The 72,089-nt window shown below is 38.4% G+C and overlaps 1 protein-coding gene across 4 annotated transcripts; it reads right to left on the bottom strand.

The window, feature by feature from the left end:
- Positions 1 to 24,807: 24,807 nt before the first annotated feature.
- On the bottom strand, positions 24,808 to 67,109 carry RAMP3 (receptor activity modifying protein 3). Of its 4 annotated transcripts, none has more exons than XR_009274465.1 (5): positions 66,926 to 67,109; positions 49,690 to 49,719; positions 46,520 to 46,652; positions 41,794 to 41,963; positions 25,758 to 25,975 (listed from the first exon to the last, which is right to left on the bottom strand). XR_009274465.1 is itself a non-coding variant. In XM_058800472.1 (4 exons), exons 1-4 carry the CDS (start codon positions 66,975 to 66,977, stop codon positions 25,720 to 25,722), a joined length of 471 nt encoding a protein of 156 aa, XP_058656455.1. In that variant the 5' UTR covers positions 66,978 to 67,109; the 3' UTR covers positions 24,808 to 25,719. The 4 variants fall into 4 exon arrangements, 2 of the variants coding, with proteins under 2 accessions (XP_058656455.1, XP_058656447.1); XR_009274464.1 differs by lacking the exon at positions 66,926 to 67,109 and adding an exon at positions 66,465 to 66,574; XM_058800472.1 differs by lacking the exon at positions 41,794 to 41,963 and having other exon boundaries at positions 24,808 to 25,975.
- Positions 67,110 to 72,089: the final 4,980 nt, after the last annotated feature.

The following is a 72,089-nucleotide window of genomic DNA, read 5'->3' as shown; positions in this document are numbered from 1 at the left end:
ATACTCAGTGATACCACCTACTTCTGAAAATCCTAGGTGTTAATTGCTGCAGTTTGATGTGGTGATTTCAGTTTGTTCCAATGTCGGCTTTGAATATGCTTTTTTCATAACAACAGAGTCTTATTTTTGAATGCCACATGTTTATTTGCTGGGGGATGGAAGGACAATTTTCAGCATTCACGCTTCAAATCCACGCAAGGTCTATGGATGGAACATCAAGATTATTACAAACTGTGGTTATCATTAACTTATTCTCAATTAAGAATATGGAATAGAAACCAAAAGTTCAGAAATTAATAGCTAATATTTGCCATATGGGAACAAGTAATTCTGTAAACTAAGTATCTGATATCCAAAGTAGGGAAAACACCATTATTAATGAATGTACCTGATGAAGCTATGTTTAAATTTATAAACATACCATATGATTATAGCATAGCATATATAATAGGCCACAAATTGGGACTGTCACACTAAGATAACATTAGTCCACATTGAACTGTTGATTTTTCCACTCTAATCCTCTTCTGATTCAAAAGACATGCAGATGAAAAAGGTGGAGGAAAAAGAGTTCTTGCTGAAATTCATATGAAGGGCTACACAGAATCCACTGGTGTAAGAGGCAGGTAGGAGATAAGGCAAACTGGGAATGAGGATCCACAGTGACACAGAGTCCCCAGGCAGGTGCAAAGAAGAGCTCCTTTATTGCAAAAACCAGGCTTTTGAAGCACACAGGCCTTTATCAGTTCCATAGCTTTAAATCGTAACAAACACCATTCAACCAACCACCATGCACCACGCTGTGAACACACGATGGTTCTAGAACTTGTTGATCTACCTCGAATTCAGCTGCCTCACCTTCCCCTAGTCCTTTTCTCCTTAGCCAAAGTAATGGGCCTCAGATGTCGTTTTACAAGGCCTTCCTTTTGTAAGGTTTTACCTATATGCAACAGCAAACAATGAACTAAACCATCATATATGGTAGAATTTTTTTTTTTATAAAGGAGAAGTTGTGGAGCAGAATAACTGACACAAAACTGCTCAACTATATGCAAAAAATTAATTTTCTCTTGGCATTGAGGAATACATCATCAGTAAGGTTTTATTCTTCCCCACAAGAAAAACACAGGAAAACTCTTTTGTAATCATCAGCTACTCATGTATGTGGCATAGCTATAATTTTTCAGGATTTATAATGTCTTAATTTAGTCATTAACCATTTGATAACTTTACTGTTAGTACTTATCAAAAAAAAAAAGTAGTCAGATTTTTATACTACGGAATTAAAAAATAAGCTAATCCCACACTATGCTGGCAATCAATAACCATGGTTATCAGCAAGTCTAAACTGCAGAAGTCTTTACCTAGTTACATAAATAAAAAGATTAAATATAAATTAAATACAAATGCAAGTGTATTAATAACTTGTTCATGCCAAATGCCAACCCTTTCCATCCACTAAAAAAGTAACACAAATATTAGGAAAACTACATATCTGAAGGTTACAAAATGTCAAAGAAGCAGAAGAATTGTACCAAATATTGAAGTCCCGAAACACAGATTGTCCAGACCAGTGTATCACCAATAAATAGTTGTGCATGTAAACAGAGAATGCTATGAGAAAATGCTAATGGTAACAAAGAAAGGCTACAATGTATATATGCTGGTTTTGTCAGTTGCTGTACATGCTTGAAGAAAATGAAACTTAAAAGAAAGGACCAAAGGGGTAGAAGATTATGTTTCAAGAAAACTGTTACAAAACTGCAACAAGCACAACTTAATTTACTTATAAGAGTTCTGGAACATTTTAAGGGGCCACTTACATGAGTGCCACATGAAAGTAATTTCAAAAACATGGAGCACATTCTTCCAAAGACAAGATGACATATGGATTGTGTCTTGGAAAAATCTGAAGCCCAGATAGAGGACCCATAGAATCACAGAATGATTTGGGTTGGAAGGGACTTAAAGATCATCTCATTCCAACCAGGGATACCATGCACTAGACAAGGCTGCTCAGAGTCCCATCCAACCTGGCCTGGGATGGGTCACACACAACTTCTCTGGGCAACCTGTGCCTCACCATCCTCCCACTTACAGTTTTTTCCTAATATCTGATCTAAACCTATTCTCTTTTAGCTTCAAGCCATACCTTTTTGTCCTGTCTACTAGATAGTCTTGTAGTCTTTCTACATCTTTGTTGTTGGCTCCCTTTAGGTACTGGAAACTCACAGATTGTTTATCACTTCTGTCCTTTCTTTTCTAAAAGTACTAAATGTCAGAGGTTACATAGTAGCTCAGTGAATCAGAGAGCAGCACGGAGTACAAACTGTTCTGAAGAGTTACATAATGGATGTATTTGGTCTCCGTGTATTCACTGCAGTCATTAAAATATTATGTACTGCAGACAAGAAGAAAAAAAACTATGAGAAATTATAAGTCCTGGTAAAGGGATGAACTGATGTACTTTGCATAGGCAATAAAGAGGTACATGCAAATACACTAGCTAAGTCACCAGCTGTGGAAGTTGTTCCTTTCTGTAAGCCTCTAGCAACTTGATTTTATCAGATATGGAAAGTCCCATCTCATTGCAAGTCTGGATCGGAGGATCTAGTTTTTCAAATTCTGTTCAGTGGAAAAGGGACAGAGAGAGATCATTTCCCTCTTTTGCTATTTCAAAGTCAGTTTACTACATGCATACCTTTGAGCCAACATCATGTAAACACAGTCAGCTGAACAAAGAGAATCCTTCAAATTCCAAGCAGGCAACAAAATGGAAACGGATGAAACAGGAAAGGTGTAGCATTGGAAAGGTACAAGACACTTGAGACCCACCAACACCCTCAATCCCTAATCATTAGCAAATTACTCCTTATGAACATTGCAAACCTTCCTGAGACTGCATTACAGAGAAGAAAGAAGAGTTCCCATATATGTAAGCAACAGGCAGCACAAAACCCCCAGGTTATTAATTTGTTAATCAGTTCAGCACTGATACTGTAATGCAGTGCTATTTCTTTAGCATATTTTTCAATACATCAATTATTCACTTTGGAAGTATATAAGGTCCCATGTTAAACTGCTATTCTTTTTATAATAAGAATAATGTACACTGAAAACTTTTTTGGGAAGGGCATCTGACATTGATGAGGGAAAGTCTCACTTCCTAACTAACAGATATATAATGTTTCCTCCTCAGTGTGTACCAAAACAATTCTGAAAAGGACATCTCTATAAGGAGCAGTAGATATGAGGTAAAACATCATGCTTTGCTTTGAGATTTGCTAGGCTTCATATTTTTGAGCTTTTATTTTTATTATTGTCTGTGAATTGCTTGGAAGGAAGCATGGATCACAAGTGCTTTGAGTTACATAAAACCAAATATGTAAATACACAATTCTAGTATACCCTGAAGATTACAAAGATGTTCTCCAGTTTGGTCTCTCTTGTTATGACTGCAATCTCTTATACACCTAATTAACAAAAATTTCATAAGAATATTTTTTAGCTTTTTATCTATCAAGGTAAAAATATGTAAGACTTTCAGTGTTAGGTGGAAAAGCCACCATAATCTACTGTAGGCAATTCAGCACACCCCGACAAAGCACTAGCTGAAACAAGGGGTGTTCAAAACTCAGCATCACAATTTGGGACAAGTCATCAGCAGCTGTAAATCCTTGTAAATAATTTGAATCAGCTAAGATCTGCATTGGAAACATTGTTCAGTTCATGTTTAAAACCTTTCCCTCTGGATTATGAAGCAAAGCAAAATTATGATCAGCAAAGTACCTGTTCTTCACATTATCAGCTACTGATATCAATGGCTTCCATTGGTTTTCATCCAGAAATAAAGCTCAGGATATGTTCACATAAAACATATCCTCTCATTTGTCAGTCACAATTCCAATGCTCAGGACTACTAGGAATGAAAGGTACACAGTCTATGGGCAGAAAGCTGAGAATCTGCAAATAAGATGCATGCTGAAAGTTTCATTTGGACATAGTTGTAGACTTAGAAATAAATCGCACTTTGTGAAAAAAAGATCCTCTTCATAAGTTGCTTAATGTCTGTAGAACAATTTGAGGTGATAAGACTGCAATATTTTGCAAAAAATTAAAAGCTCTTTCTATTTTCATCATTATTATGAACTTTCCTTCTGAGGCTCTTTGTGTCCTTTAAGAGTCTTTGTCTCTCACTGGTTTTGCCTATTTAAGATTTGCCTACTTAAGTGACATCTTCAAGACAGGAACCAGTACTTAACATTCTGCAGCATCATAGCTTAATACTCTGTGGTCCTAACAGCTACCTAGATTCAAAAAGGTTACAGATATTCTATGATGTCAAGATTAATTCTCCAAGTAGTTTCTGTTTAAAATAGATGCTAGGATTATTTTTCAGCTAATCTAAAATACTTGCTGGTCTCAATCACAGATACAGAAACAAAATAATTTGCATTAATCGGTAATTGTAAAGCAAATTTTATCTGATGAGTATAATTTACATTTGTCTCAGGGCTCATATTCAGGTAAATTGCTATTAAATACAGCTAGAGAGACAGGTAGCTTCTATATATGGTGGGGAAAATCACAGTGTGGCTCTTCTGCTCATTTTGCCATTTACAAAGCTCCAGAAGAATGTGCATATTTAAGAGAACAGGTACTTTGGACTTAAGCGCTTCCTACTCCAAGACCAGCGGTTACTTCTCCACACCAAATTTTTCTCCCCATAGTAGTGAGAACACTGCATTTAGCTCTTCAGGACGTTTGGACAGGTTTCCATTTCGGCTCTGGCCTTTCCCTTACGTGTAACACAGCACCCATGCCCCAGTCTCATAGTAGTCCAACAGTCTTCACTCTGAAATATTTGTCTTTGCTAGCACTGCAGACAAATTTTAGCCAGCCTTGCAACTCCTTAGTTTTCTTCCACATTTGCTGTCATATCTCAACACCCATAGGTGCAATGACTTACACCAGCACACCTGCAGGGACTGTCAGGTGCCTTTGAAATAGGTCTCCCCATCCTTGAGGACTTGTTGACCATGAGTGAGCATGATTTTATGAGGACTCTAACTGTGAATACCTCCTGAAAGCATTAGAATTGAAATAATCTTTCCCTTTTATGTTTTGAAGTTTTAGTTTTTGGCAGTGTAAGTATTTGACCCAAGCCAGATGTTAAATATTCTCAAAGGGAAATAACCACATTACCTTTGGATCTGGATTTTCTGAGAGAAAACATTTTACTGGAGCAAGACCATAAAGAGGTAGTTAAAGCTGAACTTCAAACATGAAATGTGCAGTACAGATGCAAATGGTGCTCTAATTCTTAGACAGACTTTGTAATTATGTTAATGATTCAACTGCATTCTTCTAACAAGACTGATTCTGGGTTTGTGAGCAATTGCAAGGCATATTTCACTCAATTCTAACACTTCCTAGATCAGAGAAAATTAGAGAAATTCTGGTCTTTATTAAATTGTTCCTTGAATAACTTACATAGATGTGACTGAGGAGGAAGATATAAGTGAAAGGTCTTCTTACTGGAGGAAAGGAGGTAATTTCTACAAAGTAACAGAAGAATCAAGTATTTGAAAAAAATCTCAAATGTTCAACATACCTATTTTAGAGGCAGGTAAAGGTATAATGTGACTCACTACATATGAACTAGTTTCATAGGTATTCTATACCAACACAAATTTCTTCAATTATATTTAAGAAGTTTAGGTTTTCTTTTCCTAAATAATCCTTTTCCTACATTGCTGATGATTTTTCTTTTTTATAGCTCTATAAACAAAGCCTGAAGAAAGATAAAATTAATCAATTAATTTAATTCCAGATTTTTCCTAAAAAAATCTAATTGGGAGATAGCTACACTATTTTCATGTATCAGAACTTAAGTGAAAGCTTACAATTAAAATGAGTAGAAGCAAAGAACCAGTGCATCGCCATGGTTGGAAGGTACCTCTGGATACTCTCTGGTCCAAACTTTTGGTTCAAAACTTGATCAGCACGTTACTGAGGACCAAGTACATAATCCGATTGTTTGATAACTGTTTAGTTGTAGTTACTTGAAAGTCTTGATTAACAAAAGAACAGAATTTACAGCTATAAAGCTAAGCTTTTTTAAAAAGTAAAATCCTGAAATTAAAACATGGATACTGAAAATAGGAATTTGTTTTACTTTTAATAGTCACCACAGTTCTTAAATGGAATATATGAATGTTCAAGAAGTACTAACTGGAAAGCACAAAGTAAATAGTCGAGATTCCTTGCATTTAAAAATTACGTTTCCATATTAAAACCAGCTTTTAATGTGGCTATGATTTTGTTTTACCAAACACATGAGCCAAGCTTCAAGGTGCAAACAGGAGAGAATCTGTATTTATTTTCATTGCCAGATTATACTCATGCCCGTATATTTGCTGACAATCATAAAAACAGGTAATTCTCACCACAGAGAATTAAGGCTAAATTAAGGCTAAATTAAGGCATCCATAGGCTAAATCAATCTATTAATCCACAACATATTGCTCTTGTTTAATTGGATCGCATTTATACGCATTTTCTATGTCAAAAGAAATGTCAAAAAAATGTGTCATTTATACATATTTTGTATGTCAAAAAGAAAAACAACACATTTTATTGTGTTTTGTAGCATGTATACCCAGGCTATGGCAATAGCAGGAGTGCTGTACTTGTGCACAGAACTGCCAAAAGCACTCTTCATGCACTTCTGAAAGAGTAAGCATTACTTACAGCAGTGGTTCAATAAAGCCATGGAGGAGCTGGAAGACTGGTTCTAATTTTAAAGACGAAATTTGGAGCTATAAACAATAAATGCAACAAATCTAGTCAACTCCTTGATTAGGAGAGACTATGTAATTTAGACAGAACATACACTTGGATCAGTTGCTACTCAGGAAAAGAGGAGTCATCCTATTCCAATTTATTTTTGTACTAATCTTAAGTAATAGCAGCCATCTAAGATCAGGATATACAATCTTCCATTCTCTCCAGCGAACAATGTATGTAGATTCTAAAAAATAAGGCCTCAAAATAGCCTTGTTTTGAATGTGCTATATGTTTTGGTACAAGGAGCTGACACCATATACTGCTAAAAGAAGGCTAATCTGATTTCCAGTACAGCACAAAAGTTCTATCAGGTTGGAGCCACTACAGACACTAATGATATTCTGGAACCTCCACATTTCCTGTAAAATCTGTTTTCACCTACAGCAAAATAATTTTACGCTATCACAGTTCTATCGGAAAAAGGAAAAAAACCAAAAAGGACGGCAAGTGCAGCCATATTAAATCATGCTACTTAGGAGGAAACAGGATGGAAACCTCTAGAGATGTAGCTGGATGTATAGGGGTTTGTACTGTAAGAAAGTGAATTGAATCTTCTTATACAGCCTGATCTTCACCTAACTCAGAATAAGTCAGCTTGTTCTGAGGGTCTGGGCCAAATTATCAAAATGAAATTTGGTCTTTTGTACACTGTTCTTTGCTGATCACCTCCTGTAAATAAAGTGATCAGCACTTTTCCTTCAGTAAAAAGGAAACACCCTCTTGCCTATAAGTATTCTCTTTCACTAGTTCTCCCATTCACATTTCACCTCCTGTTTTGCAAGGAGATTGTGTATTTAAAGAAAAAGAGAGACACAGAATACATATGTGCGTGGCATTGCTTTGCTTCCAGCAGTAAAAGCAATAACCATAATTCTCTGTAACACGTTACAACAGGAATGTAGTCATTACATCATTACATTATTCCATATCCAGTGGTGTCTGATAAAGAATGACTTTATACAGTCTATGATTTAAATATTTATTTAGTTCAGAAGAATTTGTTCTTGTTTGTATGCTTGTTTAAACAGAACAACAGCATGACAGTTGTTTATCTTTGCAACGTTTGTTCAAAAGAACAATGGTCTTGGAGGTACTTCACGCTCTATCTAACTTGGTTATACTGGAGGGAGCACTAAAATAGAAAGTAGTTGTTTGAGGCTGATGAAGGAGATAACACATTGATATAGTGTTTCTTTTGTTTCCTTACTTCCCTGCTAATTCAATTAGAATGTAAACCTTCCCTAGTAATAAACTAGCATAGGCTCCAGCGCCAACAGCAAGTCTGGCTTTTTGAAGATACCAGGTTATCAGACATACAGAAGAACTGAGTATTTCAAACAGGGATTCAATCAAACAGGGCGTTGCTATCCTTATCTGTACAACTAAAGATACTAAAATGATTCAGTTTTGCTGAAGGTTTAATCCCTTTGGAATTAGTTTCATACTGAGATAGGGATCTTATTTCTTTTCTAACTTAGTGCTAAAAGAAAAGACCTAAGTTTGTTACTCACCTAAGAAATACTGATTTTCTTCTTTTTTTGAAAAGTTTCCTTGCAACCATAAAGCTGTCCTTTCCATTTTAATAAAACCCATTGGAAATGTATTGCGGCAATGCTGTTGTACCACTAAACATAAGAATTTTCCTGTGCTAGTGTTCTGCACCTCTGGGATTAATAGGTCAGTAATAAACATTTATGATTCCTACATTCAGCCTTTGACTGTGAATTTTAAAAAATGAAATATTTTCCTGTTTCTGGAAAACCAGGATGTTATTCATAAACAACAAAAGTGCAACATTTCCACTCCCCATGTGATGGCTAAGAACTGCACTTGGGCTCTCCAGTTTCACATAAAATGAAGAGAACCCAAAGCCAAACATCATGCTTGGATCCATACACTCAGCAAGCCACTGAAAACCTTTCCAGAATGTAATGCTGTTCCTTGCAGACTCTATGACAAAATTAAAGTTGATCTATACAGCAATTTTGCTATCCCCATGCAGCAGTTCAAGTACAGGATTTAAAGCTTATTTTACAGCTACTTGTGCCCAGCTATGAACTGAAAAAATAAAACAGCTGTTCTGTAGCATTTTCTAAAAGAGAATGGTTTCCAAAGCAAAGGTACTGTAAACTCCCTGAGAACAGTGTGACATAGTCAAATTACATTTGGATCCAGCTTTTCCATTACAAATCCCATAGGAAACTATAGTTTGCAGATGGAAACTAAATGTTTCAATGAGATGTGATCTAAGTGGTCCAGAGAGGGTTTTTGTTTTTTTTTATGAAAAGAAAACTAAAAAAATAACAAAGTTATTATTGATTTTCTCTTCATCCCTATTTCTCTCTCACACTCATTCAAAATCTTACTCTAATTCACAAAGTGATCATTACTTTCCAGGGATGTTTTAATTACTATTTTACAAAAGAAATACAGTATTTTTTTATTAATGTGATATCCTTCAGACATCCCAAATAATATGTTTCATTTAATAAACCAAAATCCAGATATGGGATGAATCTTTTTCAAAGATTGCTCTACTGTTGACTTCACAGATTCAGAAAAATCGTATTTTGTTGTTGGAGAATTCATTGCACCAGTTACAGTAGTTAGCCAAGTCATGTGCTAAAATCCCAATTACGTTGACAGGCACTTAGATCAAAAATGTATCAAGATTATTGTAAGTGGAAGACCTCAGATCCCTGCAAAGATCTGCTTTATTCAAAGTCCTTTAAATACTTTTGCTCATGAATATCCAAACTTACTTCAGTTTGGTACCACCAGTGATAAGAGTGGCAATAACAGCTTCACTTTTCTTCACTATTCTCTTCAACTTCATAATTTCTCAAACCATAGGCTTACCTTCAATAAGAAATTGTTGTAATATATCTCCAGATTTTCCAAACAAGGGCTCTTCTCTGCTAAATCAACATTTCAAGAAATGTATATATCACTGCCCTGTCTTTGTTCATCACTTAGCTTTTCTTGATTATTGAAGAATTTCTTGCAGACTAACTATGCACAGGAGAGTTACTGGTTTATTTACTTTGGGGGCATAGAGTTTTGGATTATATGTCTTTAGTGATGTAGAAGAAGATGATGTCTGTGTCCTTGTCAGGAAAAGGCTTGCAACCCTAAACTCTCCTCCCAGGGAAGACAAAATTCAGTTCTGCTGCAGACTGCAAACTGTGAATATCAGGATTATGCACCACACACAAGTATAAAATGCCAAAGTATGGGTTTCTCAACAGGTAACTAAAATACTGGAAAGAACTGGAACATGAACAAACCTACAAAAATCTTCAGCATGCAACAGAAGGGGGCATATTGTAGCCTAAAGATTAATACAAGAACAGGATGTATGCCCTGTAAGACTTACATTTTTAATTTTTGACACAAGACACTAATATTTTTCCTTGTATAGTTTGCAACATGAATGTGGATGTTAGCAGCTCTATGTATAGCAATGGAAAATATCTATTGAATTGTTCATCCAAGTTATCATAACTGTTGTTACCTGTACACACCACTTGTCATTAATTATCTGGCACCATTAGCTTAAGTCAGAAGACTACATTGGTGAGGTAAGGCATATCACAGGGTTCTTCCTCATATATGCCTATGGCAAAGAAGACAATGTTTTGTTAAAACCATGAACATATTACTTTTTTTTCTTTTAATAATGTAGGCCTGTTTGTTAACAGTACAAGGGAATTTTTATGTTCCTTGCATAACTGAATCCATACAGCCGACTAGTAAAGTACAGCTGCTCTCATTTGGGGGACCACCTCAGTAGAGAGGCCTACAAAATGACAGTGTGCTCTTTGGGTAAGCAAAGCAGCAGCCAAAAGAGCGTTTCAGTTATTAGACACATAAAGTCAGCAAGAGTCAATTGTCCTAAATTTATTTGCAAAATAAAATTAGTTTTCCAATTGAAAACATATTCACAAGAGGAAGCTGAATTAGAACATAAAGAACGTCTGCATCCAAGAGGGAATGAAAGCATTGGAAGTAGTACAACAGGGTAAAAATTTGCAGAGTTGAAAAATTAATTAGCATACACAATGAACAGGCACAGACAGATGTTCCAGGGGACAGGGCACTAGAACTAAGTTCAGAGGGCTTTGTTCTACCATTAGCCTTAAAGGAGGCTGGTTTTAGGAAGTACTGAGTGTCCAGACTCTGAGAGGTTGGCCAGTTTAAGGTAATAGGAAATCACAAACCACATCAGTTGATTCTGGAAGTTCCCTCTTTGCTTATGAGAACAAAGTATACCCAAGATATAGTTCTGAATTTATTAAAGTATAATGCCTTCCCTAGCTCTGCTCCATGCACCTCTTTCCCAAGGAATCCTGAAAGATGCAGGAACATCAACAGCAGTACTGCAAAGCAAATCATGAACTGAGCCATTCAATCCAACCCTCTACACTCTAATGCTTTTCTTTCAATGCTGCCAGGTTTGCACCTTTTACATTCACAGAAAGCATGTTTCTCCACACAACAACTCTGTGAAGAGCAGACTTTGTTTACTATAAAATTTTTATATTCAGAAATTTTTTTAAAAACCCAAACATAATTCATTACCACTAATTGTTATTTTGGAGTTGCTCAGTCAAATCAGTGGATTTACTGCAGAATAAAACTGGCATATTGTGATGATGAATCAAAGTCTTAGCCTTTGATAATTTCAGGTTATTTGTGGCCAGTGAAATGGCAACTGCTTATAAAATCACTGTAGCAATCAATTTTTGACCTTGGTTTTCCCTATAATTTGCATCATGATTTAGAAGAAAAATCCCAAGGAAATTTAGGCAAGTATTAATCTAATGGGAAATGAGAATCATGTAGATTAGGTTATGTAAGCAAGACTGTGACCAGGCAGCAAAGAAACAATCCTCACAATTCATGACAAAAAAAAACAAAAAAAAAAAATCAGTAGTCTTACTGAAAAGTTTTGAAAATGGTAAATAAAAAGCTTAAAAGGAAAGTCAATACCTGATCCACAGTCCTACAGGCTTTGCACTCTTCTAAAGTCCTAAGTACATTACTTTTGTAAATATTGTTTCACATAACGGAGTATCAGCATAAATATCTTGGGGAATTTGGGAGTCTGTTTAAACCATTGCAGTCCAAGAACATAAATACAAAATCATCAAACTACTTGATTCACAAAAAAAAAAAAAAAAAAAAAAAAAAAAGGAAAATAATTAGGCCAGAAAAGACATAGAAATACAGAATCACAGGATGGTTTGGGTTGGAAAGGGCCATCAAAGATCATTGAGTCTCATTCCCTTGCCAGGTGAAGGACTATCTCATACTAAATCCAGTTGCTATAAGCCCCATCTAACTGGACATTGAAAACTTCCAATGATGGGGCATGCACAATTCCTCTGGGCAACCTGTTCTAGGATTCCACCACCCTCACCACAAAAATCTCTTCCTTATATTCAATCTAAACCAACTTGCCTTACATATAATTTCAAAGACCAAAACACATTTTGTTTGCAGAGAATGAAGGATATTGCTTAATGCAGAAAGTACTTCAGATTTACAGATCTAAGTGAGCAGTAACTACTGGTCACCAGAGCCATCCCATTCCCATTCTAAGATTGCTGGCACATCACATAAACTGCAAACATGTAAAATGTTTCTTGAAATTAGCTCACTTGTAGCCTGCTTGTTCTGTAAAAATAAGCATTAAATGTCTGGCAAAGCAGAGTTACACTAAAATACCTCAGCAAGCTGCTTCACAGTCACAAGCAAGACAAGGCTTGGAGTGTCCAGATTTTTATTTTATTTTTTCTTTTATTGTGAGTAGCTTTTCTTTTGGAAAAGCAGGGGAATGTTTGAGGATGTATTTGTTAAGAACTCTTTTCCCCTTCTCTAATGCTTCCTTTCACCCTCGCAGAAATCTGCAATGGCAAATGAGCTAAAAGAGCTCCTTTGGGGAAAATGTCACATCAGTTTCAGATACTTTTCTCTAGATTTAATGACAGTTTATTACTCTCTTCTCTAAGGTCACACTTAGGAAAGCTAGTATTTCTCCTTCTTAAATACCTTCTCAATCTCCAGCAGTCAATGTATTTATTTGACTAGGTAAAAGAGCCCAAATATATTGTGTATTAAAGAGACCAAATGAAAGTTGAAATTTATACATGAATTACAAGAAGCATTCACACATTTGCTTTGATTTCAAAGTCACTCTCTGCATTGTATATAATTTTTTTATTTCAATTTTGAGGCAGAAACCTACCTGGACTCCAGAATTGCCAATGACTCCTGTATGCTTTGGTAACATTAATATTCCTGATTTCCATACAGTCAGACAATTTAGTTTTTGCTGCTGCTATCTTATCTATCTCAACAAATTCCTGGGCCAATAAGTTCCACAGTTTAATCATATTTTGTGTGTAGAAGCCCACTAGATTTGAATTTTGTACCTATTAAACCTATTTAATATTTCCAGAGCCTATGTTACACACCAGGGAAAACGTGGTTAATAGAAAAAGCTAATTGGAAAACTGAAGACTCTTTGCAGCATCTACTGGATTTCATTCAAAATCTGGATTCTTTGGCACCACTCTGTCATCAGTGCTTTAAAAAAACTTGGGCAGGAACATGAATGGAGATTTTTTATCTACCAATAATATGAATATGCTTCCTTCTAACTGGAAATAACTTTGTTTTCAACAAAATCAAGCAAATTATGACTAATTACTGCCAAATCTACTGTGTGCTTTTGATCCATTCAGCTAAGCTTACTGATCTGTGACATCCTCATAACTCATAAAGGCTAATTCCCAAAGACTATGACTGTGTAATTCTCATCTTTTGATCACCAATTAACATTCCCCAGGAAAACAAACAAACAAACAAACAAACAAACAAACATCAAAAAAAAACCCAAAAAAACAAACAAAAACCAAAAACAAAGCAAAAAACAAAACAAAACAAAATTTCTGTGTCATTTTACTGTACCATGTCTGGTAATATTGCTTATGTATTTGGTAAGTGGCAAGTTACTTCTGCAGACTTTTATTTTAAAATAATTATCATTGGCATACAAATAATTAATTTATTATTTTAGAAGGTTTTGATGCAAATTTTCATCCACTTAGAGCTGTGTTTCATTAATGGATTTTCTTAGTTCATCTCGAAATTCTCCAGTATTCATAACTATGAGATTGTTGCACACACACACATACACACACACATATAGCACAGCAGGACTCTACTACTCTAATTTTTGGCCATGGTATTCAGCTAAAAAATAGCAGTAAATGCTTTGCAGTAGCCATGCCAGTTTATACACATGATGTGAAAGCAGGTAAGCATGATCAATGTTCTGTGGCCACTTTTCTTTCCCTTATGTAAGTAATAATTTTGGAAGAGTATATAACCAGTTATATATACAGTATATAACCAGTTATCTTCCCAGAGCATCCAAGAGAAACTTGTGTGGCTCTAATGAGATATGTACAGATGCAGGACTCCCACTGCCCAGACCTATAAAGCCAATAGAAAGAGGCAGGCTCCTCTACTCTAATCATTTGCAATGGGTTTATAACCTGTGTGCCATCCCTCATGTCCTTGACACTGACTGCATTGACAGAGATCCAAAGCATGGTACCTTACAGAGAAAGGATCAAATCACTCCCCTGAACTCAATAGTTATATTACACACCTTAAAGGAAAATGGTTTTCAGGCACCACAGTGAATAAAGGGTCAAGCATATCCACTGAGCTAATCTTCTGTCTGGGTCCACATGGACAAACTGATGCATGGGAAATCTGGAGAGTGCCTGGTTTGCACTCAAACATCATTGCAAAGAATCCACACCAAGGAAAGACACATTAAGTATTAGTGGAGTCTCTTATGCATGATGTCGTCAGAGTGAACTTGCCCGGGATTCTTCTTCTTCTTTGGAACCTCCCCCAAAACACAAGCCAATTGAATTAAAATTTTAAATTTTCTTCTGAATTACATTATAAGCCAGCTGCAGTAAAAGTGACCCTCTGCCATCATGTAGGCTTCTTATGAACTGCATTGTCCTTGTTAAATGCTTGACTTCTTGTCAATCTAACCCCAGTCTCAAAGAAGGACTATAAATAGAGAGCAGTTATTGCACACTTCCATCCACTGCAGCAGCCAGGAACCCGGCAGTTTCTTAAGAGAGAAACACACAACACAAAGCTATAAATATTTCTATTTTCTTTTTTTCTCAGGCACTCTTTTCACCCCAGAGAGTGGAAATAAAATTGAGGAAGCTGATCATATGACCCTGGGAGAACTGAAATGATTGCTCTGATATGAACAGTCTTTGGTAGGATCCTAAGGAACAGTATGCACTGGTGACATTGTCAGCAGTCATTAACTTTTTGTCTTGATCATCGGTCCCAGGAAATCTGTGGCTTGCAGCATGTCTCATATTTACTGCTGCTGGTCTAATATATGGTTTACCATGACAAGCAATCTTCAATTTTGGGAGGCCTGTGGTTGTCTCCAAAACATCATGTTTAGTGGGAGAATTTAACAAGAACTTGTATTCAGTTTTCAAAAAAATGGGAAACGTTTGACACAGATTTCTGTGATTTCAGGTGTATTTTCTGTAACATTCTGTTAAGCTGTAAGACAAGATATGGTAAGGGACAATACAGTTGCAGCTAATTTTTTCAGCCCTTTTTTTACTATTACTTTTAAATCTCATGTATTTTTTTCCTTAAAAACCAAAACTTCTTAAGAGACTAATGTCTACATAATGACTACCAACACACAGACTAATAATTCCCACAGCAACTGATGACTAATGCAAGAAGAAGATATCTGCTTGAAAGTTCTTCTGTAGCTGGAAATGTTCCCTTGCCTTTTAATTCCTTCAGTCATCAAAAAGGGCAAAATTTCCTCACAGTATTTGGGGCTGAATTTGTGATGGCACTCAAAAGACCAAGTTTGCGTTACTTTGAATCAAAAATTCATCATCAGTCAAAGTCAAACCCTATTTTGGCATTACTCTTTCTCTTCCATCAGTTTCAGAGCTGGATCCAAATTTTTCTCTATACATGTCATAGTTCTGGCATGATCCAGCCAAAGGCAGGTCAGCAGACCAACTCAACCGACTTCACTGGTGCATGAGTAGATTCTGAAGTCATTTAATAACAAGTGAGGAAAATACCATGGAAATGTACAAGCTTACAAGCAACTGAATCCATCAAAGACACTAAATTTTGAGCAAAAATAAACAGCTTCCCAGATCAGGGATTATAGTCAGTAGGAGTACTGACTGGTGGATTGCATGTAATAGATTGTTCTTTCATGCAAGTTTGCCTTCTGGCTTCTGTTCAATTAAAACACTCCCAGGTTAACCAGGCAATTTAGGTCTACTGCTCTTATTACCATTAACTTATAAACATTGTGACATTTGCCCTGGAGACCGCTCTTATGTTACATGCTGCTAATGCATTCTTTCACTCAGATTTGTAGGGGTTTATTTCATGGAATGGAAGGGGACAGAAGCATCTCACTGTTGTTGGCAATCACAAGCTTGTGAGAACGATGTCATGCCCTTTTGGGGCAGCAAAGTGTGTACAATAAGTTAATCAGTGTTTCCCTGGTGTCCAGATGTCAGGGAGCAAGGGCAGGGCAGTGCACCCTCATCCCTGTGGCACATAATGGGAAGTGATGGCAGGGACTCGCCAGGCTGCAGGGATATGCCTGGAATGTGACCTGGCTGGCAAGCCATGGGGTCAGGAAAAATCTTCTAGAGAAAACTTTGCTCTTAATGTCATACTTGGTTTTCATCAAGGATATATATTCTCTAGCCTGGCTATCACAGTGAAATGTGACACTTCCCAGAAGTCACACTTTATAAAACGACTTGGAAAACCTAGTGCATGAGTTACACATGACAATCACCTACCCTAAGAAGCAGATTCATTCTCTATAAAGTGCACTGCACAAGGGCAAAACAGAGCCAACTTTTGTTGGTTGCTCATCACACTGTATTGTCTGGTTATTTTCAAATTCCACCAGACAGGCATCAATTCCCTTGCCTATATCCTTGAACACTGAAATAATGCTTCAAAAGAGACACCATGAACTGTATTTTTCTTTTCTTTATTCCAAGACTTTTACTTTGGATAGTACTTTACACAAGGGTAATAAATGGTGCATTCCATTTATAACAAACATTAGGAAGAACAACAGCCACATTTTTCCTTTCAACTATGTATTCCCATGAGCAAGAATAGCATATATTCAAAACAGAGAATGATGCTCTATTTTTGTCTATGAGCTGGGTGGTCCAATTGGTTAGTGCATTAGCCTTTCTTCTATGAACACTTTGATTTTAATAATAGCTTTGGGCACAACAGAATATGAGTATGACAAATTCATCCTACGTGTCCTGACTTGTTACAAACCTCTGTACAATATACAATGTACTTTAATATACTAGGGAAATTTAGAAACAAGGGAAAACTGTCTGTAACTTCTGCATAAATTAGTTTTACAAATACAATAAAAATTTAAATGAATACTTACATTGATTATATGATTTTTGACACCACACTTGTTACAGGAACTGTAAAATATATGTCAAGTTTTACATCACCAGGAAACTTCGTCATTTTTCACTCAAGACAATATGTCTGTTGCCTTTTACTTCTCCTTCTATACATCTTTCTAACCTATCTAGAAGTCAAGATAAAGGGGAATAGGTAATATTTTCCATTTGATAACATTTATAAACATCAGCAAGATTTTAAAGAATCTTGAATGCTATATTTCTGAAGGGTAAAAAATTTTAAGACTCTGGAGACTGCACTATGAATGAAAGAGAATTAAGACATGCAGTGGTGGAGATAATGCTTGACTGACGTTTGTTTAAAGCCATTGAGCTAAAATGAAGGTTAACCTTATTAAAGGAGACTGTTAAGACAGGCACATGCTGTGGTCCAAAAGGAAAGTTCTTGTTCTTTGAATTCACTTCTCTTCAAAGGAATTTGAGCCTAACAGAAAGGATGCACTGCTGTACTTCTTACCACACTTCTCCCTGAAATTCCTCATCATGGCAATTGGAGTGATACTAATTGCAAAGGACATCTATTGTCTCCAAACAGAGAGTTGACCCTTTTTGTTACTCCTCTGAGAGCAAGGGAATCCAACTCTGGTTTACCATAAATTACATTGGCAGAAAATGAGCATGCTCATAACACTCTATAAATACCATACAATTAGAGAATGTAAAATAGAGTTTGGACCCATAAAATTAACCCATCTCTAAGCAAGTGAAATCAAAACTTTCATATTTGCAAGCCTAAAGTGATGAAAAAAGAAAAACTGATGAGCAATGTGGGTTTTTCAATGTAGAATTGAATGCATTGTGGTCTCTGGAATACACACATTACTTAAGTTGCACTGTTTTTTAAATTTTACTTGATTAACTTTGTTTCTTCTCTTCAACTTAATGTTCTTAAAACTTCTGGAACCCAGAACAAGTAAGCACAGCAATCCATAGCAGGGCAAAAACATTTGACAGACTCAAATCAAACACTGTTTACATTTGGGAAACTTCAGTAGCTGATGCAGATCTAGGCCTTTGCTCTTCCAAGCATTCATCTAACTGTATCCCTGCTCATTACTAGGGTTAGGGTTTCATTTTTTAATGAAAGCTTCAACTAACATCATAAACTATCGTATTGGACCCTTCATGTAAGCAAATACTATAATGTTGATTTTTCCTCAGCAAAATCCTCCTGCTTAATTAGTGCACTTCTGCAGTATTAGAAATATTTGCGACCTATTGTTGCCCTTGATTTGTATTTCTAAACTGTTACCCTAGAGTATGCATTGACAATACTGCATATTACACAAAACAGCATTTCCTTCAGTCTTATAAGCTACCAAAGTATGCAGACAGAGCCAGAAGCATTTTCCATCATGTTTAAATAAAATAATTTCATAATTATTTCAGATAATATACAGCATGCAGATGGAGAGGATCCAGTGCTCAATTACCACATCTTAAGTCCTGAAATTATGCTTAATGGTTTCTTTTCTTGAAAAGAGCATAAGAAAATCAAAGTGTATGTAGTAGATTTATGAGAGTATTTTGTGTTGAGTATAAAGGCTTTAGTAATTAGAAAGGACTACTAGTTCTGCTAGTCTGCTAAAGAAAGTACTCCTAAATCACGTTATTTTTGCTAGCAAAACCAAATCGTTGAAAGACAGAAAAAAATCAGATAGCCTGCAGATATTCTGCCAATGTGATTGTCAAATACTGGTGTTTCTCCAAGTGTTTTAAAAAGTAGTTTTAATGCCTAGATTAATTCCTAAAAAGGGTAAAATAAACTGGGACAAATTAGGCATCCAAGAGAACTGGGATTCACTCTCTGCTGACAGGAAAATTCATTGCAACCACCTCATAAATGTTATACTCTAAGCAAATATCTCTCTTTAGAGACTGAAACTCATGGGAATGCACTTATTCAAAATCCCAGCATGGGGATCCCAGTGCACAGGTCTCTAAGATGCTGATCCTATAGTTTCTATAAACTGTAACCTCAATTGCTAATAGTTGTCCTTAAAAATTATTCCCTTTATCAAAAGACAGCAAACTCAAGTCTTTCCAAGTGAGGCTTTTCAGTCTGCAGAGTGTCTCCAGATAGCCCCAAGGAGCACTCTACTACAGTGCCCCACTAGGGTTGAGAAGGTTTCCTTTATAATCTGACTTGGCTATTCCTTCAGGTCTGCTGTGACCCTGACAGTATTTTCATCAAAAATAAAACAGAAAGCAAGGCAACAGTTGTCAGTATTAATACCTTCATGTCTTTGAAAAAGTATCCATGCTGACCTTAAAGAAATCAATGTACTTTTATGCAAAGTCAAAATTGCAAACTAAACCAGAGCAATAAAACCAAATAATTTATTTAAATAAATTATCAAAATTCTTTATACTTCAAAAAAATTTGTTTTTTTTTTTCCTTACTCTTCTCTCTTCATTCAGGTTAAAATTCATGCAAAGGACAGAGACCAACTTAAAAATCAAAGTGCAACTTTGCATGCATTATTTTATCTATAAGTGAATATTTAGTTTAATTAGCCAAACATTAAGGCTCACTCAAATCCAAGCCTCATTACAGTAATTTGAAATAAGAATGACTGAATGTGCAATTGCTTTCAAATTTAGTTCCTATCCAAGTTCCTAACAAAACAACCTGTTTGTTCAATTCTCATAAAATATGCATCTCTGTTTTTACAACAATTAGCCACTATTGTCTATCAAAACCTGAATATTTTGGTGTTACAGGAGTCTGATCAGACACAGGTGTGCTCCAAGGCTGATATCAGTTGGTCTCCCCAAGTGCCTTGGTTCTAATGAAGCTTGGCACTGTGCTTATAGGTGCCTCCAATGGTTTCTCATGAACATAAACCAGTGGGATCTCCTCTTTACAGTGACAGGCACCCACATAACATTTTCTGGTTTATAGAGAACTTCTTTATGCATCAAATGTTGAGCAGATACATCACTCACACTCTCCATAATGTCAACAATATGGTGATTGATCACTGGATCCTCTCCATCTGCATGCTGTGTATAAATATAGCTGGAAAATAGGAGCACATTTCCCCTGCAGTTATGTTACAGTCCTGTTGAAGAGTATGGAGAAATAAGGTACATATTTACATACATAATTAGGTTTTCCCCAGTTGTTTTTGAATTACAAACTAAGGTTGTTTTTATGAGGTGAGCAATTATATGTACCATAATTTCCTAGGATTTAAAGAGATTTTTGTCAGTGGAATTATCTGTGTTCCCACTCACTCTCTCTGCACCTATGCAGCTCCCTGGTGTGTTCTCCAAGAATAATTCAGTTAGTTTCCAAGTCACTCAACATATTTCACTTTTAATCAGCTATGTGCTAAAAAGCTTCCACTGTTGTCATTCTGAATCTTAAATGGTATTGAAACTGTCAGGCAAAAATTGCATTCTCCTGCTTTTCTGAGCAGCAGGAGAATGAAGATGACAGAAGACCCATGTTAATGTTAATCATAGATGAGAAATACAATGGCATTTTTCAGAAACTTAGAGCTCTGCTTTAACAGGCACAGGCTCCTTATTTCCCCCTTCTAGCCCATTAATTTTAAAAAAGAAAAACTGAAAATAAAAAATTATAACCAAGAAAAACAATTAGCCAAATTGACTGAATCACGAAAATTCTCCCTGCCTGTATTTCCTATTGGTTTTCTAATTGCTGTCATTTTGAATCATTAGATTGTTGTAAGTAGGTTCCACAACTCAATAATCTTTGAGCAACTTGTGATCATTCACCTTCTTATGCTCATAACATCCTTCTGAAATTATTCCCTACTCAGATGGGGCACTGAAGAACAGAGGTCTAAGGTACCCGGGAGCATGATTAACATCCTCTATAATTTGGATATCTACCACATTGCAGCTGAAGCTACAGTGAAACTGACATTTAATGGTTCTTTGAGAGCATTTCTGACCATTTATCTCATGAAAACCAAGAGTGTCCCTTAGAGCGTGATGAAAACAAAGTGTGAGACCCTGTTCTCATGCAGACATCTACACCCTAGATATAAAAACTAGTAAAGAAAAAAATACCCCACCATGAAGGATTTAGACAGAACTCATATCAGAATGTCAAACCTTAAGGAGTAATTCCAACTATGCTGCTGCCATCCCTGCACATTCCAAATAAACCCCTAGTACCCTGGAAGTCTTGTCTGTATATGCACACTCCCGGGAAACTCTACAAAGGCACATCTACAAACTCATTTGAAGCTGTCCCCACTCCAGCAGCCAGGCCATCACGTTAGGCATGTTTTCTGCATAAGGCAGAGGGCACATCCCTCAAAGCCGAGTACAGCACCGCGTTGATGTGTCTCCCGACAATTCCGAGCAGAGTCGGCTCTCCCAGCCAGCTCTAAGCAGGGCATCATCTCCATACTGCCTGTGACCACCTGGTTCTGCCTCCACTGCCCAAGGGCTTTGGCACAGTTGGTGTTGACAGATTATGCCTATTATTCACCATTACTATTTGTATTCTTTCAAAATGTTCTGCTGAGAGTTCAAAGACAAGATACTAGCCTCAACACTCCCCAGATTTCCTACTGTCCAGAAAATTTCCTTTTCTTATCAAATCCACAGAGCTATTTGAGGATCTCAGTTTCTTATTTCAAAATTCTGTTAGAATAGCAGAAACACAGACTCTTTAACTAAAATTCAATAGCTTTTTCTATGTCCACTTCTGAGTATTAAGACACCATTGCATTTCCATCAAAGCACATAGAGAGCTCCATAATTCTTGTATTCAGAAGCAACAACAGTCACTAATTGTCCTTATCCTTCCAAACCACCCCTGAGTTAAAAAACAGAAAGTTTTCTTTTCCTCCTATGGAATTCAGGCTTTGTAAATACAGCTCAGGACCTTTCATTTTCTGAAATACCCTCATACTTTTGATGATCAAGGCTTAAGCAAAATAATATCCAGCACCGCTGCATTACATCTTGCTGCCTTGCAAAATTCATACTTTGCTTCAGCTTCCAAAAGAGCCAATGTATTGGAACAGGTGGACATCTGCTGCCAGGATGCACAAAGGACATTTAGGCAGGAAGAGACACCACCTACACCAGTCAAAAAAGGGGCACACCTGCTGAGCATTCCTGTAAATTCATCTGGAAGCCCAGTCCCTGTAGAAGGGAATTTACACCATATACATTCATTTAATTGTGGGGATGCCAGAAATGAGAGGCTGTTGATTCCCTCCGCATGAATGCTGGACAGAAGCAGACAGCATGCAGGATTTCCTCACCATTCCCTACCAATGCCCCAAGAGACATTTGCTAATAACCTGCTTATGGTGAGGTCATATCCTGGAAGAAAGTACCACTTTTTTTGTGTACTTGACCATTTTTGTGCTTGCCCTGAAGGAACTCTTCCTTTGGCCTCCTGCTATTTTTCTTGAAAGAGATGACAGCCCTCTTGGCCTTTGCCTTGGTCCTGTTAGTCATCATCTTCTGTTAACTCTTTGCTGAAGCTCTTATATCCCACAGAAACACCACTTCCACAGTTGCTACTAAATGCAAAAAATCCCATAACTCACAGCAATTAGCATTGTCAGCTAGCTGGCACTTCTCATATTGCTGTGGATCAACCATAGTTGCAGTTCTAGGAAGGATTCGGAACAAGTTATTTCTTTTTAAATATCATTATTCCTGAGACTCTGTTGTGATATCAAATTAATCTGCAATTAATAAATGAGCCAGGTTCTTGGTACCAGATGTGATTTTCTTGCCAATGGAAATAGGCTTGGGGGAGACATAAAAAGGTCCTAAAATGCACTAACTCTCATCAACACATAGTACAACCTATGTCAAAAGATTCAACAATTATCGTTCTGGGTCTCTGTTAATGTACACAACTGTTAAGAACTAACTACTGCAGCTGCATTTTTCTTAAAAACACTAAAAACATTTCTTAGATTTAAAACATTGAGACTACACTGAATAATCTGTGTTGTTTCCCAGGCACTCTTTCAACTTCCCTGCCCTTCTGCAGCCATATAAAAAGTAACAGAAGATCACACTTGGATGAGGAAGACACACAACAATGATTAAATTTTCACCTCCAAAGCACAGACTAGTGTCAGCATCCTCTACCCCTACTGTACAGCACATGAATTAAAATCTACTATTCCTGTCCCTTTGAATCTTATATTTTAAAAGACTCTTTGAACCAGAGATTTTAAACATGGCATTCTTTTAAAGACCACAGTACACATCTGGTGGTATGAATTCATCATGCTTTCTTCCTCACTTAGTACCCAGGCCAATCCATTTTATAAATTAGGCTTATGAATTAAGCTGACTGATATCTCTCAGCCGACCTGTTCATTAGGTGAACATGATTTCAAATGAGTCAGAAACTGTCCATAATTTGCCCCAAACATGACAATTAGGTTGAAATGAATGTGGTTTTTTAAAAGTAAAAATTTTTGCTATGTGGTTTCCAAACCAAAGTTTTGAAACTTGCCTTGAAGCTTGCTGAAGTTTAAGTAAATGAGAATTAAAATGAAACTCCATGCAGAATATAAAATTGCTTGGTTTGGCCACACAAAATGCTTAACCAAACAATATTTTGGATAAAATGAATGGATGGGTGTCTTAACTGACCACTAGTTTTGGTGGTCCAATGCATTTTAATACAGAAAGTAAAATTCAATAGAAAATGAAACAGAATTGCTTAATACATTATTTCATTCTTCTATTTTACAAAGAGCAACTCCTGCTAGCATGTAGAGAATGATGAAGAGTCTTTGGAAAAACACACAGGAAACACTTTCAAAATTGAATCATCCCAATATCAGAGTAATGAATAAACAAGTTGGTGCCTTCAACCCTTGTGAAAAGATGTGAAAACAAACCAGTACAGCTTATAAGGGTTATTTATTTATCTGTACACAATGTATGTAGATAAATAATCTAGTAAATTGAGCACTTCTAATTTGATTTAAGCATGGAAATGCTTTTCATAATCATAGACCTAAGTCTCAAAAATGGAGCCAGAACCTCACAGGAGAAAATCTAACTATAAAATATATAAAGCACAATTACTCGGCCATTCAACTGTATTTTATTTGTGTGCATAAGATATGGGAAAATGAAAAGTCACTTGTAACAGACTTTGCACAGCCATAGAAGAGCATTGAACGGAAAGGCATGTTGTGAAAAGAAGGTTTGCAACAGAGTAGTTCTTTTGTTTTGAGCATATGATCTTTATTTCAACTATTACATAACTTTATAGAATAAGATTTCTGAGTTGAATTTTTCTCTTTCTTCCTACTACTATTCCAAGTTTTGATGTTCATACTTTAATTCCCACACTCTTCACAGGACAAAGAATTATTTATGTACAATACTCTGAAAGGCACCTCAATCAACATGCCACCTTTATATTTATTTGTTGAATATCATTTGCATAAATTGGAGTGAGAGTGGGGAGTATACAGTGAACACAAGTCATCAAGAATAATAATTATAAAAGAGGAAAAATAAAGAGTCTGGTGTACAAAAAGTCTGGTGTTTCTTCATTACTCCTTAGTGTATTTATAATCAACCAATTTCCTTTCACATTTTCTGGCTCTGTAAAGTAGGACTTACATATCCTCCCAAAGTTTGTTTGTAAGACATACGATTCCAAGCAGCCATGCTTAAAGGAATTTTCTGAACTATTTTATAATGTGGGAGGATAATTTCCCTGTGCAGATAGTGACTGGACACAGAAGTTATTTCTTTGCCAGAACAATGCTTCCCAGTTTTGATAATGATGATTTTGACTAGCTTCTAAGAAAAGCTGCCACCTGGTTATATCCATAATCAGTTCCTGTGCCAGGGATCTCTCCAAGTCACAGAGTTCACAGATGAAAACCTTGAGTGTCCTGCACAAAACTTCAAGAGATATCACTTCCCCCACAGTAAGTATTACGCACATACAGCTCTGGAAAATTCTACCAGCCACCTTTGCCCACAGGAAAGTAATTTTACTCCTTTTGCAGACATGGGGTCCATTTGCCTGGAAACCCTCCTGTTTCTGGGGGCTGCCTGTGAATTCCATGCTGATGAGGCTTGATGGAAGTAGAGCTTTCCACCAGCAAATACTCATGGTCAAGACAGAAGCAGTGTCGCAGCAGCAGCAGCAGGCAGCTCTTCATTCACAGGAGCATCTCAGTATCTCACTGGTTCTGTTTCAGCAGATCTGAAATCTTTATGCCATGTTTCTCTCTTCATCCTCCTTTCTTAGTGTTTAGGGAAGAAAGAAATGAAGAAAAAGAAAGCCCAGAGGAAGAACTTACACTAAGATATCACTTCTTTTGCTGCACCATACTACCAGTGTTATCATGGCACATGTCAACAACACCGGGATCAAGATCAGTGTTATGAGAATTTCATCCGGTGGATCTTCCCAGTGAACCTTTTCTGAAGTACAGTTTGAAAAGAATTGTTTATGAATTCCAGTGATAAAGCCTTCTGCAAGGGGGTTTGGCCAAAAGCAACTTGCATTGTTGGCTTCACGTTCTGTGCACTGGGTAAAGTTGTCATAATACCTGGGAGTAGAAGAAAAATAAGAGAAGTTGAAATAGAATGTATATAGATATTACACTTTGAGAAAGCTACAGAGGGCACCATAAGACATCTCTAAGAGTGTGTCTATCATGTAGATTTTCTGCTGAAGGACCTCCAATGGAAGCTGTGGCACAGCGAGGCAGAAGGAGAACTGACTCACATGTACTAATGCAACTGAGAGATTTCAAGTGAAGTTCTGAGATCCCAGATGGACAATAATCAAACCTTGACTGCAGCCAGGACCTCCTAATGCCACTTAAGTACAAATAGAACTCCCTCACTAGAGATATCTACAGATTCTTTAAAAAACATGCACACAAATGTGCCAAGAATAGGACATGTTGAACAAAGTATGGATATTTCATGCCTCAACTGCCACTAGACATGATGTTGTCGTGACAATTACGATGTGGCACGAGGACTGAACCACAACATGCAGTGTTGTAAAAATTTTGGTTCTGTTGCACTCTGATGTAAGAAAATTATAGGAAAATAAACACACAGAAAGTTAGCTTTTGACAAAATTTCTCTTCTTTCCAACTCCAGCAAATGCCCAGCAGGGAATAAATAAAGACATAAATTCTAATTACATGTTTGCTTATGAAAGGCTGGGAATTCCTTGTAATACCAAGATGTGATTTTGATGCTGCATGTGCTTAAATTTACCTGTCCAGAAATAACTTATATTTAGGAGAACTGGCTACCTCTCGGGGAAAAAAAAGGCAAAAATAAGCCTAAATGAGTTTTGTGGTGTTATTATAGGCCAAAGAAATTCAGGAAGTGAATTGATATGGGGGAGGAGATCGGAAATTATGAACAGTGTCTGGTCAGTGCATGAATAGGGCAAGAAATAAGGAAGCTGAATTATTGTCTGTTGCATTTATTTTAGTCCTGTGTGACTCAATAAACTCATTTCAAAGGGGAAGTAAAAATAGAAAGGAGAGAGCAAAAACCCACATGACACCTCCAGGGACAGCATCCTATTACAGCATCTGAAGACCCTACTCTCCCTTACATTCCATATAAATATGGACTCCTGATGATTGACTTGTTCTGACATTAAGTCCTATAGGAGACTAATGTTCACTCAATGCTTTGCTGTAAACTAAAGGAGAAGAGACATTCAGTGTTTGGGCCAAGACTGAAGTCTACTGTCTACTGTATGTCTGTCAGAGGAAATGTCTGCCTGCCGTGCTGCAACCACACAGGTTGGGAACACAGCCTGCTGAACATCTAAATTCTCAGGGCTGTGTTCACAGAAGAAGAAAAAGCATCTCAGAAAGAGCCTTCTGAAAGTTCCTTGTAGTTCTCATTCTCATGGAGTTTGAGCCAATATTGCTCCAATCATAAGCAAACACACTGGACAATCTAACGCTAAGCACCAGCACGAAGATGCATATATGCACAATGTATGTGTATTTTAAGCAAAGTGACTAGAAAGGAAGCTTTTGTGACATCAGCGACCACAGGAAAACAACAGGAAATAAGCTAAAAATAAAATACAAATATCAGCTGCTTGCTATTTTAATAGTGTCATTTTAATGACCTGGTGGCATCCATTCTTTACATCCTTGGACTAAATTAGGAGTTGGAGATGTCTAGCTGAATGTGGGAGATGCAGTCCCAGAGGATCTGAAGAGCAACAGGTCTGAAGGCGAGGCTACAAGGTTCAGCAGGCCACAATGCAGAGATGAAGGAGCATCCATCTGCCCAGACAGGTCAGTGCTCCACCCGGCACAGACACTCCAGAATGCTGGACTCTGCTCCAGCCTGCTCTGGGCCATGCTCTCATGGGCACCTTTGTTTCATCAATGGCTGCTGTTACAGCCACCTCAATAAGAAAATCAACAATAAATCCAGGTGATTTCAGCACAGAAGTACCCTAAGCTCAAAGATGTGTTGATGTCATTTTTTTTTTCCTCTGTGTTAAAAATCCTATAGAAAATTCAGTGTTTCTACAAAGAATTCTGTAGATTTTTTTCTTAAATGTTAGATGGTGTAAACAAAAATACTTCCACTGATTTTTGATTGTAAATACAACATAGCTAGAAAAAGTTGGTTAAGTGTTGCCAAAAGGCCAGATAAAAATAACTTGGGAGATAAATTGTATTTGAAATACTGAATCCTAAGGGCCAAAGTAGAATAAAATGTTATTGTAATAGTTGGAATACCTTACAATTTTTCCTTAAAACCTTCTGTCATGAATAAAAAAGGGGTGGAAAAAAACTACCTGCACTATAACTCTTAGTTCACACAACTGTGAGAATGTAGATAAAGGAAAATCTCAGCTACTGGGAAATTGCATGTCTGCCAGTAAAGCTGAAATCACTTAAATATTTACATAGTTTTGTAATTTAGAGTTTATGCACTGCAACAGAAAGTTCATACAAAAAGAAAAAGATCCTCTCTGCATAGCACTGTGGAACAGCTGCCTCAGAAGGGAGCACCTGCATCCTCATTACTACAGCATGGGTGTTTTTGTAGTTGATCAATTGGTTTGCAAGTTGGGATTTTTAAGAGGGGGATTGGGGGTTAATAGATATTTAATTTCAGTTCAACTCTCCTATGCCTAATCCTTTCATGTCTTACATAATTCTCTGCATTCAAATTGTAAAGGCTGGAATAGGAAACGTTTCCATTCTGTACAATAAAATGGCTATGACAAAAGATGTCCTGGCCTCTGGAGATACTTCAAGCAGAAGTGCATTAAAGTTCCACAACTTGTGAAAGGAAGGAACAAGAAATTATAGTTTCTACTTATTCCCCAAAGAAATATCTGGAGAGCACACTGGAGCTCAAGCTCCATCACTTTTCAGATTATAAGAGGGTGTGGGAACATTCTTTGTGCTGAGACACGTTTTCATCTCTTTCAGGCTAGCTAAAAGGGACCTAGGTAGTACTTAGGAAAGGGATATTCACAGGGAGCCAGGTCACAAAAATTATATGAGTTTCAACTCAGCTAAGTAGTCCAATACAAAAACCCCAAAATCTAAGCACAGTCTGAGCAGCAAAATTCACATAAAGACATGCTTTGCCCTGATATGTTCAGGACAACTGTAGGTTCTGTTGAGGAACCAACTCCTTCGTCAAATTGCACATTATTGAAAATACTTTCAGAGAACACAAAAAATAATTCCTTTCAGAGCAATCTCTGGACTATAACACATTTGTCATGAAAGATAATTTTCAATATTCTAGAACAATACCTCATTTTCAGAGCACACAAACTTTTTCTGCTGTTCTTAGGTTTTCACTAAACCAGATAATAACAACGGTGTCACTGAAGTTTTTTTGTTTAAACTGTGCAGTACTTTATTTTGTACTTTATCCATGAGAAAATATATTTTTACATGTTACCTATAACTAAGAACCTTGACAGGAGGAAGTTATTATGAGGAATGGTAGTGGACACATTTGCCTTAATGGGACAGTGTTTCATGGAGTGTCCACTGAAACTATTTAAACAGAGAGCTAGGTTTATTCCATCTAATCTATCTTAGGGTACACAGTTGCCTCTCAGGGCACTTCTCAGTCTAAGTGGGGCTTGACTCTCATCTGTAGTTTCCCTCATTTCCAGGGAGGAACGTGGTAAATTCTTGCTCTTTCTTCCTCAATATCCCTGCACAGGAAAACTGCAGAGATGAATGGTTTACAAAAACACAAGCCCCACAGTCCCCTCCCCCACATTTTTGTGAGACTAAGAAAACAAATAGATTGTTTAACTAAGAGTTTTAACAAATAAGCATTTTCCAATGCAAAACTTATTTCAAAGAATCACAAAGAATTATCAAAAAGCTGAATACAATATATATATATTACTTAAGAGAAACATTTGAGGGCATTTTCTGGCTGCAGCCAGTAGACCCACTGTCAGTTCCAATAGAAGAATCTTTCCACCTCTCCAGCATTTATGGACAGATCACCACAGAGACTCTCAGCACATAAGCAGTCAGGAATGTTTTGCAGTTGCTTAATGAGGAGGGCCGAGGATTAAAAAGCAAAACACCACATTTCCACTACCCCATTTTAAATAACTTCATTTCATGCTTCCTGATATGATTATAGAAGGGTAGTACAAGATATATATATACATTGTGAGTAATTTTTTGTTATTTTGAGTCCACTAAGTACACAGAATACAGTGAAAAATCTCTCAGCCATAACTGAGTCTTGATGCAAACCAGGTAACAGATACACCAGGGACACTCACTCCTGTTACTCTACAATCCCAGACAGCAATGTAGAGGCACTGTTCCAGGATACTACAAGTCATGTGGTGTATTTTAATAAAGATGCTTTAAAACTATTTGTGCTCTCCTAGATTATTCAGCCAAAAATTTCTTTATACACAATCACATATTAAATTGAATTATCATCCTTGTAACCTCCACCCAGACTGGAATACAAAACTCTGAAATGTAAGAACATTAACAAGAAACATCATATGATGAGAAAGGCTTTTCTTGCAGCATTTCCAGATGAAGGGGAGGCAGGAAGTAGAAAAAACCTCACAAAAATAAAAAGTCTATTCTTATGTGAGATGCAGATAGACTGTACAGAACTTCAGGGCATAGCAGCCTGGATGAACTTCAAATAAGGGTCCAAACCTTACGATGATCATTTCCTGAGGTTTCACCACCATACTAGAAGGACATATTTAATTTTATAGAGAGTTAGGAGCCTGTAAATATGGTGGAATATTTCCAAGATTTTCTCAATCAACATCTCTCCAAACAATTTGTGTCTGTGTCTCACGATTCCTTTAATCATATATCTTCTGCCAAGATGAGTATCCTCATTTTTACCTCCCTAACCAGATCAGATCTACTGTTGTGCAGTTCCAATACAGAATTCAGCCTCAAGAAAATGATGTGCTACAAAAACACAAGGAAGGAAATTAATGGGGGTGGGGAAAAACGGGTTTAATGAAAAAATTATAAAGTACTGTTTACTCTCACGCCACTAAATAATGGACATTGTGACAGATTTACTCACTTGGGTTGAAAATAATAAACAGATTCTGGTATTCTTTGAAGTAATTACAGATCTCCATCCTTAGTTTCACATCAACAGCTGTCTGGAAAATTCAAAATAAACCGAACTAAAACCCCAGAAATGCACAACTATTACTGAATTGCTGCTAACTCCCTAAAGATAAAGCCAGAAAATATAAATATAAAGAGCAACTACAGATGTAAGCAGTTACTTTATACACCTAAAAGCCATTTCTAATGAGCAGCAGTGTCCTGGTTCAGGGGAAATTTGGGAGAGAATCCCCAAAGAGGCTCCTCTAGGAAAGCAGATTCAATCAGCCCCTCCCCCCGAGCAGTCCAGGAGAAAATACCTCCTTGGAGAAAAGTGGAAAAAAGCTGCTCATTAAACAATAATACCCAAACAGTAGTAAACAATAAAACCCCTTGCTGCTCCAAAAGAGATGACAAACTGAGAAAACCCCGTCCCCGGGTTGCAGCTGAGCTCACTCAGTCTCTGATCAGTCCCTCCGGTGCTGGAATTGTTGCAGGCCAGGCCTGGCCCGGTGGGCCACAGCTGCAGCTGCCAGTGCTCCTCTGGGTGTTCAGTCCAGAGCAGGTTTAAACGGGTCCAAAGAAAAGGAAAAAAACCACAGTCCAGGGAACTTCTTTGCCTCAGCTAGCTAACACTAACTAAAAGCAAAGGAGAGCTCTGTCCTGCTGTCTGTCCATCCACAGACAACACAGTCCAGGAGCAGGAATGTGGAGGAGTGAGTGCAGTGTCTGAAAACAAACTGCGCACTTCTTCTCTCCCCCACTTCACTCTCTGGAAGAAGTCTTAAAGGTGCAAAACTTATTATTCATTATAAACAGAACAAGACGATTGACGATAAAAGCATCATATAGTCAACCTAGGACAAGCAGAAACTACTATATTAAGCAAATGTAGAACAAGGAGGAAAATGCGTCCTGACATACGGTACTGCATTATTCAGATCAAATATTCAGTAGCACCAGAATTTTACCAAGCCAAAAACTTCAACTGGCAAACAGGCTTTACTTTCCACCACTCCTGACTAGATTTTAATGACTACTTAATTGTACACTCAGCCCATTTTTGGAGAACACCCAGTAAGAGGAGAAGTAGTCTCTGAAGCCATTACTTTATCATGTCCTCAGAAGCCAATCCCATAACTCCCTTGAGTTAGACAAAAATCAAAAGAGTAAGTGAAGGCAAATCCTAGTCCCACAAACACTGAAGCATACATATCCAACTTCTTATAAGCACAATATCTCATAAGTAGCCATCACTGATGATATATGGAATAGCATGAATATAATCATTATATATCTACTCCTTACAGTCAAACACATCAGGCTTGTGATTCTGTCAGGTAAATGCAAATTTTAAAACCTCTTATTTATGGATCAAATTTAAACTTGAGTTGGTCAACTAGTGCAAGCCTTCATTTTTTTTGGGCTTCTCACCAAAGGAGACAGCATGTTTGTAGGGGCAAGCTCTGTTTTTGTGTACATCAATAATTTTACAGTTAAAATTTTAAACCTTGTACTAGAACATGTGAATGGAAGCAGGAAGCATTCCAAAATCCAGATCCAAATTATCAGACCATCTTCTGATCTCCAGTAAACGCTTCTCAGCACTGAAAATGGCAGATGCACTATCTCTACTACCTCATCTGCTTTCTCTCTATTATAGTCAGTTTTTTCTCTATTTAATTCAAAGTACTTCAAAATGACAGGCCAAAGGCAATACCTAACTAAGATCAGGATTTTTTTCTTTCCTATCAGCTATGCATCTCCCCTCAAGTGTCATTAGGAAAACCATTAGCATTTTCTGGCACATATCCCCTTTCAAATGCCAAGCATGACGGAGATGAGAGCCCTGAAAAGCCAGTAACACAATTTGAAGGCACATTCCATATTGTACAGGTACAATAGTAGGAATGTCATGTACAATTTCAAATCAAACTTCTGCATACTTCAAAACTATGTTGCCTTTACAGTCGGTCAAAGACTGGTATAATTGTAGGGCATGATGCACAACACAGCTTCTTTGATGCTTCCCCTGCCAAGGAAGGGAGCCCAGGACAACCAGTACTTTGGAGAGATGAGTCCCATACCTGTTGTGCCTAGCAAAAAAAAAGCCTCAGTAAAAAAAAGCAAGCTACTAGAGAATTACACTCAAATCTGCCACTGTAGTGAGGGAGAGACATGCAAGCAGCATGCTATCCTTGTATCTTTCTCGCTCAACTCCTTCCCAAAAGCATTTCCACCTGAGTCACCACAGATTGGCACAATCCTCACTCCAGTCAGCATGAATGCGAGTGCTCCCGCTGCAAGCAGGTGTTTGGGTCAGCCACTGACACAGCCACCTCCTGAGGTGCTTCTGCTTTCTCCCAAATACATCAGTCACTTTGTTCATTCACCTTGGAAAGTTTGCTGCAATTAACAGCTTATTTGTCTCCACTTTTCTCAGAATGTTCCAACTGCATGATAAAACCATCAATCCAGCACTGCTTCCAAAATTAAATGCTCAGCCAGCTTCAATCACATCATCCAACACCTGGGGAGAAGCCAGAGTCAGGAGGGAAGTTGCTAGCCTAGAACCACTCTGAGCTCATGCCACATTTCAGGAGTTCAAGGCTTTTCTTTCCATCTAGACGAACCAAGCTGACAGGTGAGCAGAGAAAATGTGGCTTGAATTCAGACTTGTGCTCCACAGGTGAGCATCCAGACAGCCACTCAAAACAAGCCACCATGAAGATAAAAATTTTTCTGACCAACAGACAAAAACTCACAAAGAAAGAAATAACAGAAGGGCCTTTCTTTTTCATTCCAGCTTATATCTACAAACAACTGCTTCATATTCCATTTTTATGAGGATATTAAAAAGTATTAAAGTATCACCTGCTGAGTGGAAGCTGTTATTAGATTCCACTTAGTCCAAAGTAGCACAAGCCTTTTATAATACCACAGCTCTATTTTTTCAAGTGGAAAGAGGGGAGAGAAATATCTGCTAATATGCAGCTGTGAAACAGAAATCATCAGTCAATCAGGCTTAGATTTTGAGGAACACCCACTGTAGGATCTCCACAGATGAAAATTTTCTTTTTAACAAAAAAAAAATCAACACATAATCTGTTACTAAGTTGAACTTTTCATCATCATTTTCATAGCCCGCCTCATAATTTTTATGAGCATGTAAAGAATGTACACTTCTCCTGATTATTTATGGAAGATGGGTTTTATATAAACTTTTAAAAATTTCCGTAATTAAAAAAGCCACTTGCTTTGGGGGGAGAGTGGCTGTTGTGTTCCGCTCCAAGCAGAGCACAAATAATGGGAGTTAAAAATCGGTCGACTAATTACACATCTCAAGCTTCAGATTATGTCAGCTACTGGACTAGTTGAAGAATAAATCCTTTTTGCAGTCTTGCATAATAAATGTTATGTGAAATCACAATCTAGGCATGGACAGCTCACAAACGAGACCAAAACTGATGTAAAAGTAACCATAAAATCAGAGGAATTGTAAGAACATTAGAAATTTATTTAAAATTAAGTATAAAGACTCTTAGGGAAGAAGCCTAATATAGAAAGTTCTGCTTATCTACTATTCAAATACATCATTATGATTTAGCATGACTTTGACAGCACAGCATGTTCACCATTGAATGTGGGTTTTTTCCTTTCTTATGTCCTCCCCTCTTACTTGTGGTGGAAAAGACATTCCCTCTCCTTATGTAACTACTTCTTGTGCCTTGTGGCTTTCCAAGACTGTTCCAACATCTCACACACACAACAGAAGCAAATGGTGGACCCAAAGGGCCTTACTCCTTATCCACAACTGGGTATGAAAGATTTGAGTGTTGCAACATTCCCTGGAGTTGCTTAAGGGTAAGCCAGCAACCTCCTAAGCAGCTGCAAAAAACATTATGTCAGAGGATTCTGGATAAGGTCCACCTAGACTGTTGGTAGATTAGAAACAGAGGGACCCAGCATCTTTCTGTCACCTGGGAAAGGTAGCAGTTTCGTAGCTCCTGGATCTGCTAAGTCTATTTAACTTCATCTTGGGCCCAGCTAAACTCTGCCTCAGTTTGAGGAAGAACAATGTAACACGGCACACATCAACAATGAAATGTGACAAACCCTTGAGGTAAGAAAGCTGTTATGGGGTCTGAAAATATTTAAGCACTGTGAGTAACCAAGTAGTAGGGTATTTTCTGAAGCTTTATCCAATTCCTCTTTGGCTGATGAAAACAATGACTTATTTTCATAGTGATGGTTAAAAACCAATCTGTTTCCCTGCACAGAAACAGCCAACACCAGAAAGAACCTTACATTTTTGCACCTACTTTTTGTAAGTAGTAATACTAATACCTTATCCCTGCATACTATGAATCAACCTAGACATGTATCAGATATACTCCCCAGTAACAGGAAGCAAAAGTCCATTATAGATTACAGTGCAACATGGTAAGTTATACATAATACAGAACCAACTTAAGATCATTATGCTTCTTAAGCCCCCTTCCTGCAGATAAAAATTGGACTCAGGACCTCACTGATAACTCCCAGTTCCACAGGCAGACATAGAAGCCACTTTTAGATGCCAGAACTCTCATTTGAATATTTCTATGTTTATTTTATAATGACACCTTAATATGAAATGTAGCAGTGAAATGTATGAAAGATATCTTATATCTGAGAGAAATGCAAAACATCAATTTTTTGAGAGCTGCAAAGAACTGTGCTCATAGTTGTTCATCAATGCACTATTGCCATGACAACCTTTGATTTCCACTCCTTCTATACTCAGCACTTATCTTAGAGAAAATTTTTAATTTTACAAAGCTGCCATATCTCTATTATTTTTATAAGCACTACAGGCATCTCATACATTGCCTTCAAGTTTGTCAATGCAGCCAGCAAAATATGTCTGCCTTTTGTAGATTACACTACAGGCTGAAGAAAGTGACTTATCTTCTTAAGAGTGCAGAAGACTGCACTTCATGTCTTGAAACTACTTTCCAATACATAATTGCTACTATTCTGTAAAGATAAATAGAAATGCCAGAGCGCTGGCAATTAACCATGTAAAATACATTTTTTAAAGTATTGTTACATAAAAAACTTCTGTAATTGAAACAAGACTCTGAATACAAAACATAGTAGTATTAATTCATACCTATTGTGTTGTCAACAGTTAACCACATGACTAATACCACATGTAGCCTGGAGCAAGAAAATCTATTTTTTTTGTCTCTTTGTCTCTGCTGAGTTAATCTCCATTATTGTATTTTCATGGTTGATGCATTTAGAAAACAAGAATGCAGAAATTGTTTTGCAAACCAGAAGTAGCAGTAAAGTTTGCATTAACTTTTCCTTTTCATAATATATTTATATATTCATTTTAACTGCCTCTAAAAATATACTGTCCAGTATATTTTCTCTACAAATATGCTGTGCAGTATTTTGTATTATGCATTCCATAATACAAAATACTCAGACTATCAAGTTATACCATACTATTTTACCACCAAGCAATTTTACACAGAAATCTTATGCAATGGTTTTTATTAAATACAGCCCTTAATAATAAACTCCATGAAGACTGGTTTTGATTACTGATCAAAATAAAATTCACAATAAAATTACTGATCACAATAAAATTCAAAAGGTCATGAAAGCTATTGAAAGGCATATCAGCTGACAGTCCTGAGATTTGACAGCAGAACTGCTTTCTAACATCACCTCTAAGTTACTTACATTATTTTTTCCAAGTGACTTAGAATTAAAATATTCTTGTATCTTGAACTATTTGTCAGTTGACTCAGAAATATCAGCACTGACATACTGATGCCACCTTGTGAGTGTAAGCTACCACCATTAGTCCAAGGCACCTACTGAAGTACACATCAATTTGACCCACAGCATCCTTGCTAAAATATTGTTACTGGGGTCTTCAGGTGACATTGACTTCAATGTTGAAAATTCTTTTAGAACTTCAAGAAAATACTGATATTTATATCACTGACCTCTTGGAAAATGCTAGATTTCACTCCCTTGTTGAAAAAAAAAAATACTCGGGACAAATAAATGTAACAGGTGTTAAAACTTGCTGAAAAAAAGCTCTTGAAAAACTGAAATCTGACATTAAAAACTGAAAAGTTTTCAGCTCTTGATAATGCTTCCTACTTAGCAGCAGGCTCAGAAGATCCTTCTCTTTTTTCATACCAAGAGAACTTTCACAAAGATTTGCAAAATTATTGATAAATTGAAGAACAGAAATATTTGAGCCCTTAAAAACCTTGAAAATATGGATAATGGGCTGAAAAAGCACGTTATTCTGGCATGATACAGTCATTATATGTTTTTTAATGGAAGACCCAATGTCCCCCATGATTTAACAAAAAAAGAAACAGTTATCCCTGATGAATAAGAAATTCCAGTTGTTTTCCCTCCTCCCCATTCCACTCCACTGGTATCCTTGAATGGTGGCTTTTGTAGACTATGATTACAACATGTATTGTGGTATAAATAACAATTATATAGTTTTACTTCACCAAATCTGAGTTCTTGGTAGTGAGTGTATTTAATTCAGCAGCCTCCCAAAATATTGGCAAATTTCTCTTTATCCTCTACAATAAACCCCTTTACTGGTTTCAAGTGAGCTCTGCAAAGCAAGGTTTTGTTTGCAAAAAGCAAGATTTTTCAGTGTCTAAAATGAAAACCCAATAAATCTAATCAAGTAAAAACTGGTAAGGCTTTGCTAGTTTGTAGCATAGCTATGTCTATAACGTGCTGCAGAACAAAATCATGGCTTGGAATTTATAAGCTAAGTGGTCTGCAGGTCATCACAGAATTTAGAAATGTCACTGTTCTTATTATAGCATTATAATTCAGAAGTCAGAGTAATTCACTAAAACATTCAACATTCATTAATGTTTTTCACCACCCTTCTGCATCATGTAAGACAGCCACAGAAAACACAGTGTTAGAAAAGCATTGCTGTAAATCTCCACTAAAGAGAGAAAAAGTATTAGAAATGAGTATTCAAAGCCCTTCCAATACCTTACCTGGAATTATCAAATACAGACTTTATTTTCACAGCCATGTATTATATAAAATGACTGTGCCTCTCCTTTATAGCAAAGGTGAAAACTATAATGCACTAAAGAACCATATTTCAGCCTCTGCATCTATCAGGATGAAAGCAGTTATATGGGAATGATGTATTCCTGTCTCATGTCAAGCCCTGATGTCTGAATTCAAACTAACCACTTTATTTCTATTCATCAGGACATATACTTATCTACACAATACAAAATAAAGCAAATACATTTCACATGAAAGTATGATCTGAAATTGAGGTCCTATGGAAGATACTCTTTTATACCCCCATTAAGGGACCCACCGTGCCTTTGCATTAACCTCACAGCAACTAGGAGAGCTGATCCCAAACCAGCAGATGATTGTACACATTCTCAGCACAGCCCTGGACCTGAGATTTTATAAACTTTAGGTTTCTTTTATTCCCAATGTTTTAAATAATAGATGGCAAGCATTATTATTTCTGCAATGAAAAATTGCTATTGTCAGCTACCAGCATGATGGCAACACAAGTGCTCAAACACGATGTTCTTCTCGATTGTTTTACTTCCTCACACCTAACTGATTTATTAGCTGCTTTGCTTTTGTTTTGAAAAGAAAGGCATGAGTCACAGAAGAAAAATAATATGTTCTTGGGATAACAATTACCAGCCTGGTTTTGCCATTGCTGCCATGAGTTTTAGATGGCTTTTTTAGTACAAAACTACTGTAAGTTTTGATAGGTAAAGAGGTGAAAGAAATACACAGGTAAAAATATTAAATATGAGTATCATCTTCATTTCACTGAGAGCTTAAAAAAAAGCAGCAACTGTATCTGTATGAGAAGCTCAAAGGAAGACAATCCTACTAAAGAAGACCAAATGCTGGCATCTACCACACCAGTCCTTTTCCTATACCCAACTGAACACTAAATGCTAAATCAGCTACACTGACATGAGGCCACGCAAAGTGCAGGTTTACTCAACCTTCCATCACAGAGACACTGAGATGACAAATAGTATTTTCTTCTACAAAATCTGGACTAACAAATCTGGGAGGACTTGCAGCTGGCTAAATAAGGGATTTTGGTCCCTCTTCTCAGTTAGATCTTCAGGGGAAAAGAAGACAGTACTCTTCAGATACATACAGAACTTGAGGCAACAAAATTGCAGAAAATTATCCAGACACCAGGCAATACAATGGCCTTTTGTTGTGCAAGCACATTTGTTATTTGCAGCATTTTCATAATGACTTCGCTCAAGGTAAACCATAACCAATGTACTTGTCTGTCTACAGGCATATGAATCCCAACACAAATACAGAGTACCCCCTCCTAACATGACACAAATGAGGAAGTGGGACTTCCTTCAATCAGTACTGCTCTGGATCTAAAATTATATGTGCTGGTCACTCAAACATCCAGTTTCCAGCAGCCCCAGGTTGCCTTTCATGTGAGAAAATCACATGCAAAACTCCAGATTCAAGACTTTTCTGATAATATTTAAAAGAATGAACCAAAGGTGTTGGCTTTCTAATTGTGAGACCAATACCATGGGAACATATTAGTTCACATGAATCACTGGCTCACCTCAGCTGCAAAACAAACCCAGTGGTTTGTCTGAGATTTTCACTAGGGATTTGTACTGAGATTTGATATAAAGGAATATGCCAAGCCTACCTGGAAGGAAACAGAAGAGGTATATACCCAGGAAATGAGAAGGCTGAGGTACTCTAATGACACTTTTGCCTTGGTCTTCCCTGGCAAAAACTCCAGGAAGTTTTTGCAGTCACTTGCAGAAGGCAAGGCAGGAATTTGGAGAATGAAGAACTACCCACAGTAGGAGAAGATCAGGTTCAAAAATATGTAAGGAACCAAAAGGTCCACAGGACCTGATGAGAGGCATTTGAAGGTCCTGAATGAACTGGCAGAGGAAGTGGCTAAGTCATTATCCATCACATTAGAGAAGTCACAGCAGTTTGGTGAAGTTCCAATTGGAAAAGAGGAAACAACCCTCATTTTTAAAAAGGAAAATTAAAAGGAGCACCTCTCCCCTAAAGACAGGCTAAGATATTTAGGGCTGTTAAGCCTGTAGAAGAGGCTTTGTGAAGCCCTTACAGCACCTTGCAGTACCTGAAGGGGACTAAAGAGAGGCAAGAGAGATAGTAGTGACAGAACAAGGGCAAAAGCTTTAAACAGAAAGAGAGTAAGTTTGGATTAGATATTAGAAAGAAATTTGTTATTGTCTAAAACAGCTTGCCCAGAAAAGCTGTGGATGCTTGTCCCCAATCGTCTTGTTCTGTTTATGCTGAATAATAAGTTTTGCACCTTTAAGACTGATTCTGAGAGTGAAGGGGGAAGAGAAGATGTGTGCAGTTTGTTTTCAGACACTGCTTTCACTCCTCCACATTCCTGCTCTTGGACTGCGTTGTCTGCGGATGGACAGACAGTGGGACAGAGCTCTCCTTTGCTTTTAGTTAGTTTAGCTAGCTGAGGCAAAGAAGTTCCCTGGACTGTGATTTTTTATCTGTTTATTCCCTTTTCTTTGGACCTGTTTAAACCTGCTCTGTGATTACAACATGGACTGAACACCCAGAGGAGCACCAGCAGCTCACACCAGTGGCCCACCAGGCCGGGCCTGGCCTGCAGCATTTCCAGCACTGATCAGAGACTGAGTGAGCTGAGCTGCAACCCGGGGAGAGGACTTTCTGAGTCTGTCATCTCTTTTGAAGTAGCAAGGGGTTTTATTGTTTAATACTGTTTAGGTTTTATTGTTTAATAAACAGATTTTTTCCACTTTTTTCTAAGGAGTTGTTTTCTCCTGGACTGGTTAGGGATGAGGGGCAAATTGAATTTGTTTTCCTAGAGGAGCCTCTATGGGGGTTCTCTCCAAAATTTCCTGAACCAGGACAATACTCCATCTCTGGAAGTGTTCAGGGACAGGTTGGATGAGGCTTTGAGCAATCTGGTGTAGTGAAAGATGTCCCTGTCCACAGCTTGGAACCAAATGATCTTTAAGGTCCCTTCCAACCCAAACCATTCATCAATTCTATGGTTTTCACAGTACATTCCTCTTCTGTAGAAGTTTTGTCATTAGCAGCTGGATGCAATCGCTGATTGGTGTCTACATCAGGCTTCGTGCAGCAGTCAGTGGGGAAGATGAAAAAACTTAGATAACCAACCAAGAAAATTACTGAGTTTGGAGGGTTCTTACATACACAGCAGAGGTTCTTAGCTCCGAGCTTTAGGAAGTGTGGGCATGTCATTTCATTTTGGGCTGCACATGTTTCTCACAGAGTTTGCCTTCCCATTGATCTTAATGTGATCTGGCTTTCTTTCATGTAATATTTTACTAAGTTTCTTTGAAAACTAGGCACTTTTACAGCTAGCTTAGTTGGGCCAAATTTTAACAGGCAAAACTCTCACTGACTTAAAAATTGTGCAACAGAATTAGTTTTCCAAATTACATCAAATGTAGTAATACAGATTTTTTTCCTTAATTCTTTTTACAAATCCTTGGCGTCTGTATAGAACATGGGTGGACTCCCTCATCATCTTCAATGGGACTGAAACTGTTTATAGAATTAACATTTCATGTGAAATGTTGTAGGAAAACTACACTAAGGCTGTACAGAAAAAAGAATAGTTATTTACAGTAGGCACAGACCTTGGACCATGCACAGAGTAAAACAGAGAATTTCATCACGTACACACATACCTGCAACAAATCTGCTTCAGATGTACAGTTAAAGAAAAAATTTGCCCTCTTCTATTCTGCTATGAACTGAAATTTAAAACATCAGAAAAATGAGACTTTTAACATCTTCCAGGTACTGTAAAGCAATGTCACAGAGCCACTGTCTCACAGCAAATCAGGGACTTCTAGAGCTGTGAAAAGAAATGCAGAGATTGGAGGAAGAAGTTTGTTACAATCCATTCTTTTTCTCAAACACAACATCCAGATTTGACCTGTGTTACATGCACTACTTTGATAGAACTCTCCTCCAAAACACAAGTTGCTATTTCACCCTTGGACTCTAAACCCAATGGCTGGTAAACACGGAATGACTGACTGGGAGCTCCCAAAGCAGCAGGCATGCAACCCTAGCAACCTGTGGGATGAGTGCTGCAATAACGGTATTGGCTTGAAATAAGAGAATGCCCCACTTGTAACAGATGACGCAATCTGTTTATAGATGTAATGGATCAATAGTAATCTTTTAAATGAAGAGTTGATGCCTTTCCATACTATAGTCACTCTCACAGGGCTTAGAATGCTGATTATTGGGCAGATTGTGTGGCCTGTATTATGCAACAGTGCAGACATGGCCACAGCCATCTCTCTGGCCTCAAAATTACTGAGATGCTGGTAACTACACTCAGAAGTATTTGGAAAATGGTGATGCAGAAGAGAGAAAACTGGTCCTTGGGAGCAGGCCAAAAGCTTAACAAACCACTGAAAATCTTCTTTAGTACATTTTGGTCTCGCATTTCCATAGGGATTAGGCCTAGGAGACACATAAAGATTTGTTTAGAGACTGTTTGTTCTAGGTAAATTGTTTCCAGGATCCAGTCAGAAGCATTTGAAAAACTGTTTAATGAGTTAAGAATAGAAAATAATCTAAGCAATTACAATAAGGAACATTTTTTCAGGTTCATGTAAAACAGCTCTGGGCACTTCCATCTTCATCTGGCCACTTGCTTCAGGAATTAGTCATACCTGGCCTCTCAACTGTAGTCCTACACCAGGATTTATCACAGCACACAAAAAAAAGTATGACTGTTAATAATGAATTTTGGCATGTGGACAGTAGTTGATTTTACATATTTAGCTGTAATTGCTAAATATTAAGAAGACAATGAGGAAATACAATACATACTTATTATATATAATGCAGCACTATTAACATAGGTGTTACTATAAGTAGGCATAACAGAAATACTACACATGAAAAATAAAAACCTTCCTGCAATTTCCAGTCTTCTGGCAAATGAAAAGTATATTTGCTTTTGTTAATTCCTCATACAGCTTTCACCCACACTTTAGTCTCTGCTTATTCACCTTCCATGTACCATAATTTTGAGTCTTTTAAACAACCTTGTTGTACTTTCATCTTCAGAGCTCTCTCTCCATAATCTAAAGGCCTCAGCAAAACTGCAACTAGGCAAACTCCTTCTCTTCTGTCAACGAACACCTCTGGCTGTGTATTGAAGGTTTAACCCTTTTTTGTAAGCTGTTTGTGGTTATCCTTCATATTCTGATGTCCAAGCTAGAACCACTAAAATCCACCACATCTAAATTACTTAAAATATGTTAAAATCTCACTGTGATCCCTCATCATATTTAAGCTTTCAAATACTTTAGGGCAATTTGACCCAGAGTACTTGTATCCTAACTAACTGTGAATTCTCACAGAAATATGCAAAAATTAATAGGGAAACTTTCATCTAACAGTGCTTCTGTAAAACTTTACCTGAGAACTTACTGTCTATATGTGATCATCTTACATTTCCAGCAAGATCAATATCAGCTGTGGAAGCTAAAACTCTCATAACTGGTTTGCAGTATCAGCTGCCACAGAAGCCTCGTCTGTTCAAAATCAGTGAAAAGGCTGCTTTTTAAAGAACACACGTTTGTTAAGAATGTCAGAGATGTCAGAAAAACTTACAGGTTAATTAGGTTACAGCAAATTGGAGTCACTGCAAATTCTCTCACAAATGTTTAGCCAAATAGTGAAGCACTACAGATAATTGCTATTTACAATCCCATAACCAAAGGACAGCCATTGACACTGAAGAGGTAAAACTCCTCCACAAAACAAGGAATTTAGAAAATTAGAAGATTTCCATTATCTGTTACATTTTAATATAAGTTACAAAGATTTATTTCAAAGTGAAAAGTGCCATGTAGAAATTACTGCATGAAGAAACAGTTTCTTTTACATAAAACTCACAGTTTTAACCCACTATCTGATCCAGACTGATTGTTACTGCTGGAGGCTAGATGTAAAATCAGCACAAACTAATATTACTACATTTAAATATATATCTATCCATGAGCACTTAAAATTCAGATAAGTTTTTTAATAATTTGTCAGATTACTCCAAAGAAAGAAGTCCTTCTGTCCCATCTCTCAGGGTTCTTTCAGTGAGATGGAATAAATTAACCTCTATGTGTCCCTGCTCACAGCAGAGGTGTTGGAACAAGAGGATCTTTACAAACACTTCAAACCCAGGTCATTCTGTGATTATATATGCTTCTTATAGAATGCATGACACCAAATAACAATGTCTATTCTCAAAAAAGTAAGTATCTTAAAGGTAGATGCACATTTCCTGCCTCTTCAGTGCAATGAACCCTTATGATAAATTAGTAATCAGACTTCTAATGCTTGATTAACGCTTGATTCAAGAGATAAATTTGACAACAAATTCCTCCTGCTACTCTCTTCTAAAGAAGAACGTGAAACATCTAAAACAAGGTTTTTTAGACAATATATATTATGTTAAAAATGTAAAAGATTTTTAGTCTTTAAGAGCCTTGAATTCTTTTGGTACTGCTTTTGAGGAAAAATGAGCAAAGCCTCAGACTGACCAACTTCTTCAGAAAAATTTTCTTGTACAGGGAATGAAAACAACACCAAACAGTGAGCACAACTGGAAAGGATAAAATCAAGGTGGATTCTTAACTCTAATTAAAAGTCAGGAAAACTCAAGAGACTTCAATCACCTCCAAACCTTGAAAAATTCTTGCACATAATATGTAAAATCTTGAATTAATTTTAGCAGAAGTCTCTCCAAAAGCTGCATGTTTTTTCATCTGCATTAATAGAGGTACAGTCTAGTATTTTGGATCCTATAGGTACTTTTCACTGCTGAAAGTAATCCCATTAGCTGAGGTCACTTACTGATTCAAGTAACATTTCACAGAAGAAATCTTGTTTTTCTAAAACAATTATAATGAAGATAAAATGGAGCAAAATTATAAATAAAAAATAAATATAAATAAATAAAACATCTATTATTGCAGTCAGATTTGACTGCAATTTCTGCAAGCTGGTTTAGAAGAGCTAACCCTCTCTTACTCTTCCCCACAGCTGGAGAGAGCTGCATAAGTGCATCTTTCACTCCACTACCACAAGATTTAAGAATCTACCTTTCAACAGATTGCAAGATTTTAAAGCCATCAAAGTGTGTGAATAAATGTTCTAAGAAGGAATAGTATCTAAATTGATAATATGTCAGATTATGAAACAGGTGGGGCATTTCAACACAGGTGTTGGTGCTAAGGGAGTCATGGGGAACTGATGCAACACAGCACTGCAGTCCAACATTTCATTATCTGTCCAGTCTGTTGGTGATCAGCAAGTTAAAGTCTGCATCACATGACACAACACTAAACAGGACACAAGACCATTATCCTACCAGGACACATCTGGGGCTCAATGACACTCTAACAGGTGTGGTGACAGCTGGCTTGAGGCTACTCTGCCTCCACAGCAGACTCTAGAAACAACACCAGCACAGCTTTAAATGCAGGAAGTGTTCTGCTTCAGGCTGGCTCATACCATACCAGGTCTAGTTCACTTGAGGCTTGTTTTCTGAAGTGCTGAACACCTGCAGCTTCTTCTAATTTCAGTTGGTGTGGAGGGTACTCAGCACTTCCGATAACCAGGCATTATGCATGAGCAGACATGGTATTAAGAAGCAGATGTTCCACAAAGCCAAAAATGCCACCAATTTCACAAACCCTGTGAGCTTTTTCCAGATACAAATTTGAAGTGTGCAGCTTTATAGAGAAATGTTTAAATACTTCCCATAACTTTGGAACAGGAAAAAGAGATTAGAGAATAATAATGCCACCCTCACAACTGTCAGTCTTGCAGTATTTTAGACATCCAAACAGAATGGGTGGTGCTCGCTTTCTCCATGCTAGCTGGCAGGCAAAGAAGTACATGACAGCAGGTTCAATAGGACAAATCACTTTAAATTTGGATAATTTCACATGAGGTGAATTACTGAAAGAATGTCATCTTACTGCAGAAAAGGAAATCAGAAGAGGGAACTGCATTCCTGTCATGAGAACAGCATGATTCTAAAAGCATTATTGCTTTAGTGGTTTCACAGAAGAGATTAGTTACAGAACATTTGCTTAAAAGGCACAGAAATATAGATTAAATATAAACACAACTGTCTGAGGTAATGCAATAGCAGCTAGTATTAAATAGCCCATTGGTTAGTTTTCATTAAAGTAGACCATTTTGCACACTGCTTGAGTTAAGAGCCAGGTGTCTCTGTGTGCACATGGCCTCACTGCAGGGCTAAAGAGTGACAGCTTAGCCCTCTGCAAGGGGCAACAAAATACAGAAGGTTTTCTGTATTCTGGAACATAAATATTTTATATGCATTAAGGAAGAAATATTAAAACCAAAACTATATCTTACATGATAAATTCTGTAAGGTTGCACCACTTTTTTGAGTCCACTCTCTTCATCATCTCTTCAAAGGATTTTCCACAGGCAGGCAACTTTTCTAACATGAGAGATTCATTGCAGAGCTCACTCTGTTGACGTGCACCTAGGAAACATCAGATGCACCTTTAATCACAAACACTGAAATAGAAGCACAAGCACATCACTCAAATTTGTTCACATAGTCCAATATGCCATTTACATTCTCATAGGCTTAACATTTAATTTTCTAAGCACTTTTAGAAAATAAACAAAACACATATTTACATAAATATGTTAAAAACATAACTTTGTATAAAAAACTAAAGGTTAACATATATAGTACTGCCTTTTAAATCTAGCATAGAAGAACCTACCTAATCACTTTTTTAATCTTACTTAGCTACTACTCATATTAACTCATTACCATCCATTTGCATTTTTAGTTAAAAGCTAACTGGATTTCCCAATCCCACATTTCAGTGTAAAAAGCACTTTTCAAGCTTACACATATGCATCACATTCAACTACCTATATTACTGTGAAATTACTTTAACATTGGAAATATTTGTATGTCTTACCAGCTAAAGGGTGTGAATTTCCACAATCAAAGCTTTTTCTTTAGTATAGCCACTAAAGGAATTGTCTAGAGATCAAGTCCTGTGAGGAGCAGCTGGGGGACCCTGGGATTGTTAAGTGTGGAGAAAAGGAGGCTCAGGGGAGACCTGACTGCTCTCTACAACTTCCTGAAAGGAGGCTGTAACCAGGCAGGGTTTGGTCTCTTCTCCCACGCAACAAGCATTAGATCAGCTCAAAGTGCCAATGGAGGTTTAAATTAGATATTAGGAAAAATTTCTTCACCAAAAGGGGTGGAACAGGCTACCCAGGGAGGTGGTTGAGCCACCACCTGTGGAGGTATTTAAAGAATGTGTATGTGCAGAACTTAGGGACAAATTTTAGTGGTGGAGTTGGCAGTGTTGAAGTAACAGCTGGAGTCAATGACCATAGAGGTCTTTTCCAACATTTCTATAATTTTAAGAATAATCTGTAATTATCAAATGCTAAAATTGCAGCATATAGCTACTTGCAAAGAAAGAGTTAATCTTGACTTGAGCAAGCCTGTAACTTTTTCAACCTATAATGGCAACTCCAGTATATTTAATCAGTCACATGTTTTTCTCACCCAGCACATGTCTGCACTGGAATACAAAGATAATATTTTAATATTTGTTATAAAATTGAAATTTTGAAAAAATTCTCTCTCAAAAACTAATGTGTTTGATTTTGATAAGGCTGAAACATTTTGTTTTGATCAAGCCATTAAACGTCTTGCTTTACCTCTACAGATGCCACCATTTTGACCATATATAAAAAAATGCATTAACATTGAAAATTATCTGCAAATATATGTATATTGACATCTTTAATACAAATGCCTAAATTGAATTAGTCAGATTTTTTTTCCCCTTCACAGCAGCTCAAATTCAAGAAATGTGTTTACCTGAACAAAACTGCAACCCTAAAACAAACTGGTATATCAGGGAATCCCCCCTGAGAATTCTGCAGGAACAGCTTTTTTTAAGGAGAACAGACCATTTACTCCTAAAAAAAAATTTTACTGAGAACATGTTTACACCAGGGAGAAGAGGTATTTCTTTTGCTTCTATTAGTTACTTTGAAAGCAGGATCCTATCACTGCTGAAGAGCCAGTGGTTCTAATTTTGTGTGGTAACAGCCAAACACATCGCCTGAAGCCAACTGAGGTCAAAATCAGGCAGGACTTTGCTTGGTAAGAAGAGAAGTCCTCATGGCCCCATTCGTTACCATCTAGTAAAGAAAACTGCAAACTCTAAGGCAAGATGAGTGGTCTCAAGCTTCACATCACAACCCAGCCATCAGATACTCAGAAGCTTGAGTATCTCCATTAGAAATGAGGCATGTGATTGTGAAACAGGTTTGAGCGAACATCATTTTACACAGGAAGGAGCTGGTTCCTTTGGAGCCTGGGCAGGAGCACCTTGCAAGTTCACTCCAGGTATCACGGTTGACTCCTTAGCTGGTGGTCACTCTCTCCGTGATGCTGTATGACAAATCTCATCTGGCCAAATAAACACCTTGCTTTCACATACTTGCCAAGAGCAGCTGGCCCACAACAGGACAGCCTGTGATGCACCTGAAACCATAACTCTACAACTCCCTACAGACCGCACACCTCTCCAGGTGTACGGCTCACTCATTGGGAATAATCCTTGCTCCTTCATCATATCTGTCAGTGCTCTTAAAGCTGCCATGAAGCCTTTATCCATGTTGGCAAGAAGTCAGAACTGCAATTACTCACCAGTGATAAAAATGGTAAAAATTACCACACAAGGGCAGCATAATTTTATCCATGAGAAGTTAACATGATAACATGGATCCTGTCTTCTTAAGTGTTCATGTCGATTCATCGGGCAGCCGCAGCAGTTACCTGTTACACTTTCCACAGACAGACTTGCAGATGAATGCTAAAGCTGTGCAGAATTCAAAACCACATACAAAAATTGCACAGCTCACAACTTAAATCCTGCACTGATGCTTTGACAAACGTTACACAAAGCTGCTTTTTCTGGCAGGGTATTCTAAACAACCAGCTATCATATGATTTACAACCAAATCCAACACAGCACAATTTTTTCTTCCACTATGTCACATGTGCTGACAATTTACTCCAGCCCCTTCCCAGAAGGATGTTTAAATGGATTTTCCATGCCATTGGTGTTTCTGCTTGTCTGTATTTAAAATTTCAATATTTTGCAGGGTCATTAAAAAAAAAACCCTCCATCAGAGTCATTTGAGCCGAATCTGATGACACAAGAGTTTCTGTCTAAATCCATAACCAAAAGAGGTCAAAATCATGGAAAATTCTGCAAATTAATCATCACTGTAAGGCTGCACCTTAAAACAAACATGTTTTAAGAACAATTCTAAAAATCTTGTGTAAATATATTGAGAATGACCTTTACAAACACTACAACACCCTCTTGCATACAGCCAATCGATAAGACCAGTTGTAAAAAAATGCATGACAATTGACTAATTGAGATGAGATAGGATGGAAGTGTTTCTCAAAGGTCAACCATTAGCAAAACAGAAGCAAAAGCTTGAATTTTTGAGGTAAGACTCACCTGCGAATCCAAGCGTCATTAGACCATTAACTAAAAAGGGAAAAAAAAAAAGAGATTAGTTAGATGCCTCACACTCTTCTATAAAAGGATTAGTGCAATTAAAGCAAAGTAGAGGATAACTTCATTATAATAATGTAGAATTAGAATGTAGAATTAGAATTAGAATATTCAAAATGCCTATTCAAATGTTAGTTTGTTTTCTTAAAGAATGTGTCTGAAAGAAATAATGAACATTTAGAGAACATTATGTTTTTCAATTCCTTTTATCTATTCTTTAAATGGCTCAGTCAGACTTGTTATGGGTCTCTATATACCACTCCTTCCTCTAGTTTCTAATACTAAGGATTAGGTACAGGGCAGTTTTTACTTCAAGCTTCTTAAGAAGCTTGGGTGAAAAAGCTGAAGAAGGTAACACACACACTCAAAACATAGGTGTACTGCACATTCTAACATGTAGAGAAAAACAAATCCTTTCATTGTTAAGCAAACACAACCATAATTAATTGTGTACTCTTCTCCTTAAAAGCATGTTGATGTGTTTAAGTCTCCAGCTTTTGCACAGTGAAGTCACACATTTTGAAAAACATTACAATCAAAACCTATAAGCTTCTTATACAGAAGTTAGACTAAAACAGGTATATTGGAAGAGAAAACAAATGGAAACAGACTACACCAACAGAAGAAGCATTCTAATTAGTGATTTTCAGTATATCCAGATGGATTAAATTAACAGAAGCCCACTGTGTTTGCACAGCTCCGGCCACACCCAGGATTTTGGAATAGCTAAGAGGGACATGGCTTCAATTATTTTTGATGTCTCACTGAAAAATAAAATTGCTGACAAATCTTTATAGTGTTAACCTCACATCAGAAATTAAATTAATGATTTTACACAGATGGGTGCCTCCCTGTTTATACAATACATGGCACCCCAGTAAAACAAATCAAGATATACGTAAGCAAAATATCAGTAGCAATCATTAATCTGGACCATGGTCACTTGGATGTGCCAAGCTGTCAACTGAGTTAACTGAAAATTATTTTGTACATGCATAAGATAAGAATTTAGATCCTTCTAAGGAACATATTTTTCTTCCAAAAAAGCATTAATCTCTGTCTTAGTTACTAATGAGCCAGAATGTACTGTGAAGAGCAGGAATCCACACATCGGAAAATTGTCATGCATCCAAACACACAGGGATGAAACTCCATAATACACCCTGATGACTGTATCTCTTTCACAAATAGAACACTTTCTTTCCAGACTATTAGCAGATGGACTAATAAATAGATTGATTCCCTGTTTTTCTTGAATCTTGATTTGAAAATGTGCCTTATTGACCGCAGAAGAGTGAAGATCACATTAAAAGTATGTGCTTTACAATGAATCTGAACCCATCCGTTCTAGGTAAACAGTGTAGGGTGCATAAAGATACCCCAGGTACTCCCCTGGCAGATCACAGACTGCACCTCCAATTCTTATTCTATCAATTCGTATCACTGTGCTCTAGATCTGCAGTAATCCTCACAAGACCACAGCAATACAAGAGAGGGTTTACAACTAGAATAAACCAGACTACCCCAGCATCAGTGAGGAAAGCTGTGAAAACCAAATACTGAATAAAGACTTACAGGTCAGTGCTCACAAATCCTCCTGCCCCCAAGAAAATGTGCTTTTTGCATTTTTTGATCTGGTCATAACAAAGTAACACAGGATGTTTTTCACCTATTCTCAACCAAAAGATTCCAGATACCTTCAGAGAAGGGTGAAACAGCCATTCAGATTACCACACACCACTCCTCTATTTTCTTTGCTCTGAGATACTCAACAAAGATTTAATCAGGAGACTATGGCCTTGATAGTTTGCACAGAAACTTTCCAGTAGCTCTTTTAAGATGGGGCAAGCTCAGCTTTTTTCTTGGAAGGCTGATGTCATGACGTCTCTCATTAGAAGATTCATAGAAGGAGCAAAATAGGTCAGTGTTGGAAGGTGTTACCAAGACCCCAAAATGAAACAGTTGGCATACACTCCCACCAAAACTAACACTTAGGAAGATAAAAGGAGGTTCAGTTTAACTGTAGTAGGTGCCTGAAGAAGTGCTCACTCTTTTTCTCCATACGCGGTAGCAGCACGTGCGGTCATCCCTAGCATCAGCTGAATCAGATGGGAAGGGAACAACCAGGTTAGAGCCAGAGCAAAAGGTGAAGCAAGTATAATCAAATGAAGGATGAGGAAAAGTAGGTTTGAAAGGCTTTTGGAAAGAACATGAGAAATTAAAAATGTAGGAGAGAGTAATGGAAAATAAGAAAACTGAGGAAAAAAAGCCCATTTTTTTAAACACAACCTTCTTCAAGATATTGTATATGAAACATCTCATCCTAGACCTTCACTAGAACCTCTTATTATCTACTCTACTCGCTTTTTACAGCTCTCCCTTTTGTAAAAGGAGAGTAGAGAGCAGATAATAAGAGGTTCTAGTGAAGACCTAGGATGAGATTTTTCTCCTTTTTTGTTATTCTGACACTAAAAAAGGAGTTCAAATGAGATTCATAGCCATACATAAATTCACAACTGGGATATATGAGAGGGTAACTGTCCTGTAATTTTGTCAAGTATATAAGCTTTTTAGGTGAAATGGAAAAATATTGCTCAATGTTTATTTTTCTTTCATACTGTTACTATTCATTGGTGTTTTCCCAGAGGCTTAAAAGAAGCACTGAATGTCTGTCTTGCAACTACTTCAATAAATCTGAAGCAGCATATGAATTGCTATGTGTTCTCCCTACTCCACCTTTCTCCAAACATGTTTTAAGAACAATTCTGAAAATCTTGTGTAAATATATGAGTGAAATGTTACAATTTTCCCTTGTCTGAATGTTTCTTCAAGATGCTGTTACTGACAGCATATAGTAAGATATTTTGAGTGGCTCTCATACTTTCTCAGAATAATTCTTATTTTAACAGATAAAACCACTCTATGCGCCTTTTAACCAGCAATTACAAAAGTGTAATATTGTGCATATTTTTAAAAATTTGTGATGTTTATTCAAAATCTCATTTTTCTCAATCATAATTTTCATAAGCAAAAAATGTATGAGGACTTCAAGTCCTTATTATACATTATTATTATTTTTACATTATTATTATTATTATCATTATTATTATACATTATTATTATACATTATACCTCATGTCAAGAGCTTACCTCTGTATCTCTAAAGAAAATCCTGCCAATTACCATCATCTAATGTTTATCTAAATTAGGATAGATCTCGATTGGAAGTTATGTACGAACCAAACAGCTGCCTCCCTGCAGAACTTGAAGTTTCACTGATAGCAGGCACATAACTGTGCAAGAACTGTCCTGACATACAGTTCACAAAAGCAAGTAAAACCAGAGTTTGAGATGGGAATTGCTGCTCTGCAATCATGCACATATGATCTGTTGGAAACATAAGCGAGAGATGATTATTATTAATATTTTATATATATAAATATATTTTTCATACTGATAAAATCTCAATTTGTCATACTGATAAAATCTCAATACTCACATTTTCTTATAAACCTCAATTGAAATACTGAATAAGCCAATCTCACAGCAGCCTAATGTTTCTCCAGGTGTTTTAATGTTGAATAAAGCTACCTGTTGCACAGGTATGACCAAAAATCATGTTAAATTCAACAATCTTTTATGAAAATCCCAAGCCATACCATTACAGGTTCTCTAGCAAGAATGCAGACACTTCAGGGTATCTAATGCAAAAGAAATTACCCACGGAAATTACTTCTCTGGCGCTCTCACACAATGTCAAGAGGCATTCTACTACATTAAAAAAATTGGTTACAATTGGTATAGGTTTCCTTTATTATCTGTCTCCTGGATATTCATGATTTTAAGAGATTCATTTCACTAGGGTATGTCCAAATAAAGAAGGATAAGATGAGCTAACACAAGCACCACATGGTTGCTTTCCAAAGCCTTTTCTAAAACTCATCTACTGGGGTCAAGTCCAATGTACGTGGCCAAAACACAACACACTCTGCAAAGGCTAAGAAATCCTACAACTTGATGGGAAAGCCCAGAGGCCACTATAAAAGTGGAAGGAAAGGAAAAATAATGGTATTGGTACAAAAACTAAACACCTGTCACTCTTTAAATAACTCTCTGCACAATATACAAGGCTCAGAAGGTCATCTTTTGTTCTCAGCTACCAACCGTCCTTCTGACACTTCATAAGAGGAATGGGATGGGGAGAGGGGAACAGGACACAAGAACAACATCACATAGTGTGAAAGCAACGAAGGAAGTGAGGCAACTGAAGTTCACAGAGACAGGCAATGACAGGAACTCAACACAAAGGAAGGATGCCAGGAATAAACAGAAGCTTGCAATAAATAGAGTACTTGAAAAAAGTGTCACACTTGCATTCAAAATTGGCCCAGAAAAAAATGTGTCTCAGCGTATGGGGTGGCAGAAGCAAGGTAGATCAGTTGGCAGGGTGCACTGATCTGTCCCTGTGTTCAAGTAGTTTTCTTGAGAGCTAGTATAACATGGAACTCAGCTTTGCATTATGCCCAGCTTTGATGCTGAAGCTCTTTTTAATGCTCATTTTATCCCCTTGTGTCAATGGTATGGAAGATGCATATATATCCATAGAAATATAAATACAAAACTAAAAGGGCAGCTCAATCCTTACTTTATCACAGTTTGAGGCACTACATTATTGTTTTTAAATTGCGAAGGTAATTTCAGACTGTTAACTATTTTGAACATTACAGTCTTCATCCTGCAGAGCAAGAAAAGCATGAGAGGAAGCAAATGAAGCCTTTTCATCACTAGAAATCAACAGGGAATGCATCAGAGGGTATCAACTGTTCCGACTCATGCTGGTACAGAGTTCCCCAGGTTTCCTGTGACTGAAAGGCAATGTGACCATTATTCTGAACTCATGCTTCAACTGAAAATCTTTCAGAGTAGCAATACCAATTAATGTCCTTTACATTGTTTTTTGAAGTCCTTAAATCACTGCTGGCAGTATATTAAGAATGAGGCACAATTTCTGAAGAGTCTGTCTACTTCCAGAAGTGTTGGATGGGTTTTCTACCACTTTGAAACTGGTATGGTCTATTTAAATAAATATATAACCAGTATTTTAATAAAATATTTTTCTTTATTAATAACGAATAATTTATCAAATAAATAATTAAATTAAACATACCAGTTCAACAACTAACTTGTGAAGGGATTTCTCAGCTGTACACTAATATCTGTATTGTGCTCGAAATTGCATGACTCAACCTGAAACGTAACAATGTTTTCTTCAAGCCTTTTCTGTCCCATTACGTTTTTAATGAAACAGTATGTAACTGAAATGTAAAATACTTTTTTTATAGCCACTGACTTTCAGACAGTGAATACATTAAAGACTCCAAGAGCAGAAGCAATTGCTTGAAGTAAACTTCTTTCACACTTTTACAAAAGCAGAATACACAAATGTGATCCTTGACTCGAGATCCATCCTTCCAGGAAGTAAAACTGAGAAAGGGTAAGAGGAGTACATTTGTTTTTAGACTAAAAAGAAATCTGCGGCATTAGAAACAGTTTAAAGATGACATCTAGCAAAAAGCAAAGCTTCATCAGCCAGCCCTGGGGGTGATTGTCCCACTCTGTGCTGCTGTGGCCTCACCTCAAGTCCTGTGTGAAGCTTTGGGCACCACAACATAAAAAATACATTAAGCTATTAGAAAGCATCCAAAGGAGGACTGAAAAGATCACAGAATCAACTAGATTGGAAAAGATCTCAGAGATTATTGAGTCCAACCTATGACCACATCAACTACACCAGAATAGTAAGTGCCACATCCAATCTTTCCCTAAACTTTTTCAGGGACAGTGACACAGCCTGAGCAGCCCATTCCAATATCAAATCACACTTTCTGTGAAAAAATTCTTCCTAACATCCAGAAATTCTAACCTAAACCTCCCTGGCACAGCTGAAGACTGTGTCCTCTCGTCCTGTCACTGGTTGCCTGGGAGAAGATACCAACCCCCTCTGGCTACACCCTCCTTTCAGGCAGTTGGAGAGAGCCATAAGGTCTCTCCTCAGCCTCTCTCCAGGCTAAACACTCCAGCTCCTTCAGCCATTCCTCACAGGAGTCCTCTATACCATTCATCAGCTCCACTGCCGTTTCCTGGACTCATTCTAGCACTTCAATGTCCTTCTTGAAGTGAGAGGTCCAAAACTCACACAGCACTCAAAGTGTGGCTGAATACAAGGGAGAATCAATTCCCTACTCCTGCTGGCCACACTACGTCCAATATAGACCAGGATTCCATTGGCCTTCTCGGCCACCCTGGCTCATGTCCAGCTGCTGACCAGTATCCCTAGGTCCTTTTCCACCAGACAGGCTTCCAACCACTCTGCCCCACCCTACAGCACTGCATGAGATTGTTGTGGCCTAAGTGTAGGACCTGGCACTTGGCCTTGTTGAACCTCAGATCTATTCATCCAGCCTGTCCAGATCCCTCTGCAGAGCCTTTCTATTAGCAGATTCATATTTGCATCCAACTCAGTGTCATCCATAAATTCACTAAGTGTAGAGTTAATCTCCTCATCCAGATCATCAGTAAAGATATTAAACTGGGTGTAACACTGATCCCTGGGGAGTCCCACTAGAGCCAGACACCAACTGGCTGCAACACCGTTCACCACATGTCTCTTGGCCCAGCCATCCAGCCAGCTCTTAACCCAGCAAAGACTGCACCTGTCCAAGCTGTGGGCTGCCAGCTTCTCCAGGAGCATGCTATAGGAGTCACTGTCAAAGGCTTCGTTGAAGTCCAGATAGTGAAAGGGGGAAGCCATACAAGGAGCTGCTTAGGTCACTTAGCTTGTTCAGCATGGAGGAGACTGAGGAGAGACCTCCTTGTGGTCTACAACTTCCTCATGAGTGGACGTGGAAGGCCTGGCACTGATCTCTTTTCTGAGGTGCCCAGTGACAGGACCTGAGGGAATGGCCTGAAGCTGTGTTAGGGAAGGTTTAGGTTGATTATTAGGAAAAGGTTCTTTACCTAGAGGATGTGCACTGAAACAGGCTCCTCCAGGAAGTGGTCACAGCACCAAGCCTAAAGGAGTTCAAAAAGCATTTGGACAATACCTTCAGGTACATGGTGTGATTCTTGGGGCTGTCTTGTGCAAGGCCAGGAGTTGGGCTTCAATGATTCTTGTGAGTCCCTTCCAACTCAGGTTATTCTGTGATATAAGGTGGAAGGAAGAGAGCTCCACATGATTACACACATCAGGAGGTGCCTACAGCCAGCAGAAGCAAGCACAAAATTCCTAACAAACCCAAATCCACTGAATTAACTTCTGCGTGTGTCACCTAGGACATAAGGCAAAGACTGTTATTCACCATGTATCTATGGGCCTGCCAAAGGCTTTGTGCTCCTGGTTTCATCTAACTTCTGCTGGCAAGACCTGGTCTTCTAAGTCTCAGCATACAGTAGCTGCCACGTAAGTGTGTAACATCTAGAACAATGAGACCATAGCTCTTCATGATTTATGACTACAGGTAAATACACAAATGGAAGTGGAAAATCTTTTTTTCACCCCCTAAACATCTCTACTTCTTCAGGTTAACTACAGCCTTGTGAGGTACTGAGGTCTCCATTTTACATGAAATGTGGAAATAATGACAGAACTAGTAACAAGTCTGTCTAAGGTCACAAGCAGAAACCAGCATCAGTCATAACTACAGTGTGAGCCAGCAGCAGTCTGGTGCCAGTACCCATTTCACCACTACCTCCTCTCAGAAAATGTGACCAAATCAACTGAAGAACGTCATCTCTCTGTGACAGCCCCTGAAGCTGGCCATCTGCATCCAGGAACACAGCTTGACACTGTATCACATGATCACCAGGATGCACACATTTGATATATCTAATGGCTGCTTGTTATTGCAATCCAGATGCCTATCATTAGTCAAAAAGGCAGGAAAACACAGAAGAAAATGTGATGCGATGTAAGGTTTCCCTATAATAAGGAAAAAAAGCACAATATAGACTTTATTCCATACCTAACCACCTGTGAAAGAGTGTGAAACACCAGTCCCTCAAGGCCAATAGAGACTTCAGTTTGCTCCAGTGAGGTAGCCTGAAAGAGAAGTCCACTTTTTTTTTTTTTTTAATAACTTTGGGAAGAAAGTTATTTAAAGAAAGAAGCAACCTTTTTTTTTTTTTTAATAACTTTGGGAAGGGGAAATGACCCATGAAGATTTCACAGACAAGGGTCACTGCACACTCCCTCCTGAGGAAGTGTTTAAAACCATGGGATACTTGAAGACACTTAAAGTTCCTTCTTCCCTTGACAGGCAGAATATTTAAATCAAGATACTACAATCATAGAAGGCCTGGGAAAATTATTTTTTCCTTTTCTGACCAGATGACAAAAATTCCCACCCTGAACATCCCCCTTCTCTTCATGCTGCATGTACTCCTCTCACAGATTCCTAATGCTGTTTACATGTTACCATGTTGAGGCATTACACCCAACATGATTCCAGTGAAGACATGTTTTGTTTCAATTCTACACCAACTATGAAAAATTAAGTTGGCCTAACCACCCAAATGTGGGATATTTCTCTTCAGCAGTCTAGCTACCAGGGCTCCAGAGCCCTGGATACTCACCTACATGATCACAGAACCTTTTAAATTACATGCTGCCATGAAGAACTCATAAGAACAATGAAACACTTAGGAAACTTCTGAGCTTCACATGTCTACTTATACTGCTGTACATGTACCTGCTCATAGTAGGTGTGAGTGGCTTTTCACAACAAAACCCTTGCTCCAAGGAATAAACACTGAAAACAGATCCTTGCATGGCAGCATGATCCCTCTACATCGTAATTTTTCATAGGTGTATACAGGTATATAGGAAGATGCAAAGCAGCGGATTCTGGCATAGGAGATTACTTAGGCCAATCTACTGGAGTAAATCATTCCACTAGGTGCCTATCATGCCACTCTATTACAGCCCTCCTCAGCTGGACAGGAGGAGACAAAATATAATTAAATGCTCATGGGTCAAGGACAGGAAGAAATCATTTAACAGCTACCATCATGGGCAAGAGACCCAACAGGGTAAAATAAATTTAATTTATTGCCAATTAAAATCAGAGTATGTTAATGAGAAATAAAAATCAATTCTTGAAATACCTTCCCCCTACCTCTCTCTTTTTCCCAAGCTTAATTTCACTTCTAATTTCTCTACCTCCTCCTCCTCCTGGAGCAGCACAGGGGGATGGGGAATGCGGGCAGCAGACAGTTCATCACGCATTGTCTCTGTCACTCCTCCCTCCTCAGAACGACTCCTCATACTCTTTCCCTTCTCCAGTGCTGTATCCCTTCCACAGGAGACGATCCTCCACAAACTTCTCCAATATGAGTCGTCCCAACAGGCTCTAGTTCTTAATGAACTGCTCCAGCGTGGGTCCTTCTTCTGGGTCTCAGGTCCTGCCAAGGAGCCTGCAAACTTCCCACAAGGTCACAGCCTCCTTTGGGAATGGGCCCCTCCAGGGGTTGTAGGTGGATCTCTGCTACCATGTGATCCTCCAGGGGCTGCAGGGGCACAGCTGCCTGACCCTGGTATTCAGCACAGGCTGCAGGGGAACTTCAGCCCTGGCTCCTGCAATACCTCCTCCCACTCCTTTTGCACTCTCCAGAGTTGCTTCTCTCACATGTTCTCACTCCACGCTTCTATCTGCTGTTCTGCAGCATTTTTTTTCCCCATCATAACTATGTAATGTCAGAAGTGTTCCCACTGCCACTGATGGGCTCGGCCTTGGCCAACAGCAGATTCAACTAAACAATATTGGTTATTCTCTATATTCACCTAGAGATCAGGGTTTGCTTAGCTCCAACATGATCAGCCCATGAAATAGTTCACCTAAACCTGCCTACCTTCAGAGGTAGAGATGTTCTAAGGTTGAGATTTTCTGTGGCTTTGCTCCCATATGACAGACAAACTTTTTCACCTAAAGCCTGAAGGAAATCCTCCTAAGGACTTTGAAATCATGCAAAAAATAACTAAAAAGGAGATTACATGAGTACTCCCCTCTAGTTTTGCAAATGTGTCAACAATACTTTCACTCATGAAGTTACAAACAGCTTAATTTATTTATACAGCTGTGGAGTGGTACACTCTGACACCAGGAGGAATCCCTCACATCTTCCAGATCTTCTGTAGAACAAGGTGAAGAAGGTCTTACAATAATTTATAGACTAAGCCTAGAACATCTACTTCAAGGCAGATACTCTTCATAAAGATTTCCAGTGTACATTTCATGACTGCAAGAATCCCCCATTTCCTACAAGAGGTGTTTATTTTACATTGTTCCTACCAACACTTTTTAGTGCTTTGATAAGTTTTTGTTTTCTGAATCACTGCATGATAAAGTATGAAGTAGTTGGGAGGGAAATAAAACCTAAATATTGCACAGGCATATTTGGCATGGAACAGCATGAGCCATACAGCAACAAGCATCCTTATGGTCTTGCAGTACACATTCCACCCGTTTTGTACTGCTCTATCAGGAAGGTAAGACAAAGAGGAGTTAGAATCCACCTTAACTAAAACTCACTGAAAATAAGAAGTCTAAAATGTCACATTACTTCACAGAGAGAGATTCCTCTCCCAATTTTAAAAAATATTTAAATCCAAGAAAAAAGCACTAACATTTCTTTCCAAAAAATCTTGAAGTACAGAAAGAAAACAAGTATTTTGAGAAGCTTAATTTTAGTTTTTTACTTTGCAATGCTCAGACTTTTTTGCTGTTTCTGGTTTACACTGGAGCCGGTTAAATAGAAACTGTACTGACGGCTATTCCAGCAATATTTTCTCTACTTCATCGTGCATCACTAAGTGTTTCATGGTAAAAATTCCCACCCCAAACATAGCCCTGCAATTATGTTCAGAAGCCACATTTACTAATGGCAAAGGTTACCATTCCTGAGTGCAAATTTACCTAGGTCCACTGTCAAAACTAAGAGATTTACATTATTTTTTAACATGATACAGTAAGTTCTGACTTTGCGTGAAATACAGACATAGCTTATAATAAAACTAAATATTGATGTGCTAGCTAAAAATAAAAGAGGAATAGAGGCAATTTCACACATACTGAATGACAATTGACACCCCATGGAAATAAAAGCTTTGAGCATCTCTTCACTGAAAAAGAAAAACTCATTTTTCCTGTTTCTCTTGAAAACATAAGCTTAATGCTTTATCGGTGTTAGTTTACACTACACAGTGTATCAGTGTTAGTTTACAATACACATGGCTAAACACATTCAAAGAAACCTCTTCTAATATTAAATTGGACTGGTTATGTTCTTGGTACATGGAGATTGTTGAGGAGTAAAGCTGGAACAGCTCATGAACTCAAGAGATGTGGAGAGACAGCACTACACTTGCAGTCGCTTGCCAAAAACAAGCATAAAGAGAAAATCTGTTCCGAGCCCCCTGTGGCTACCAGACAGCAAAACCGTGACGTGAAGGCTGAGATTCCCTTCAAGCAAAGGCCACCTCCACCCCACAGCTGCAGAATGTGTGTCTGGGTAGGCCAGAGACAGCCACAGCTCCTCAGACAACACCGACTGCAAGCGGCCGCATCAGGTGAACAGCCAGTCACAGAGCGTGAGCAAGAGGGAAAATTACAGATCAAAGCTTAAGTCCAAGTCCTGAAGTCTCAGAAGAAACCTGAGCTTTGTGTCCTATTGATGACCACTTGTATGAGTTCTATAAGGCTCCATTTCCTGTTCCAGTATCGCCCCATTTCTTCACAACATTTTACAGCTGTGAAATTTCTTCCCCTTTCTGCTGAAGGCAGGAGGGCGACCGAAAAAAAGGCTGCACACCCTGTCACTCCTCAAACTATGTCTTTTGACACAATAACAACAATGAAATAATATTTTATAACTATTAGAGTCTCTAGGATGAATCTCTCTGGACACAAAAGGATACAAAAGGGATCTGTCACTTGTGACATTTGGAAACAAAATTATTTCACACAGTAAGTGACAGTCATTACAGGGCAATGTTAATTTCACTACTTATTCTGACACTGACCACAGATAATGCTCTGCAAAATAAAGGCAAATTAGTCACATTTATTAGTGTGAAAATCTTAAAGACAGATGCTTTATTGTAGGGCCCAGTGCTTCAGCACAGTCCTTTGCTCACCCAGCTTAACCTGGTTAGATGCAAACATGTGCTTTCATCAGCCTGGTGCTCTGCTATGGTCTCAGTAGCACCTACCACATCTTCCTCTTCAGGTGAGAGTCCCTCTGGCTCAGATCATAGGGGAGCAAGTGACACCCCATCTACAGAAGGCCATCAATCTGTCTCCATACAGGCAAAATTCTGTTTTCCTGGAGACAAACTGAGGCCAAGGGCTGTTATGAAGTCATGCCACTCATCCAAGACAATATGGTAGATCATGTTAAGCTGCTTTGAAGAGAACAAGGAATCCTCTCCACCTTTTGAACCATTTCTAACAGTGCCACTGCATTTTCTTTTGAGGTTTTTAGCAAGGAAAAAAGCTGTCTCCTCTTTTAAGACTGGTTTCAAGGAAGCCAACATATGAAGGGAGATTAAGACTAAAAACTTCTGAAAGGGCACCTTTCTCCTATTCCACTTTGCTACTCCTTTCTTTCCTACTACTTGCACATTTTCACAAAAGAGTCCTTCAAGCAGCTTTCAGGTTGCTCTACATATATATACACATTAAAATAATGCAATTTTTTTTCCATATATATTTTCCAGTTTATTTCAATGAAATCCTAGCTGTGAAGCGATTCTTATTTAAGAAAAAATACAGGCTGTTTCCATAAAACACAAAATAATACACTTCTAAATTTCTGTTCCGAAATAGAATGGTTCGTGTAACAGCTTTCACTAAACTAAAAGGGTGTGAATTAAAACAAGCTTCATTATACTTGTGAAAATTAATCTCTCTGAGCCCCAAATGAAAGCACAGTTTGCTTTCTTCAAGCATCGCTCAAGTAGTAATTTCAATAGCCAAGACACAGATGGTAGCAAATAGTGTTTTGTAAGACACCACTCATTCAATTTTTTTCCTTGGTAAGGCAAACTGGAAACTGATTCATCTGCAACTCAAGCCATGAATCATCTCAGTGACCAGTAGACAGGTGGGAGAAACTGAAACACAAATGGTACAAAAAACTACCGGTGGTGCAATGTTTAAACACAACTCAACTGGCAAAACCTCCCATAGCTCCCCTTGACCTCAACTCGAGACCCTTTCCTTCAAATAATGCAGTTTGTGTGTATCTGCACCTAGAGCAGCACCTGCCTATCTCAGTGTAGAAGTCAATCTCCACTACATAGTCTCTTGAGATTTGCCTCATAGGCAAAACAAACCTACAGGCAGAGTCCTGCGACACCAAAGGTATTTAAAACCTCAATAAGGATGTAGATAGCAAGATCTTACTAATTTAGGAGCAAGAGTTTACATTAGCTAAATGGTCTCCAGGATTGGATCTCATTGCAGTAAATCAGGGTTTAAAAGCCTGGAGTTACCTTAAAAAAATGGAGTGCCATTCCTCCTGAGGCCTGGGACTAAGCTGGAGCTGGAAAGAGCATTCAGTGCTCTGTGCTACCACCTGCAGTCCGTTTGACATTACAGGGACAGTCCTGCGATTCACCCTCTCAAGGGAACTGGTGTGAACCTGGCCCTTGTTGCACACGTAGATCTTAGGAAAGAATCAACAACTTCCCAAATAAAAGAATTAGGAGACACAAACAGGGTGAAGGGTGGTGGGAAGAATGCCTGGATCCAACAGCAAATTGGAACACAGGCTGCGTTTACACCAGATGCTTTGCTTTCAGGATGGATGTTGGTGGGGTCTGCTGCCTGTCTTCCTGCTTGCCTTCTGTGGACAATCACATCTTTAGAATATGAAGCATCATTTTGGTAGAGAAGTGTTTTAGTTAGAACTCTGTTGTTGGTCTCAGAATAAGACGTTCCGTTTTGCAAAGGTTTATTTGTTTTACCCACACACACTTGCCTCGGTCTATTAAATTCAGAACTCCTACGACGGTATTCCCTTTCTTTGTTCCACCCTTTGCAGCTGCAGAACAGCATGATATTCTTAAGAAAATAATGGGAAAAAACTCCCTTGATTTGGTTTTTAAACTTTAACCTGCTAAAATTGTTTCCTGTTGGATATTTTTTTTCCATCATTGGAATCCAAACTCTTCAGGACTTACATACGCCATGTTTCACACAAGGGGAGCTCAGGACCTTAGAGAATTTGGACTTTTATACACAGTTTTTTCATTATTGTTTGCAGATGAGGTATAGTCTTTAAAACGGAAAGTAAAAATGTAATTAGGACCAGGCTGTTTCCAACTGTTCAGTTGCTCACCTGTGACCAAAGCACTAAGCTTGGCTAACCTCTGTGCAAACAGCATTAAGAAATGCAAAAACCTATAATCTTTGAAATCTGCATACAAGAACTGCTCCAGATAAGGGTCACACCATCTCTCTTGATGTACGTTTATACAAATATATTGAGAAAGATTACTCTAGAATTTAAAAAATACCCAGCTTTACTCTGGTAGCATCTTTTAACTCAAATACTGTGACAGCAGCTCTCCGGCCTCAAAGAGCAACAGACTTCCCCAGGCATTTTCCTGGGGAAGGCTGTGAGAAGACCAGAGAAAAGAACAAGAAACAATTCACACCTCCACGTGCTGCACCTGTGTGACGGTGTTTGGATGGATAGACCAAGTAGGTCAGAGCTGTATCAGACTGTCTGCAAGGCTTATGAGTTTCTTAATAAGTACAGTATAGTATAAGATGATATAGTATGATATTGTAGAATAAAGTGATTGATCAGCCTTCTTGAATCATGGAGTCAATGCTAATTATTACCCGGCTGTAGGCCTGCGGCAACAAAATACAAATGTATTACTGAAATGAAATTACATAAAGAATGAAGGAGAAACATTTGGACAGGGATTCCAAAACAATGACCTGTGTAAAAAAAAACACTTTGCTAAAAGTCCTGGTCAAGCCCTTACATTTCTTCTTACCTTGTTTCCATTCATAGAAGTATAGTAAGAGAATTTGGTATGATGGTAAATACAACACTATTTCTTAGATTATTTCTTAAGTCAGTAGGTGTCTTCTAAGTATCTACAGCTCTGCTAGGCAAATTAGAGATTTCACCTGACAGCTGGTGTTTCCAGCTCTGCCCCATTCTGGATGCCATTGCACTTCACAGAACTGATGGCATGCCTGTGTACCAAGTACCTCAGCTGATGCATTGTTTCCCCTCCACACTCAGCAAACCCAACTTCTCCTACAATCACTGCATTTTTGCCATCCTCACTAAGGATGGACAACAACACAAGTAGTTATGCATAGAGATAATGTGTCAAGAATCCTAGGCAGAAAGATCCAGAAAGTAGTCACCTGAGGTTACAGAACAGTCCCACACCCCACCCAGACAGGCTTCCCACTGCCTTCAGTGAGCTCAACACTGAGAAATGGTGGTTTCACCTAAATGGCAGAGGTCACAGCTCTCCCCTTCATCAAAAGAAGTGTGAATTATGAATGATCATTCAATTAAAGTAAAAATTCTTCCAAAATAACTAGTTTTAAAACGGTATTTGTATTCCCAAAAAAGAAATTTAGTTTTCTACCACTTTAGGATTTTCTTATTAAAAACCCTTAATTTCACATCCTAGAACTCTTAAGGTTTTCCACTAGGAAATCAATCTCATTTCATTAGTCCTTGATTATATCTACCCTTCCAATTCCAAGCAAAAGTAATGTATTATCAGTTTACAGATATTCTTAAAATCTTTTGTGTGTGTGTTATTCTATTAGGAATGGAACTAGCACAGTTAAAAATATCTAGCACAATTGATTTATTGGTGTCTCTCTGCTGAAAAATATCTGTCTGTAGCTTCCTGAGCCACAGGGACACTGTCCTTCACTCCAGTAAATCTCTGAAAATATATCTCCAGTGGGGAATTCTTCTTTGCAAAAAACACCATAACATCAAAAAGTCTCCCCATACAAAAAGATTATTGCATAGTTCCCTAAATTCAAGATTACATCTTTTACATATCAAGACAAGTGTTGGCCATCTCTTTACTCCTTTTCAGCTGAGGAGTAACAGAAATCTGAGCAACTAAGGTAAGATTTTAGAAGTCCTCAAGCCATAGAGAATCAGAAACTTGTGCATGTGACATGTCATTCTTTCAACAGACCAGCTAAGGATGATGCTACTGAACACTGTCAATACTATTTGTTTGTGGTTTTTTTTCATAGAAATACATGCAGTGTTTACCAGTTTTGTACTTTGGAAGGGGTCTAAAAGAGCAAACAAAGTCCTGAAGTCCTCATATACATCTTCTAAAGCTACCAGGCCTGAATTTTTGTCCCTTAAGTGTGACTCACAGGGAATCAACTGTATCTCTTAGTTTAGTGTTGAGTGAAGATGATCAGAGCCGACTTCTGGCAACTTTAGACGACTGCAAGACATTAAATCTGAGAGCCCCAAAACAATCTACCTGACAAGGAGCAATAAAATAGTTTTTCTAGCAGCCGAGGCACTGTAAGAGAAAGATCTGAAGGATACCTGCACTTGATAACTACGTGCTTGGAACTCAACTACTCTAACAGAACGAGTCCTTCAGTCTGCAGGAAAAAACCTTCCCCAACAGCCAAACACACCTCCCCAAAATCCGAGTGGGATCCAAGACGGAAAGCCTGACGAAGGCGAGAAGTTTGACATCGTTTTCCCTGGGGCCTGGACGCCCTGTTCGAGGACTCCCCTCGGCGACGTCGGCGGCCCCGAGGCTTCGCCCGGCCCCGCTGCGCGCCCGGAATGCTCCCACTGCGAAGCCGCCGCTGTGCTCGGAACGGAGAGCCCCGGAGGGAAAGCGATCCCCGCTGCGTCCCGACACGCCGGCAAGGGACGCCCGGAGACCCACTCCCAAAGCGATGCTCAAGCCACAGCGGGGGCGCTCCTTCCCCGAACTTCAGCCCCACGCCCCGGCTTGAAGCACTGCCCTCGGGGCCCGCGCACACGCGAGGATGCCCAGCCGGTCCCGCTGCAGCAGTCCCGGGGCGGCAGCGGCGAGCCGCACCGCACGCTGCCGGGACGCCCCCGGCCGGCCCCGCCAGCCACTTACCCCAGAGCAGCAGGACGGGGAGGTGCCGCCGGCGGCTGCCCTGCACCTCCATCCCGGCGCGGGCGGCAGCGGCGGCGAGCGACCGCGGGGGATGGAGCCCGCATGGGGCGGCCGGTCCGCAGCCGCACAGGGCCCAAACCCGCCTCAGCCCGCCCGCCGGGGAGGTTCCTCTTCATGCCTCGGCGTCCAGCCCCGGGCGGCGGCGGCAGCGGGGGCGGGCGCGCAGGGGAGCGGCTCCCCCGCCCCCGGGAGCTCCCAGCGCCGGCGGGGCGGGCCCGGCGGCCGGGCCGAGCGGGGCCGGGCACGGGAGAGAGTGGGCTGTGTGTGGCCACGGGAGCGCGGCCGTGCCTCCCGCTCCCCCAACAGCCACGGCAGGAGCGGTGCCGCTGCCGACCCATCGGTCTGTGTGGCTGCCTGGGGAAAGGCACCTACCCTGGACGGGGAAGGTTCTGGTCCTAAGTGTCCGAGGGATTCAGGAACTCTTCACCTCTTGCCTGGGAGCCAGAGCAGCTTCTCTCCTCTTACCACAACATCCTGGCGGTGAGGGTGAAGGCATGAGGAGCTGGAGGGCCGCCTGTGTTAGTCCACCTGCAGCCCTTGCATGGCACCGACGTCTTGGTGTGCTCAATATTTACAGCTGAACGTGGCAGTGAGCTGGCTTGACTCCACACAGACCCAGAGCAGCCTGGAGCTCTGAGATGCTAAGTGTATTTTTATGTTGAATTTCATCTTTGCCTGTCTCTTTTCAGAGATGGTACAGCTCCTGATTTTCATCAATATTTAAAGGCTGTGTTCCTGGAGCTCTCTCTCTAGGAAATTAGCATCTCCATCAAGAAACAGCAGACTGGGAAGCTGCTAAAGGCAACTTTTCTTACCTAAAAATAGTAGTATTGCTCAGTAACAAAAACCCAGACTGTTCCTCTGGGTACATGGACACTCCACCTCAATAATGGCCTTTTAGTAGAACATTAAATCACTGCCATTATTAAAGGTCAAATGTACCATAAAATTTCAAATTTCAAAAGATATTTTCCAGCCACACACAAGAACAAAGGGTACTTGTATGTATCAGTCAGGTTGTTAACTTTGTGTGTTTGCCTAGCACAGTGCTCCAAACACTTTTGGAGACTGGGACCCCAACACTGGAGCAGAATTATGCAACATGTGCCTTTGTAACCACTGTTTGAAGTACACAACCTTTGTCTGATTTATGCTGAAGGAAATTGAAAACTTTGGAAACCACAGAGAAGGCTGGGAATCCAATGTTGAAACAACTCTGCAGATGTTTATGTGTGTCACTTAGAATGAACCTCCTATCACTTGTGCGCCACTTCTTCCACTTGGCTGGAAGCAAATCTTGTAAAATACCATAAACCATAAATAAACCATAGCTCAGGGAGATCATCCTTCAGCAGAGGGGCTGCCATTTCTGTTTTGTAAGGAGTGTTTGCAAGCTGCCCCTGCCAGAAGGAGCTGCAGCAAAGTGACAAGCGTGAAGGCACATACACCACAGACTTGTTATACCATCTATAGCATCCTTTCAACTAAGATCTTGATTTCCATCACAAATTCCATTTCTTGCAAATCTGAAAATACAGTTAGTATTTTCAATAATTTAGACTGATTTCCAGGAGGTTAAGCATCATGCTTTATATGCAATATTATATGTTTAAAATGTTTAAAAAGTACAGTATATAATACAGTATAAAGGCAATATTTTTTTAACACACATGGAGATAATACTGACAGGTATTTTTACATCAATTGCATTTGTTTTCTTCGCCTGTTTCAGATGAAAAACTGGCAAAGTTGGCAAACTGGCTTCTTCCAACTCTCAAGATTCAGCACATACTTCCCATTTTGTGCTTGCGGCACATAGTTTAAAGCTGCAAATGGTACCTCTGAGGTAGAATAAATAGATAGAATTTATAGGTAAATGCACTAATGCAGCATGTTTCATTGGATCACAAGCCAGCTGTGCTAGGTGATATCTGCAGCAATGTGGTTTAAAATGAGTAAGTCTGATTCACACTTGAACAAAACAGTGACAGCGTTAGAACGGTCAGCAAGATGGTTCAAAAGTCTTTGGCAGTTTGCAGTTTTTCAGTAAGACTGCCTACTCCCCCCAGCCCCATTGTATTGCAGTAATGTGAACAGATTCGCTCCAGAATGACTGCAAACAACTTTTTTTGCTCTGCAAATCTGCCTCGGTAGCATCATTTACCTACACCAGTAGCAGAAATCGAATTCACCTTCAAATAAGAAATTCTGTAAATGCCCTTTGCTGTACAGAGCTCTGAATCCCACCCCTGACACAGACACTAAGAGTGACCTCAGAACCATAGTCTGTTTTAATTTCCAGACATACAGCCTTCAGAGACAACACTGACACCTTCTTAGGTATCCTGAAGACAGTGCTGCAATCACATTACTTCAGGTATTTTCTAAAACACTTAAATCTGCTGACAAGACACTGAGTAGAAGAAAATATAACAGTAGACATGTAGGTAGTTGTTTCAGTATGGCAAGTTCCTGGGGAGTCCATGGTGAGAAGACATGGAAGAAGTCAAGCTGCTCAGGACAGGTATTATTGCCTGCACTACAGGGTTCAGAATGGTGCAGGATAAGGTAATAAACTTTCTTGCTCCAGAATTTAAATGATTCAACAGAAACTGGAAAAAAAAATTAGGAAAAAGCTGAAGATATTTTGCTACAGAAAACAACATTGCCTTTCCTTGTCACCTCGCAAATGGCCCAGAGAGAGGGGCTGCTTGCCCGTATGGAGGGACTTTGCCCAGTGTCAGATGAAAGCTTTCTTCAGCTCTTCCTAGCACAGCAATTTTGTATAAAAAGCACATTAAGATTTCAAGACCACGTTTTAATGGGATTGCTTCCTGGATTGCTTTGAAAAAGTAGGTTCAGTTCGCCTGTGGTTTTTAACTAAAGTAGGTCATCCTTCCTATTTAGTGCTCCAAGAAGCATGCCATTCCTGCTCCAGAAATTAAAAAAAAAAAAAAAAAAAGGATCTGCATGTTATTAAAATAATTCCTGTCTTTTTACCATCAATATAGAAATGTATAAGCATGATAAAACACACACCCCAGTTAAACAACTTCTTTCTGTGAGTCAAAGGCCTCACTGTCAAAGTCCTCACTGTGGTATATTGACTGCACATAATACCCAAATTTAGTTTACATCAGTCAGATCCGATGAGCTGAAACTCTTTACGCCTATATTACCTGAAGTGAAGGAGGAGAAAAAAGAACAATTTTTTAATGTAAAGATCTGAGACTTTTTAACATAAGAGCAGTCATGGAATACAGAAATACACAAATATTTTGCCAGCCTTCTAAAGCTTAAATTTTAAGCCATGTATGGTTGTGCTCTGTGATTTCAGCAGGGTTTCTATGTTCAGAGCATCTAGGGAGTTTTCACATATTTCAGACTATTTCAAAAGTGCTGAGCTATGAGTATTTAGCACCTCTAGGACCTCTAAGCACCTCTTATTTTATATACCTACCTCTGACATGACAGCTTTCCCACTGCACAGCATGTGGGCTTTGTTTGGAGGAAGTGGAATATGCAATTACTCTGTTTCCGTACTAGTTTCTAGTACAGTAAATTGTTTGAGTAAAAAAAAAAAAAAAAACAAAAAAAAACCAACCAAACAAAAAAAACACCACACGGAAAACAAGGTGCCATCAACACCAACACCTACCAAATAAAAATTACACAAGTGTCATAATGCAGGTCAAGGGAAAGCAGACAAGTTTTATGGAATGATAGCAAATGCCTCTTCCCTCATCTGGAGAGAATCTCCACAGTCAAGGATCCTCCACCGAGGCACCCGACCCTTGTTTTACAGACAGCAGTGCAAAACCCAAGTGCAAGTATCTAGGAACTGGGATGTCTTGCTCATTCCTATCTGTTGTTCTTTAACCAAAAAGAGTATCCCAAGACCACTGGTCATTGTATGTATCCCATACATGGTTGTGTCTGAGAAATAACTCAGAAAATCAGGGAGAAAGATACAAGAAGCTAAGTTGAAGAAACACTGTTGAGTTGGGTTTTCTTTTCCTTTTAGAAATATTAACACTGTTAGAGTTTATTTTCAAACAAAATCTTATAGAGATGAAAGCTGAGATCATCTGAAGGAGCATTCAAGGATCATTTTATAACCATCAGAACTCAGCTGACTCCACAGAGATTCGTGAGACAGTAACAAAAATCTACTGCAATAGAAAGCAGCAAACCCTTTTCGAGTTCAGTCTGAGCACAAGAATTCTGATTCCACATGTGGGGTCTGATCAGTGCAGTTCTGAACCAGCATCCCCTTATATGGAAACATACTAATTGTACTTCTTAGGTGCATGAATGGCTTTAGGGCTGAGCAAGACAGATCCTAAAATACTTCTTAAATGAGAAATTCCATAAATCTCTATTCCATGGAAAAATGCAGCACTATATAAAATGGAAGATATTACTATAGTAAATAGAATGTTATTTGGTGGCACAAAACAAGTGCAATACATAACATTTCTAATTATCCAGTCCTAATCCTTAGTATAATTGTTCTTCTAAATGAAAGTAGAAAATAAAAAAATAAATCATAACATGTATTCATTAAGTCTGAGTTCAACCTCGATTGCATTCACACATATTTCTATCATAATAAATCATCCTATTTTAATCTTGTCATCTTTACAGCCCCAAGGCAACCCCAGTTCATGCACAGAACACTCACACCTCTTTCACTGACACATCTCACAGCATTTGCTACAAATTGCTTAAAATGTGAAAGCAGACACAAATATGACCTCATGCTGTTCTACTTGACCAATTTCCCTCAGAGTGCCATGGTGCAGATCCCTAACTTCCATTACTTGAGGAGAGGACCCAGAGAGCTTCCCCTTCATCATGCATTCACTTTATTAGTACTACCTCCCTTACTCCTGACTTGGAAGAAATGCCTAATAAATACTTTCACTTACTAATGAGAAAATTGGAGAAAGTTTGTTGGCAGTGTGCCTGAAGAACATCACTGATTGTCACTGCCATTTAAAAAGGGAAAGGGAGGAAAGAAAGGTGGTGTTTCAGAGACACCATTGGTTGTGTTTTCCATCTCTTTCATAATTTGTCCAGGGTTGCAAATGTATCCATTCAC

Source organism: Ammospiza caudacuta, chromosome 1, assembly GCF_027887145.1.
Source record: "Ammospiza caudacuta isolate bAmmCau1 chromosome 1, bAmmCau1.pri, whole genome shotgun sequence".
In the NCBI taxonomy this organism is placed as follows: domain Eukaryota; kingdom Metazoa; phylum Chordata; class Aves; order Passeriformes; family Passerellidae; genus Ammospiza; species Ammospiza caudacuta.
The sequence above is the reverse complement of the archived record's forward strand: the minus strand, read 5'-3'. Positions and strand labels throughout refer to the sequence as shown.

Bases quoted from the DNA above. Each gene is read 5' to 3' on its own strand.
- RAMP3 (XM_058800464.1), bottom strand. From the start codon at position 66,525: ATGTCAAACTTCTCGCCTTCGTCAGGCTTTCCGTCTTGGATCCCACTC. The intron at 49,720-66,464 runs GTGTGTTTGGCT...TTCCCTTTTTAG, and splicing joins CCCACTCGGATTTTGGGGAG to TTAATGGTCTAATGACGCTT. The intron at 46,653-49,689 runs GTGAGTCTTACC...GATGTTTCCTAG, and splicing joins AATGACGCTTGGATTCGCAG to GTGCACGTCAACAGAGTGAG.